This window comes from Petaurus breviceps, unplaced genomic scaffold, assembly GCF_028583685.1.
Source record: "Petaurus breviceps papuanus isolate PSGF00001 unplaced genomic scaffold, PetGlider_PUasm1.0 103, whole genome shotgun sequence".
In the NCBI taxonomy this organism is placed as follows: domain Eukaryota; kingdom Metazoa; phylum Chordata; class Mammalia; order Diprotodontia; family Petauridae; genus Petaurus; species Petaurus breviceps.
Window position 1 is genome coordinate 7,134,783 of NW_027185588.1, and position 72,089 is coordinate 7,206,871.

General features: G+C 42.8%; 1 protein-coding gene across 1 annotated transcript; it reads right to left on the reverse strand.

The window, feature by feature from the left end:
* Positions 1-20,197: 20,197 nt before the first annotated feature.
* IL12RB1 (interleukin 12 receptor subunit beta 1) lies at positions 20,198-51,192 on the reverse strand. Its single transcript, XM_069064138.1, has 16 exons — positions 50,901-51,192; positions 42,432-42,494; positions 40,947-41,061; positions 36,691-36,860; positions 35,643-35,782; positions 34,540-34,573; positions 33,350-33,469; positions 33,021-33,094; positions 32,334-32,550; positions 30,179-30,361; positions 27,197-27,334; positions 25,826-25,978; positions 24,913-25,047; positions 23,490-23,589; positions 23,323-23,404; positions 20,198-21,076 (listed from the first exon to the last, which is right to left on the reverse strand). The coding sequence occupies exons 1-16, from the start codon at positions 50,941-50,943 to the stop codon at positions 20,645-20,647; spliced, it is 2,199 nt and encodes a 732-aa protein (XP_068920239.1). The 5' UTR covers positions 50,944-51,192; the 3' UTR covers positions 20,198-20,644.
* Positions 51,193-72,089: the final 20,897 nt, after the last annotated feature.

Sequence of the window (72,089 nt, forward strand, 5' to 3'; positions counted from 1 at the left end):
CTTTGTTTTGGGGGCTCACTTTGAGAAGTGTTCTGTGATTTGATCTGTATTCTGGGAAGCCGTTGTCCAGGGCCCCCCCAGCTTTGAAAAACCCAGATGTTGATTTGGTATAGATATAATGGTTGGACAGTTTGGAAAGCTGTCTACTTGATCTGTTTCTGTCTTGATAATTCTGCCTGTATACTTTGAAGTTCGAGGTGCTGACCTTTTCCCCTGAACAAGGTAAACGATATATGTCTGACTGATTAAAGTAAGCTTGTTAACCCATTTTGAGTTGCTTTCCTTTAACAAAGCAGATCCAAGAACCTGTATGGGCAGCCACCCTGAGCACACTTGGGGTGCTTGCTGCTACAACCTGGCAGTCTGCTCACTTCTCTGAGGGAGGGCTGAGGTTGGGGGATGGGAAAACCAGGTAGCCAGTCACAACATTGTGACACAGGGCAAGTCCCATCCTCTCTCTGGGCCTTAGTTTCCCAGCTTTATAATGAAGGGATTGGACTGCATAACTTCTAAGGTCCTTTCCAACACTAAGCTTTATAATCCTATCTTTTTTCCAAGGTAGAGCAACAATTGTATTCAACAAACATTTGTAAGATAATAGCTAGCCTGGACAGAGCAGGATGATCAGAGTTCAAATTTGGCTTCAGAAAGTCACTTAACCCCAACTGCCTCAAAAAACCCTCCAACAACCTGACATTTGTATCACAAATTAAAAGTTTGTGATATCCTTTATATGATCTCATTTGACCTTCAAAATGACCCCGTGAGAGAGATACTAGCCTTTTTTTCAGGTAAAGATTAATTTCATCGACATGAGGAACTCCTTGGTATGGAAATTCCCTCCACTGACACAGACTGGCAACTCATCTGTAACTTAGATTCTTAGGGAAGCTATGACAGGCTAACAGACTTGCCCATGTAAGGTCCTTTAGGTACCATTATTTGTGAGGATCGGGACTTAAACCCAAGCCTTCCTGACCACAAATCTGGCCTTTGCAAATATGCCACATTGTCTCAGGTGTATTATTACCCCATTTTACAGAAGCTTAGAAAGGTTTAGTAACTTGCTCAGGGTCACGCGGCTAGTAAGTGTCTGAGATGGGATTAGAACCCAGATTTTCCTGACTCCAAGTCCAAAATCCTAGCCACTGTTCTATACTGTTCCACACAGAATTTAAGACTAGAAGGAATTTAGTTCATTTTGTTGAATCTAACTGTTTTCTAGATAAGGGGAAAATACACAAGAAAGTCACAGATTCTGAGATTTCAGATCTCAGAGACTACCTAGTGCAACCTGTAGATGAACAAGAACCTCTCTAGCCCACACCTGACGAATGGCCCATCCAATGTCTTCTTGGGATTGTTTAGGCCTCAAAACGGCATATTGGATAGAGCACTGGGCCTGGAGTCAGGAAGATGAGTTCACATCTGGCCTCGGATACTGGCTAAGTGACCCTGGGCAAGTCACTTAAACTCTGTTTCCTCATCTGTAAAAATGGAGATCATAATAGCACCTACCTCCCAGGGTTGTCGTAAGGATCAAATGCAATAATAATTGTAAAGTTTAGCACAGTGGCTGGCACCTAATAATTGCTGTGCAAATGTCAGCCATCATCATCATCAGCACTCAATAAGGTACAATCCACCACCTTCCCCAGAGCAACCATTCCACTTTTGGATAGGTCTTATCTCCAGGACCTTGTTTTATATCAAGCCTAAATCTTTCTCTTTGTAACTTCTGCTCCTCTGAGGTCAAGCACAGCAAGCTATTCCCTCTTCCAGGTAACCACTTTTCAAATACTTTGCTAAATAAAACCCCTGGAAATAATTATCTGGAATTGGGAGTGTGATACTACAGAACCTACTCTGGGCTGCTCCCCCAGCTAGCACTTGTGGTTAGATCCCCAGAGGGCAATTGCTACCTCAGGTCTAGGCGTAAGCCTGTGGAGCTGCACTTCTGAAATTATAATGCTCGAGCCCCCACCAGTGGGCTTCTTATAAACCATCAGATAGTAGACACAATTAGCTGCTGTCACAGACATTTACTCAAACAGTAGAGCAAGAACAGTAATTATAAAATGCTCCCTTTCACAAACTGGAGTGTATTCTCACAAAAATACACACAACGCTTAAAGAAAAATTGTTCTCAAACTTAAAATGCAAGAGTAGTGAAGCATATGTATAGGATACATATGTGGCAAAATCGGCGCACAACTCCTGGTACTGAGGAATGTGGAATTTCTCTCTTGTAGAGTTCCTAGGAACTGCTTCTTTCTACCGTCTTTCAAGCTCCTTAACTGTGCTTCCTTCCTTGGATGACTGTCTCTTTGTTGTTTCTATGTCTGCCCAGAGTATGTCTCTGCTTCCCTTTAGATGAAGTGTCTCCTACTGACTGGCAACTCATCTGTAACTTAGAGTCTTAGGGAGGCACTGACAGGCTAGAAGATTTGCCCCCTTCAAAGCTACATGGTCAATGTGCAGGAGGGGAGAGAAATTTCTTTTAATTCTTCCCCCTTACAGGGAGTGTCTTCCACAAACTGGTCCTGCTTTCAAAGTCTCAGAACTTTTGAAATGCTTCTCCAACTGCTAGATGGGATATGTCCCTCTGGAAAAATCACTGCTATACGTTATGCCCATTAGGAGGGGAGAGGAAGACAGAAATTTCCTCTGCTCCCCCTAAAGGGGTTTCACTCTACCACAGATCCAAGCTTCAATTTCCTTGAGCTCAGCTTACCTCACTCAAAGTGAGAACCTATGAAGACCTTAGCCTAAAGGACCAGGGTCTGCCAATGCACCCAGGGTCATCTCCAGTCAACCTGATGAATATCTGGCCTCTGGACCCAGAGGGCTCTGGAGGAGAAAGTGAGGCTGGTGACCTTGCACAGCCCTCCGTCACTCAAATCCAAGTCAACTGCAGGTCATGTCATCATTTCCCTGATGTCCTGGTCCTCTTGGAGAAAGAGAATGAAGGACAAACACACAACTACAACACAAGCCTTGCACTCCTCAGGGTTTAGCTATTTAAAGAAGCCCAGAGGCATGACTGGTTTGGCTTCTGAGTCATTCACATTATTCCCTTTTTGATTCAACCAGAGAAGCGTTCCCACATCATAAAGGAATACAAGTAAAGACTTATTTCCACTTTAACACCTTACCTCAGCTGAATTGAGAGGGGAGGGATGTGCTTTGGGAAGAATTATGTCTCCCCTTCTCAAATAAGAAATAAAATAAATGTTCTGACCTTAGCCAGGGGTGTGCTGGTTAAGTGTTTAACAATCATCTCTGGGGAGGGGAGGGGGGGGATGTGCACACAACACATTTGCATTTCATCTGCACTGTTACTTTCTTAAGTCTAGACGATCAACAATCAACAAAACAAATTGTTGTACCGGAAACATGAGCAAGACCCAAGTAACAATTTAGAAGTGAACCCTTTATTGGCAATATGTTGGCTGCGGGGCCCCTCCCCAAATCAGCCCCGACCCTAGGCAAAGCCTCAGCTTTTAAAGCCACACCAAAGGTTAGGTATTACTTAAGCAGGAACTTGCAGAGGCTAAAATCAGTGATTGGTCAGTACACATTTGCAAACTCCCTCGAGCCAAGTCTCCCTAGGCGGGGCTAAGCCTGGCAGCCCTCCCACCTCTGTGAAGGAGAGATGATTGGGGGAGAGGACCCAGAATGGGGCCAGGTACAACCAAATCAAGTTCTGGACTTATATCTTTTGCTGATTTAAGAGCCAATAGAGAGCTAGTCCTCCACCCCTCCACCCCTCCAGCTTTAAGTCAGACTGAGAGAATTTCTTTGGGTGCAGTGGCCCTAGTTAGTGGTCACCTAGTCATGGTGGCATGGTGTATAGGGTAATGTGCTAGCCGTTGGGTCCTCCAACCCTGTCACATCCACTTAGGAGAGGAGTCTGTTAAAAAAAATCCAGACGGATATAGCTAAACTAGATGATTGGAGTTTGCAATTCAAAAACTAAATAGCTAAAATATCTTTTCAAAGTTCATTTTCTAGCAACTTACAAGGCAGCTCAGCAAAGAAGCATCATTCCCCAGTCATCTCCAGGCCATGCCAGTCACATCCCAACATTCTCCTCTTCTGCTTGGCCATCAGGCTCCCACCCCAGGGAGCTCAGATTAATGAATAATGGTGAATAATAATTAATGAATGAATAATAACTAATGAACTCATCTCTTCTGAACCTGGGTCTAGTGGGCCACTTCTGTTACTGACTCTAGACATCACTCCCTTGGACTCTTCCCTGGCCATCACTACCCTAGGTTCCTTTTCTCCTCTTATTAGAATATAATAGCTCTTTGGAAGCAGAGAGTATCTTGTATTTGTATCCCCAGTGTTTGCCACAGCACTCGATGTATATTAAGCGCTTGATAAATGGTTTGGATTTTTTTCATTCATTCATCACAACTGAAGACCAGCAGATGGTAGCAGTGCAGTTTCTGGAGCAGCAGTTTGCCAGAGTCTTCCAGCAGAGAACATTTCTGTAGAATGCCCAGCAGAGAACAACCTGGTGAGATTACCAGAAGTTATCTGCAGCAAGCTGTGAGCTGTCCCCACGACATTTATTCCCGTCCATGTATATGTCCTCTGTGTGTGTACTCTTTCATGTGTGTTTGTAAGATTTTTGCCCCATTATTGCTATGGAAAGTAATGGAAAGAGTGTGCCTCTGTGTATCTGGGAAGAGTCTTCCTTGTCATTTGTTTTCCTAAGCCCCCTGATTGTGTCTTTTGCTTGGTTCAAGTCAATGAAACACATCAGTTAGGGTTCTTAAACTCTGATATTGAATGGGTGTTGACCAACCAAGCACCTCAAAAGTGGACTAGTTTTCTGGGGTCCACATGTGAGGGAGCCCTGAGTCACAGACATAGTTAACAGTCACTTGGCCTTTGAAGAAGTACAAACATTGTGTTATTTCACATACTCATTAGATGTGAGATTCTCACCCCTTTGCACCTCTAGCTAATAGTTCCCCTAGAGAATCACTGTAGCAAATTGCTTCTGGAAGTCTTCAAGTCTGGTGTTGATATGATGCCATTGTAGGTTTGAACTATGACTGCTTTGAATCATTTCATGGCATTTGGTTTACAATTTCTGTGACCCTTTTTATTATGGGTGTAAGAATATGTTTGCTTGACAGAATTTTGTAGCTGCAAATGCTATAAACTTCCTCACTCTGGGGAATGTAAATGAATTGATATTACTGGCTAGAAAGTATAAACATGGTTATATTAATAGTTAAGGCCTGTCTCCCCTTTGAGGACCTGTATGTATCAGAAATGTGTTCCCTCTCCTCTATAGAATTTGAATTAGCATTCTGATTTGGAATCCTATAGGAAAGAGCTATAAACATCCATAAAGTTTTGGGGCTCACTCAAGAGATTAATGTAAGACTCCTCTTGGCACTGGACAGACAATTTACAGTTGGAACTATGCCCAAAGGGTTGTAAAACTGTGTATGCCCTTTGACCCTTTGACACCACTTAATCACTGAATAGTGTTGTCTCAGTCAAACTGAGACCTGTTAGAGACCCTAGCTTAAAAAGGCCAAGGCCTCCCACTGCATCCAGGGCCATCTCCAGTCATCCTGATCTATATCTGGCCACTGGACCCAGATGGCTCTGGAGGAGAAAGTGAGGCTGGTGACTGCACAGCCCTGCCTCACTTAAATCCAATTCACTTGCATGTTATAGCATCACCTCCATGACATCATGGTCCTCTTTGAAAAAAAAGGACAAAATAATAATAACAATATATAAAAAACAATAATATTAACTAGGTCGGTACACCCAAAGATATCAACAAAAAAAGAAAAGGACCCATATGGATAAAAATACTTATAGCAGTTCTGTTTGTAGTGGCAAAGAACTGGAAATTGATGAGATGCCCATTTGTAATGGTAATTTGAAGATCTTCCCTGCCCCTTAATAGGTCTAAGAGAATTTAAAGATCTTCCTTGCCCTTAACAGGCCAAATGTAATCACATGGAGCCCACAGTGGGAGGAGCTTGCTGAAAGAGTGGAGCAGGAAGGAGCAGAGGAGAGCACGAGCAGAGCTGGAAGCAAGCAATGTGGAGGCAGAGCAGCTAGCATGAGTGAGAGAGAGGCATTTTTGCTTAAGGGAGCCTGTTTTGTTTTGAATGCCTGATGGAGAGAAGACTTGGGGATGTTGGTGCTCACTGCATTGCTTATGTATACCAACTTCTTGGTTGCTATCATGGACTTGACTTTCTGGTGTTGGGATTAGGCTTTCTGGTATTTGAATAAATGTTTTGGTTCTGTCTTCCACATGGAGAGCCTGTTACATTTTGTGACTCAAAACTACACCAGTATATTCATAGCTATCATGGGTGCTGTGAATATTGCATTAGTGTTATGCCATTAATTGGGGAACAGCTGAACAAATTGCGGTGTATGATTGTGATAAAATACTATTGTGCTGTAAGAAATGATGAAGAGGATAAAAAAAGAAAAAAAACCTTATAATGAGGGGAGTTTATACCAAAGGGAAAGCTATGGGAAGTTATCTTTGAGGTAGTTGTGACATTAACATTTTCTCGATCTGGATTTGGAGCAAGGAAACAGTGTCTCACTCCCATCTCCAGCCTTCCTGAGACCTTGGTTGGCTATACAGAACATCCTTAATAAATCCGTTTTGGAAATCAAGTCTCATGTATCTGCCTCCTACTTTCCCCTTATTTTGTAAGGATGCTAGCTTACCATTCAGCCAGATGTAGCCAGTGAAGTGGATAGGAGAAATACACTGATCCTAGACAATCCCAAAAGACTAAAGATGAAGCATACTATCCACAGAGAAAGAACTGATATTGATTGAATGCAGACTGAAACCTGCTATTTTCACTTTCTTTCTTTCTTTTTTCTTTTATTGAAGTCTTCTTGTACAAAATGACTAGTATGGAAATGTTTTATATAATTGCACATCTATAACCTATATCTGATTGCTTACCATCTCAGAGAGGGGAGGGGAGGGAAAGAGGGATAGAATTTGGAAAGCAAAAATGTAAATAAAAATGTTTTTGAAATTTTAAGAAAAGAAATGGGTAGGAGAGACTGATCATGTCTCCTCATTTTAAGAATCCTCAAAGTCAATCATGAGAGCCTTCATCCCATTGCCGTAGTGAACCCAAGCATTTCATACGACAATGCTTTCCCTACTGCCCCCTGACTTCCATTTGATGAGGTAGGAAAGAGTGCTTGAGGCAGATGGAACAAGGAGGATTTGAGATAAGACCAGGATGTGATCCACCAGAAAAGTGATCAGAGAAGACAATGACCTTCATGCCTTTTCCAAAAGATTTCTCCTGCCCAGTGGTTAAGTGGGGAAATGACATGGATAAAAATGGTGCCCTAAGGGTTGAGTTGCTTTTCCAGTAGTTTGTGGGGCTCCTGGTTTATTCTGCAATCTGAAGGCACCCTAAAGTCCTTTCCCCCTCATCTTTCATCCTCATCCCCCTCATCTGTACCAAAAGAATTGCTTTTGTCTCCCTTATCCTGTGTCTCCCCTGTCCTTTAAAGTTAAACCTGTGTCCTCCTGCTCTGTCCTTAAATCCTTAAACCATAAAGAATTCCCCTTGTCTCCCTCATTCTATGTCATCTTGTCTGTCTTTAATCTTTAACCCCCATAAAAACCTCTAAAACTACATCATCATTCTGAAACCTCCATATAAGCATGACTCCCTCAAATATGTCTTACTTAGCTTTCTTGCTAGAAGACCCATACTGTTTTTGCATCAGTAAAGCTCCCAGTGGCTACAGAGAAGGTCTAAGTGAATTCTTTCACACCTGAACCAGCTCTCCTAACTCTATACCTCATCACTTTAAGTTTCAACTAACATCCCATCTCCTACAGAAAGCCTTCTGCAACCCTTCTTCATTCCAATGCCTTCCCTCTGTTAATTATTTTTATTTATTCAGTATTTACATATTTATAAACACACATATCATACACACATATACATGTATATATAAAACACATACATATATGTATATATGCACACAACACACCGTGCATGTATGTGAGACACATGTGCACATACATAATACACGTGTGTATAAACACACATGTATATGTGAGTATATGTATATAAGTTTGCATATTGTCTCCCCTATTAGATTGTAAGCTCCTTGAGGCCAAGGTCTGTCTTCTGGCTCTTTTTGTAGGTTTATGCCTAGGTTTATCATAGCGCTTCACACAATAAATGTTTATAGACTGATTGAGTGAGTAATTTGGATCTAGCTACTTATAGGGAGTATTTTTTCATCCCTAGGCAATCATACCCAACTTTCTTTCCCATTTCTTTTTTAAAAAATTTAACTTATGAAATAACACAAGCATTTCTATAACACAGTAGAATAAAAAAAGAATATTGCCCATGAAAGTGCAAGTCTTATGTACAACTTGCTATTCCTTTTAAATGTATAATAAAGTTGCTGTGTAACCCTTTTCCCCCTTTTTTCTTTCCTCCCCCCATGAAGAGAATGGGAATTTGAAGATCTTCCCTGCCCCTAAACAGACCTAGAGGGGAGTTTGAAGACCTCCCCTGCTTTGAAAGTAAACTCTGGGGGCGGCTAGGTGGCACAGTGAATAGAGCACCAGCCCCAGAGTCAGGAGGACCCGAGCTCGGATCCAGCCTCAGACACTTAAAAAATTAGCCGTGTAACCTTGGGCAAGTTACTTAACCCCAATTGCCCTAAAAAAAAAAAGGCAAAAATCCCCCACAAGAACCCGATATTGCTGTTACTGTATACGATGTTCTCTTGGTTCTGTTCATTTTACTCTCCATTATTTCACCCAAACCTATCCATGTTTTCCTAAGATCATTAAACTCATCATTTCTTGTGCACCACAACTTAGCCAGCCACTCCCCAACTGATGGGCATCCCTGCCATTTCCAGTACTTTGCCACCACAAAGAGAGCTGCTATAAATATATTAGAACATAATAGGTTCTTTCCCTTTTGACCTCATTATCTTTGGACATAGACCTAGTAGTGGAATCTCTTTTTTGCTAATCTTGTCTCACCAACTTATTTACTTAAAATTTTCGACTTCTCTTCCTTGAGTCTGCCTTCTTCTCCTCCTCTCCAGATTCTCCTGCTTGAGTTCTTCTAATCCTTCTACTTTTCTTCTTTAGAACATAGAATGTCAGAAGAGGGCCCTTAGAACATCACATGTCACAGCTGGAATGGCCCTTAGAACACAGAATGTCAGAGTTGAGGAGGCCTTGGACCAGAAAATATCAGAACTAGAAGGACCAGTTCTAAAAGAAGGAAGGAAGAATGGAAAAAAGGAGGAAGAAGGAAACCTTTATGAAGCTCTTACTGTGTCCTAGACACTGTGCTAAGTGCCAGGGATACAAATACAAAAACCTCAAAATAGTCCCTACCCTCAAGAAGTTTACATTCTAATGGAAGATAAAATTTAAAGAGAAACTGAAAAGGATGGGGGAAGGGAAGGCAACTGGTGGGGAGGTGTCAAAGTCTGGAGGGTGACCTACATGACTGGGGCTCTTTAAGAAATGTTGATCCAACCTAAGGACTCACCAACCCAGAGAACAGACCTAAGTGCAGTCCTCCTATGAGTCGAGGTAGTTGCTAGGAAGGTGGAGGGGTCCGGAGAGTGAGAGAACCTTGGGGTGAAGTGGGTAACAGAATCATAGAATTTAGTGTTGCAAGAGACTTGGGGGGAAGGAGGGCTTTAATTCCAACCCATAACCAAAAGGACACTCTATTATACCTAATAAGCTCATATCCAGCCTCTTCTTTCCTTCGAGGTGGGGGGAAATCCACCACCTCCCAAGGCAGCCCTTGGTCTGAAGTAGATATCTCCCAGCCCTAACACTCTATTCTAGAGACCCTCCCAGTTCTGACAATCTGAACTCTGTCCCCAAGACCTCTCATTCTCCCAAATCTGAGAGCCCTAAACCCCCAGGGGGAACACAAAATGCTCCTTCTCTCCCCATTCTCCCCCACCCCAACTCGGTGATAGGAAGATGGCTGGTTTCCTCCTGACCTGTTTCATAATAGAAGAACCACAGTTTCAGACCAGCTGATGAGTCACTCTCACCTTCCTGGCTCCTCAGGAAAGGCTGTACCAAGGGGGAATCCCCGGCCATTTCTCTGAAATGGGGTCTCTTCACCAAAATCATCAGCTGGGCCCCACAGGGTCATTGTGAAGAATCTTTTGCTGAACTTGTGGAAAATCTGCATTGGTTTGATATAGCTGTTGCTTAGAGTTCTGTTCTTTTGAGAGGGAGCAAGTGTTGCTATTTGATTTCATGAAGTTTTACCCCAGAAGCCCTGGTGGACGTGGCTTCTGACATAAAGCATCCGAAAGGGCCTCAGAACCAGGGTTGTAGCTAAGGTGGGAAAAATCAGGCTTCCAGTTGTTTTTCCTCCCCTTAGGAATCTGGAGATTGTCATTGTCAGGTCTACTAGTCCCTTGTCTCTTGTACTGTGTGTGTAACCACCATCCCTGGCCCTCAGGTCCTATCTGTTTGGCACCTTTTCCCTAGGATCCATTTTCCCCACCTCCCCCATAGTGATTCTGTGTGAGATACCCATGGGGAGCTAGTTGATGCAGTAGATACAACATTGGGTCTTGAGTCAGGAAGACCTGAGTTCAAATTCAACCTCAGGCACTTACTGTGTGGCCCTGGGCAAGTCACTTCACTGTTGCCTCATCTATAACCTGATATCAATAATAGCACCCACCTCCCAGAGTTTTCCGAGAATCAAATGAGATAATTATTTGTAAAGCACTTAACACCATGCTTGGCATATAGTATGTGCTATATAAATACTTGTTTCCTTACTTCTTTGCTCCCTTTTTTCTGGTGTAACTGCATTCATGGCTGGACCACCCTGTTCATCATTTCTAGCCACCAGCCACCTCACCCATCCTCATCCTTCACTATCTTTTCCTCATGTGAAAGAAATCCTAGCTATGTCTCTGATAATAATGTAGGTCTTAGAAGGGATGGAATCCCAGAATCTTGGAGTTGGAAGGTTCCTCCAAAGCCGTCTAGTTCTACTTGTACCTGGACAGGAGTTCCCTCTACAATATACCTACAAGTGGTCATCTGACCTTTGTTGGAAGACCTCTGGTGAGTGGGAAGCCCCCAGGCCATGGCAGCCCATTCCACTTTGCAATCACTCTTAGCCTTAGGAAGGATTTTAATGCAAGACTCAACCTACCTTCTTGCAGCTCCCTACTCCTATACTCATTGCTCCTAATTCTGCCCCAGGGCAGAAGCCAAGCAAATGTTTGATTCCTCTTCCATTTCCCAGACACTTATTGTCTAATCTCTTCTCTAGCTACAAACTCAAGCCCATTCCCCATCCTGATTGCCTTCCTCTGGACTCTCTCCAGATCATTAATGTCCTATGTAAAAGATAGCCCTAGAACTGGACACAGTGATCCAGATGTGAGCTGACCAGTGAAGTGTATGAAAGGCTGTTGTTATTAAGTCATTTTTCAGTCATGTCCAACTCCTTTTGGGGTTTTCTTAGTAAAGATATTGGAGTGGTTTGTCATTTCCTTCTCCAGCTCATTTTACTATGAGGAAGCTGAGGCCAACAGGGGTGAAGGGACTTATTTGGGGTCACACAGTTACTAAGTGTTTGAGACTGAATTTTGAATTTAGGAAGATAAGTATTCCTGACTCCGAGTCTAGAACTCTATCCATTATACCTCCTAGCTGCCCTTAGAAGAACAGTCACCTTATTTCTAGAAGCTAAGCATCTCAAATCAGTTAAGTCTTCCGGCCTAAACGTCAAAATTGAGCTTGCTGTCCATGAAAACTGCCAGATATTTTTTGAAAAAAAAAAAACTGTTATCTAACTGTACCCACACTATTTTTACTTTTGCAGTTGATTTTTTGAGCCCAATTATAAGACTTTTTTACATTGATTCCTCTTCAGTGTCATCTAACTAGAGTCATCCCCATGTTCTAGCCTGTCAAGATTTCTTTGCATCCTGAATGTTATCCAGTGTCTTCCTTACTGGTGCCACTTTTCTCTCATCTGTAGATTTGATAAAGGTGTTATTTATGTACCCAAGCCCCATAACAGCTAGGTAACCATGATAGGCACAATTATCTTCATTTTATAGATGAAGAAACTGAGGCCTGGAGAGTTCCCATGACTAGTTCACAACCAGCTGTAGAACAGAATTGGGTGGGACCATAGAACATAGACCATTAGGAGGGCCCTTAGAACATAAAATGTCAAATCTGGGACGGTCCTTAGAACATGGGATGTCAGAGGTGGGAGGGCCCTTAGAACCCAGGATGTCAGAGCTGGGAGGGTCTTTAGAATACCAAATGTTATCGATGAAGGATACCTTAAAATAAAAGTATTTAAAATTTAAACCTTTAAAATATTTTAAAATTGTTTTAAAATTAAAATTAAATTTAAATTTTTTAATAAAATAAAATCATTTTTAAAATTATATTTAAAATTAAAAAATTTTAAAGGTTTACATTTTAAAATAAAAATACCTTAAAATACTTTAAAAGATACCTGTGTTCAAATCCCACCTCTGATAGTTACCACTTGTGATACTTTGGACATGTCATCTAACTTCCTTAGGCCTCAGTTTCCTCAAGCATTCATATTACTTGGCTTCTGAAGTACCTTCCACCACTGGACTCATTATGATTCTGTGATTCTAAGTGTTTATGGTATTGAAGAAAAAATATTAATACTATACTCTGTAGTATAGGCACAAATCTATCAGAAACAATTTTTATTAATTTATTTTTATGCTAATGCAAGTATTTTTCTAGAAATTGGCCATGTTGAAGTGTCCCTTTCCTGCCTTCGGGCGTTTCTCAAATACAGGAGTTCTTAAAATTTTTTGTGTCCTGTACCCTTCTGTCAGTCAATCTGATGAAGTCTACAGGACCCCTTCTCATAACAATGTTTTTGAATGCATAAAATAAAATATATCAGGTTACAAAGGAAACCAATTATAATGAAATACAGTTATCAAAATATTAAAAATCCTGAGTTCACGGGTCTCAGGTTAAGAACGAAGGACAATTTCAAGTAACACAAATCAGGGTAAAGTAAAAGTTAGCATTTTCTTAGAGATTCATCTTCCTAAAACTATTCAATCTCTTTATGACCCTCCTCCAGGATGACTCTTTTCCTCCTCCCCAGACCCCAGGATGCTTCCTCCCTCTTCCTCCCCCCCCCAATGCTTCCTTCCCCCACACCCCAAAGGGTGTGACAGGGACCTCTTCCCACTGATCACTACCCTAACCCCCTCAGGGACTTGGGGTGGAGTCAGGGAAGGCTACCACTCTCAGGTGGATCAATGAAAGCCTACTTGTCTTGTTTAGTCACATCTCTAATTACTCCCCTCAGGAATCCTTCCTGTGCTGATCAGAGAGAGGGAGAGAGAGAGGGAGGATAGTGTTTCAGAACTGAAGGAAAAAAACCTTTTTTCTAAGGGTTTCCTCTTTCAGATTAATCCAATGGCTTCAGACTAGGATATATTTAAAATGCTTTCTCAGTTCTTCTAAAAGCAGGATGGGCTAGTGGGTTGGGGGCTGGCTGCTGACACGTTGGAACCATAAGGGCCCTCAGGACAGAATATCAGAGGACAAGGGATCATAAAACAGACAATGTTGAGACTGGGAGGGCCCCAAAACATAGAACGTTGGACCTAGAATGGGCCTTTGTTGTTCAGTCCCTTCTGTCTCATCCAACTCTCCATGACCCCATTTTGGGTTTTTTTGGCAAAGATACTAGAATAGTTTGCCATTTTCTTCTCCAGTTCATTTTACAGATGAGGAAATTGAGGCAAACAGTGATAAGTGATTTGCCCAAGGTCACACAACTAGCAAGTGTCTGAGGTTAGATTTGAACTCAGGTCTTCCTGACTCCAGGCTTCACCCACTAACTACCTAACTTTCAGTGGGCCCAGAAGAGTCCTTAGAACAGAGAAAATGGAGCGTTGGAGATAGAAAAGGTATTGGAAAGTGAAACTGAGAATGTTCGAGCAATCCCCAGCCAGAGCTTACTTCCAAATCATATGAAGGAAACATTTCCTGTTTAATTAGCCAAATTGTGTTCTCTGCCCTCAGCTCCCAAGAGGGATTCTTTGGAGAGACGCAAAAGCAATAATCAAGTCTCTTTCCCAGTGTGAGTCAGTCCTGGGAGCGCATGAAAGGAACCTAAGGAAGGTAGAGCCGGAGCCAAAAATGTCCTTGTGGTCTATTCTTGGTTCTCTGATGCTTATACATGCCCATTCGAGGGGCTGCTTTTGGGCATAACTGCCTCATGGCTGTCTTCCTGCATGCACATCTGGTTTGCAAAATCAGCACCGGACAGTAGGTCAAACACAAAGCACCCCACATTTCAGTGCCAAGTCAGACCAGTAGAGCAAAAGGAGACATAAACAAGAGAACCAGAGGATGGGAGGAACTGGGCCATGCACAAGTCCTTCTAAGAAAAAGCACCCCTTGTTGATTATACTTCAAATTATAGGCACACACAGGATCTGGGTCAGCTAGATGGGGCAGTGCAGAGCACCCAGCCTGGAGTCAGGAAGACTCATCTTCCAGAGTCCAAATCTGACCTCAGATACTTCCTAGCCATGTGACCCTGGGCAAGTCACTTCACCCTGTTTGCCTCAGTCTCCTCATCTGTAAAATGAACTGGAGAAGAAAATGGCAAACCAGTCCAGTATCCTTTCCAAGAAAACCACAAATGGGGTTACAAAGAGTCAAATGCAAATGAACAAATATCATGGACTTCTTACCTTCATCTAAAGCCTTTGATATACTCACTAGAGATGTCCAGACCTTGCTCATACTTCTATGAATTCAATGGGATGTGCTCTCATTCAATAAATGTATCAAGGCTAAATGGGTGGGGTGATGGATCAACCTCCACCCTGACAAAGCAGGAATCTGCCTTTGAAACTTCCATCTGTTTATTTTCATTCTGTCCCCTAGAATTTCTCATAGAGGGCTTGCTGAGCCCTTTCCAGAGCTGCCCACACACCTTTGGTATCCTCCTGCCACTCAACTCTCACCTGTGGCTCCAAGAAGTTGTAGCATGTGCAGCGGCCACACCCCAGTAAAATTGTCTCAGCAGACAGGCTAAACCAATGACAAGGGGTCTCATGCCCTGATGAGGCAGGGGCAAATCTACACCAAGTGTGTGAGGAGCAGAATGGGTGAATGAGAACAATTTGTTCCAATGGCCGTGAAGGTGGCTGATGCAGGCACTGTGGAACGCTCAGAGCTTGGTTAGACATAGAAGATACCAAGGTCAGGGGCAGCTAGGTGGTGCAGTGAATAGAGCACCGACCCTGGAGTCAGGAGAACCTGAGTTCAAATCCGACCTCAGACACTTAACACAAAAACTAGCTGTGTGACCTTGGGCAAGTCACTTAACCCCAATTACCCTCCCAAAAAAACCCGCAAAAAAAAAAAAAGATGCCAAAGTCATACACTGCATCCCAGGCCATGTTTTGTCATTAGACTTTGATGACTCTGAAAGAGAGAATGAGACTGACAGCTGTGCAACTCTGCCTCACTTAAATCCAATTTATACACAAGTCAGAGCCCATGATGTCATTGGTCCTCTTTGAAAACAAAGAACAAACCACAGCAATAGCCCTGTGCAATCAAACATGTGATTTGTTCTGCATTTCAGCCCCTCAAGCACTCATAGACAACGACTGCCTCCCTTGCTAAGCCTTCATATCCCCAGTTCTTTCCATTGATCTTTGACTCAGTTCCCAGAACTTTCTCCATTCTGGCTATCCTTCTCCAGATTTCTTTTAATTTCTCAATGTCCTTTCTCGAATGAGTCTCCAGAACTGAACCCAATGGTCAGACAAGGTCTGCCTAGGGTATTGGATAACAGGATTATCATCTCCCTTCTCCCAGACACAAGATTTCTTTTAATGTGACCTAAAATCACCTTAGCTTTTGGAGCTGCCTAGTCACAATGATTCATACTGGGCTTTAGCAGTTTGCCAAAAGCTCCAAAGCCTTTTTTTCAGGTGGCTGTCGCCCAATAATGCCTCCCTCTCTCTGCATTTTTCCAGTTGTGATTGCTTGACTCAAACATAGGACTGTCCATCTAAATATCGAATTGTATTTTCTTAGATTATGTGAGACATAGCAAAGAGTTAAGTTTTCACAGAACTAACAGAAATTGCTGAAGTAAGATTGATAAAGAAAATTAGTAGACAGCAGATGGGCCCAACCAATTAGAAGGCAGACAACAGTCTTGAGAGACCTTCAGACTAGGATAAGGGCTGATTTGGCTGATCAATGACCAAGTAGCCTAAAATTACTATGCTTAATAGACCTCATGCATATAATGTGACACGCCCTGCATAAAATTAGAGCCTCATTAATAGAATGTGGACTGTATGATGAAGGGAGGGGGTCATGCTTGTACAGATCTAAGAGAAATACATAATGGGCATACAAGGAAGATTGTAAACCAGAAGAGAATGGACCAATCTGTCCTCTGATGGGAGGTATCTGTGCCCAGTTAACGGTATAAAAGCTTTTCTTGTTTTTGTACTCAGGGTTCCCTCTTCCCAAAGAAGGGCAGAGTTCGTTTTTGGTCAGAAATGTTCAATTCCTCTGAACTTCTCCTCAGTAAAGTTCGTTTGATACTTAAATTTCATCAATTGTGTTTCAAACAACACAGGCAATATTTCTGGACTCTCAGAGTTAGAGTAACCCCTAGCAGTCACTGGACTCCAGAGTCCATTTGGAAATTAGCCAGGAAGGGATAAATATTTCTACCTCTTGAGTAGTAGCCTTTTATAGTGAGTAGAGCCCTAAACTTGGAGTTAAGAAGACCTCATTTAAAACTTTTTCCTCTTGTTGAGCTGAGAAAGTTCACTTAACTCCTGAGACACTCAGTTTCCTCAACTGAAAAATGAGAGGGTTGGACTAGATGGCCCCCATAGTTTCTTTTAGCTTTAAATTTATGATCTTATGAACTAAAAGAGTCAGAGAGGGGTTGCTACTCACCAAAAGGTGAGATAATAACTTTTTATCTGCACTTCTCTAATCAATCATGATTTAAAGCATTTTTCCATTTGACTATAGATGGTTTTGATTTCTTCTTCCAAACACTGCCTATTCATATTCATTGACCATTTATCAATTGGGAAATGAGTCATATTCTTATAAATTTGACTCAGTTCTCTATCTCTTAAGAAATAAAGCCTTTATCAGAGAAACTTTATCAGAGAAACAAAATTTCCCCCAAGTTTCCTGTTTTCTTTCTAATCTTGGCTACATTGTTTTTGCTTGTGCAAAAACTTTTTAAATTTAATGTAATCAAAATGATCCATTTTACATCCCATAATGTTCTTTATCACTTGTTTGGTCATAAATTCTTCTCTTATCCATAGATCTTATAGACAAACTATTCCATGATCCCCTAATTTACATATGACATCACCCTTTATGGCTAAATCATGTACCTGTTTTGACCTTAACTTGATATATGGTGTGAGATATTGGTCTATACCTAGTTTCTGCCAAATTGCTTTCTAGTTTTCCCAGCAATTTTTTGTCAGATAGTGAGTTTTTGTCTCCAAATATTGGATCTTTGGGTTTATCTAGATTACTTTAATCACTTATTACTGTGTATTGTATACTTAAGCTATTCCATTGATCCACTACTCTATTTCTCAACCAGTACCAGATTGTTTTGATGATAAATACTTTGTAATACAGTTTGAGATCTGTTAGTGCTAGGCCACCTTCCCTCACCTTTTTTTTTTCATTTATTCCCTTGATATTTTTGACATTTTGTTTTTCCAGATGAATTTTGTTTTTTTTTCTAGTCCTATAAAATAATTTTTTGGTAGGTTGATTGGCATGACATTGAATAAGTAAATTAATTTAGGTAGAATTGTCATTTTTTTCATATTGACTTGGTCTACCCATGAGCAATTAATATTTCTCCAATTGTTTAGATCTGACTATGTGTTTTATAATTGTATTCAGATAGTTCCTGGGTTGTCTTGGCAGGTAGACTCCCAAGGATTTTGTGTTGACTACAGCTATTTTATTTATTTATTTGCTTTTTGGAGGGGGAAGGCAGGGCAATTGAGGTTAAGTGACTTGCCCAAGATCACACGGCTAGTAAGTGTTAAGTATCTGAGGCCAGATTTGAACTCAGATCCTCCTGACTTCAGGTCTGGTGTTCTATTCACTGTGCCACCTAGCCACTGCTGACTACAGCTATTTTAAATGGAATTTCTCTTTATATCTTTTCCTGCTGGATTTTATTGGTAATATATAGATATGCCAATGATTTATGTGTGTTTATTTTAATTCTATATATAAAGAAATTAATTTACACTGTTTTCTGGAAGGACAAATACTGTAGCTTAAATACTTTGACTATATAGTGAGAAGACAGGACTCATTGGAAAAGACCTTGATATTGGGAAAGATTGAGGGCAAAAGAAGAAAGGGACCATAGAGGATGAGATGGATAGACTGTGTCACAGAAGTAACAAAAATGAGCTTGGATAGATTTAGGGAGATAGCAAAGGATAGAAGAGTCTGGCATGCTATGGTCCATGAGTTCACAAAGAGTTGGGTATGGCTTAACAACTGAACAACAACAAAAATTTTATACCCTGCAAAAATCACTATTGATTAGAGAAATGTAAATTAAAATAACTCTGAGGTATCACTTCACACCTATAAGATTAACTAATATGACAGAAAAGGAAAATGACAAATATTGGAGGGAATGTGGAAAAATTCAGACGCTAAAGCACTGTTTGTAGAGTTGTGAATTGATCTATCCATTCTGGAGAATAATTTGAAACTATGCCCAAAGGGCTAAAAAACAATAACCTGGGCATACGTACCCTTTGACCCAATAGTACCATTACTCAAAAATAAAAAAAAAAGGAAAAGGACCTATGTGTACAAAAAATATTTATAGCAACTTTTTTTGTGGTGGTAAAGAACTGGAAATTAAGGGGATGTCCATCAATTGGGGATTGACTGAACAAGTTGTGGTATATCATTGTGATGGAATGTTCTTGTGCTCTAAAAAATGATGAGCAGGTTGCTTCCAGAAAAATCTTACATGAACTGATGCAAAGTGAAGTGAGCACAACCAGAAGAACATTGTACACAGTAACAGCAATATTGTACAATGATCAAGGAATGACTTGGCTGTTTTCGGTAATACAATGATCCACGAAAACTCTGTAGAACTTATGAAAAATGCTCTCCATCTCCAGAGATAGAATTAATGGAGTCTGAATGCAGATCAGAGCATACTTTTTAAACTTTCTGTTTCTTTTCTTTTGCAGCATGGCTAATATGGTAATAGGCTTTGCACAATTCCACATGTATAATCTATAGCAATTTGCTTGCCTTCTCAAGGAGGGGGGAGAGAAAAGAAGGAGAGAGAGAATTTGGAACTCAAAATTTTTAATGCAATTGAGAAAAAATAAAATAAAAACCTAACATTTATATAGTGCTTAGTATATACCAGGTACTATGATAAACTTTATGTTTATTATCTCATTTGACCCTCTCAACAATCCTGGGAATACTACTATTATTGCCTCCACTTTACAAATGAGGAAACTAAGGCAAACAAAGGTTAGGTGACTTGCCCGTAGCTAGTAAGTGTCCGAGGCCAGATTTGAATTCAGGTCTTCCTGACCCCAGGTCCAGCACTGTAAGTAACAACCCTGATCATTACAACTGAGAATAGGAGGTGGAAGAGGAGGAGACCTCAGTAGCCCTCTTCTGCCAAGGACCACTGAGAGCATTTGTTCCCTTGGCAAGAGTGATGACTCAAGAGGTACTGAGCCAGATCCAAGCTGAAATACAAAAGGGACACTCAATCCCTTTCAGAGGAGCTAGATGACACAGTGGATAGAGCGCCTAGCCTGCATCAAGAAGACCTGAGTTCAAATCCTGTCTTAGGCACTTACTAGCTGTGTGACTCTGGGCAAGTCACTTCACCCTTTTTGCCTCAGTTTCCTCATCTGTAAAATGAGCTGGAGAAGGAGATGACAAACCACTTCTGTATCTCTGCCAAGGAAATCGCAAATAGGGTCATGAAGAGTTGGACACAGATGTGACTGAACAACAGTCATGTTCTTATTGGCAAAATAAATTAGATGTAAGTCTATGTTGTTAGATCTTGTCTCATCTTTTATTTTGGTTTATACTATCATCATTCATTTCCATATTTTACCCCAAGAAAAATCTGAACAATTATGGAATTTCAGAACTATTATACAATTATATATAATGGAACATAGCTATTATGGAAAAAATCATGGAATTTCAGATACACTAACTGACCCCACAAAGATCTCATTTTCTCTTCTAAGAACCTTTCTAACTCAAATATTCTGTGTCCTAAGGGCTCTCCTAGCCTCGACATTCTGGGTTCTAAAGACCGTCCCATTTCTGACACTATCATCTAAGGTCCCTCCAAATCTGACATTCTCTGTTCTAGGCTCCCTCCCGATCCTGGCATTCTGTGTTCTAAGGTCCTTTCTAGGACTGACGTCCTAAGAAGACTGCCATTTTCTCAGATTCATCATCTCTAGTTCAATCTATGCAAGGTTATTCCTCCTGTATGTTAAGATTAAAGTTTCCCGAAGACTCCGATGTTCTTAGAACTGAAAGAAGAGAAAGTGTTAACGTCCTTACAGGGGCCTCTGCCTCTGGAGAGATGAAAAGTGGCACCATTTTCTCTCTGTCACAACCATCCTGACCACACAGATTCCTGGTATCTTGTGGGCCATCCTCCCCAACTATTTCCACATGATTCTGCCTGTTGTAGCCAGAAGGAAGTTCCAAGTCCAGGGGTGGGTCATTTTCTCCACCTGTTTGTCTCTCTTTGATGTCTGGAATCCCCCTGGGCTCCTCAAGGTGCAGTAGTTTGACCTCAGAGTCCACTTCAGGCTCCACTTTGGGGGAGTTGATCTCAACAATCAGTAGGTCCCTTAGGCCAACATCTTTCACTGTGTCTGAGGATCCTACCCATGGCCTTACCTATGGAAAGAACAGGGTAAGTTATAAACCCAAGTTTGGGTTTCCTCACCCAAAAGGCAAGTAAGCAGGTGAAAGCCAGTCATGAAAGGCCAGCTCCAATCTCTCCTCTTTTCTTGTTCTGTCTCCAGAGACATTCTCTTTCAGAGAAGTTCCTTGGATGAGGTAGGAGTTGGTGTTGGGCTTGGCTAGCTCTAGAGTAGGGCTTCTTAAACTTTTTTCCACTCTTGACCCCTTTTCGTGTTTTGGCAGTGTTAGTTGGCATTGCTTGGCCTGAGGGCATGCACAGTGCAAAGGGAGCATACTATGTGTTCAGAATCAAGGCTGCAGTGAAGTTGCCCAATGCAACAAGGGCAAGTGCTGCCAGAAACACCTTGGATTCATCATGCATTCGATTCTGAAATAATTTTTGGTGGTTGTGCAGTCAAAAGGTCATGACCCACAGTTTAAGAAGCACTATTCTAGAGTTCTCCAGATAACCTGGGCACCTCATTGAGTGCCATTGTCCAGAATCAACCAGAGCAAAGGAATTCAGAGAACTGTCACATAGATGGATAGAACTAGAACGTCTGGCCTTAGACAAGAAATTTTCCATCTCTCTTGGCCTCATCTCCCCCATTTGCAAAATGGAGGCAATAATTCTTACACTCCCTGTCTCAGGGCTGCTATTAGAGTTTAATCACGTGTAGCCCTGACCATGTTACCACCAACTCAGTAAAGTCCAGTGACTCCATGTTGACTCTAGGATAAAATATGTTCTATACATGTATATATATATGAAAAAATATAATCTATATTGCCTACAGTCACATAGCTATATAATCTATCATCTATCTATCTATCTGTCTATCTCTTTGTATATATATGTATATATAAACACATGTATAAATATATGTACACACACACAATTTCCTTTGTTTGGCTTTTCAAGTCCTTCAGGTCCTAATGTCACCTGTGTGTGCACATGTCTCTGCACTTCACATATACAGACTGTCTCAAAATTCTTAGTGCGTTTTACAGCTTTAAATAGCTTCAAACTATAACCCTGTATTTCTCAGTGCCTGTGTACCTAGATGCAGATATAAGGGCAGAATCAGGACTTGTGATTTTATTGTCTTGGGAAACCCCCTTTTCTAATACAAGTCGACCCTTTCTCTTTACTCCATGGTCTTAGATGACCTAGAATGTTGAGAGATTGGCTAACTGTCACATAGCCAATATGTGGCTGAGACAGGACTTGCAGTTTCCTTGGTCTTTCAGGCTTTAAGGCTGGATCTCCAGCCCCAGCACTGTGCTGCTTCTGAGGCAAGGAGGATAATGAGAAATAAGATGGAAGTCAGATTGTATCTTTTTCTTAGTATTTTTTTCATATGGAAGGCAATTGGAGTTAAACGACTTGCCCAGGGTCACACAGCTAATAAGTGTCTGAGGCTGGATTTGAACTCTGGTCCTCCTGACTCCAGAGATAGTGCTCTATCCACTGTGCCACCTAGTTATCCCTTGGGAGTCAGATGGTAAAAGTCTTTTAATACCAGCCTGAGGAATTTAAATCACATATTAAAGGGTCTAGACTCCTGATTTTTTTTTATCAGAGGAATGACATGGTTAGACATTTAGGAAAATCACTTTCACAATTAAGTGGAAGATGGCCTGGGGTAGAAAGAGACAAAACCCAGCAGACTATTACCAAAGTCCTGATCACAGATGGAGAGAGCCTGGACCCGGGTGGTCACGGTGCCAGAGAGAAGAGGGCACCTCGGAGAGATAGATGAAGGCTTGAACAGACTGGATCATTGACTGGATATGGGAGGTGAGGAAGAGGGAAGAGTTGAGGACAGCTTCAAGTCTGGAAACCTGGGTACCTGGTCAAAAATCAGAAGTTTGCCCTCCCTGGCAAACTCTTAAAAAGTTCAGGGTCACCTGTGCCATAATAAGACATCAGCAAACAATAATGGTAGAGTACTGGCATTGGTGGTGTTGTTATGGGGCACCTAAATGGCTCAGTGGATAGAGTTTAAGCCCTGGAGTCAGGAAGACTTATCTTCCTGAGTTCAAACCCAGCCTCAGACACTTACTAGCTGTGTGACCCTGGACAAATCACTTCACCCTGTTTGCCTCAGTTTCCTCATTTGTATGAAATGAGCTGGAGAAAATAATGGCAAACCACTCCAGTATCTCTGCCAAGAAAACCCCAAATAGGATCATGAAGAGTCAGGCAAGACTTGAAAACGACCATAATAGGAACTTACCAGCTTCATATCCTCTGCAAGGAACTTAGTTGCACTGCTGGTAGAGGGATTAGGTAGAGGTGGACACAGGAAGCTTTTGACCCTGTGGGATCATGATAGGATTTCATCAATACTCACATTCTCAAGGAAATGCAATGGACAATGGCACAAAGGGGACCCTGAGTTACCTCTTCAGAACACAATATACAGTAATGGCCATGATGACTATGGCTGCGAACATCATCACGCCCAGCAGGAGGAAGGGAAATGAGTGAGCCTCTTTCTCATCTAGGAAGAAACAAATTTCTGGTTTGGAAAATGATCTCAAGGGAATCCCAATTAAATGAGAAGCTAGGGTATATGAGACCCACCTGACTTGAACTCTAGACCAAGGTAGTCTAGGGACTGGGATTCTATTCCTGATTTTGACACTGTCTCAGGGTATGGCTTAGGGGTTTTATTTCTTCATCTCTAAATTGAGGCATTTGGATAACTAAACTCTTTTTTTTTGGAGGGGAAGGCAGGGCAGTTAGGGTTAAGTGACTTGCCCAAGGTCACACGGCTAGTAAGTGTTAAGTGTCTGAGGTCAGATTTGAACTCAAGTCCTCTTGACTCCAGGGCCATTGCTCTGTTTGGATAACTAAACTCTCTAAGGTCCTTTACCCTGCCAACATTCCATGTTTGAAGGTCTTTCCCTGATCTGATATTCTACATTCTAAGTTCCTTCCCATCTCCAGCATTCTGTGTTCTAAGGTTCCTCCCAACTCTGACATCCTTTATACAGAGAAAGCTCTGGACTTAGAATAAAGAAGATGAGAGTTCAAATTCTGCCTCAGACACTTACTAAATATGACATTGGCAACTCACTTTCTTCCTCTGTAAAATGGGACTAATAACTGATATATCTCACAAGGTTGTTATAAGAATTAAATAACATTGTAAAGTGTTTTCTAAATCTTAAAGTACTGTATAAATACTAGCTATTATTATTATTTTCTAAGGTTCTCCTTATCTCTGATGGCATATATTGATTGAGTAGACCATCCTCCATACTTGGAATGAATTCTCTACCATTCCTAGTCCCCAGCCTGTTGAAAATCCTTTTCTCCTTTTAAAACCCTTTGGAGGCATGCTCCAATTCAATTCAGTTCAATTCAATTCTTTGAATCGAAGACTCTGCCTTGGGAGTAGGTGAAAGAATAGTAGGCTACCATTTTGAAAAGTTCACAAAACTTGAAAGCAGATGCCCTGCGTTCTGGTTCCAGCTCTGCCACTTGGAGCTATGTGATCTTGGGACAGGTTCCTACCGTAAGCCTCAGTTTCCCTTGCTACAAAATGAAGACACCCCTCCCCAATCTCAAAAAGCAGCTGAGAGGAAAGTGATTTATTCACCTTAAAAGACTCTGTAAACAGGAGTTGGTTTAGGGAAATGGTAGGTGGGTCCTCCAATGTGGGGAGTGAGAGAGTATGTGTGCACATATTTGTATAAGTGTGTGATCTAGAGAGGACAAGCACAGATGCAGTTGAAAAGATGCTGAGACTTCCTAGGGTCTTTGTATTTCCTAACAGAGGGATGCCTACAGTGTGGAATTATGAGAAGAATAGGCTAACCTAGTTTAAACCTCAGGGGCTCGCTCCACGCCCCAGAAGCTGTTGCTGTATCTCCTCGGATCTGAATGGTGTAGAAAGTGTCCTGGCTCAGGTTGCCCATTGTGTACTCCAAGGCAGAAGCATTCACATAATGAACTGGTCAAAGACACAAAGCAAAAATGAGTTCCCTGGGAAATTATTTTGAGTTCCTTCCTCCCAGTCTTCCAGCCACGTGTCACAGTGTCCAGGGGCTCATCTTCTGCGGGGAGGCCCATCAAGATGGCAGGAGGGCATAGAGAGAGCTTAGAGACCCGGCAAGAAGCCAAGAGCAGGACGAGAACCAAGCGAGCTTTGGGATAGAAAGGCAGGGGCCAGACACAGGGGCAGGACACCCCAGTGGTACAGGCGGAAGTCAGGAGGGGGTCCAGGATCGAGGAGCTACAAAGTATGGAAGCAGACAAAGGCAAGGTGAAGCTGCAGGTAAGGGACCAAGCCAGAGGACAGATCAGAACAGATACAAAGGCAGCATGAGGCAACAGAAGGGAAGGCATTTTATAAACTGCAAAGTATTGTATGTGTGTAAAGTGCTATCTATAGAATCAGAGAAGGTCAGAGTTGGAAGGGCCTTTAGAACACAGAATGTCAGAGCTGGGAAGGAGCTTAGAATACAAGATGTCAGGGCTGGGAGGGCCCTTAGAACATGGGATGTCAGAGCTGGGAGGGGCCTTAGAACAGAGAATGTCAGAGATGGAAAGGGCCTTAGAATATGGATTGTCAGAGTTTTAGAGAGACAAGAGCATAGAGTCTGTGAGATCTGAAAGGGACCTCAGAAGAGAGGATGTAGGAGATAGAAAGTACTTGACAGGACAGACCCTTGAGACACAGACCATAGAATGTACTGACAGGCAGATATTAGACATAATTTCCAACCTACAGGTGGTCTTGTTGTGCATTTCATTCCAGCAGTAGATGACATATTTCTTCAATACTCCTGGGCACTTGCTGAGTGGGGAAGGATTCCATTCCAGGGTTACTTCATGGGCTATTGTTCTTTTCACTGTGAAGTGACTGGGCCCAGCTTTCAAAACTGAGAATATTAGCAGAGGTGAGGGAGCAGCTTCTGAAACCCAGTCTTCAGGAGAAGGAAACTATTCGTCTTATTAATGAAATAGGAAAAGACCCCAAGGAGGTCCTGGGATGGGGGAATGGGAATGACCACAGGAAGGCCAACTAAATGGAATAATCATAGAGTTGGAGTTGGGAGTGACTTCAGAGATCATCTAATCCAATCTCCTTCATTTTACAGATGAGAGATTAAGACCCAGAAAGTCTGAGAGAGGACAGGTTTGCATTTCATTCATTCACTCACTCACTCAGCATACATTCAAGAGGTTGCTATTGGGTACAGTCTGCTCTGAGGGTGACAGGGATGGATAAGGGTCTGTCCTGGCCCTCAGCAAACTTCCAATCTGATAGTGTAGAATAAGTCACACAGGGACATGCTGAACTCTAACAAGAGGTAGGATGGGATGAAGGACATGGAAGAGGGACAGATAGAGGATTGTGGGGGTGTAGAGTAAGGAAGCCACCTTCTCAGGAGGAGCAATAGGGAAGGTTTCCTGGGGATGTTGCCTTTGAAAAGATGAGGGAAGGGAGAGCACAGACTTGATTGACAAATCCGTGGATACATAGGCAAGTCCTTTCCCCTTTCTTAGCCTCAGCTTCCCCTAGATTTAGGAGGTGGGACTAGGTCAGGGCTTTTTAATCTACAATCCACAGACTCCCCTGAAAGATTATGCTCAGTTTTGCCAGGTAGTTGCTTTTTGGTTATAATCCAAACTCCTTTGTGTTCAGGAATATTATATTTCAAGCCTTCTGGTCCTTTAACTTAGAAGTTGCTAAATCCTGTGTGATTCTGACTGTGACTCCTCAATATTTGAATTATTTCTTTCTGAATCCACAAACTCCCAAGGACCCATGGATACATTCCAGGGGTCCATGAAATTGATCGAGGAAAAAATTACATTATCTTTACTAACCTCTAAGCAAAAGTTAGCATTTTTTTTCAATTATATTTTTAAATGATAATGAGAAGGGATCCACAGCCTTCTCAAGACTGCCAGAGGGACTGATGGTACAAAGTTAAGGGTACTTTGGCTAGTGGATCTCTCAAGACCCTTCTGTGTTTGACTGTATGAGCTGAAGTTCTCCTGTCTTGGTACCTGGTACCAGATATCCCCAAATCCTCTCTGCCACCTAGATCCCAAGGCCTGATTTCTCCTTTGGAAGACAGGTATAGACTTACCATCCCCACTGAAATGGTGCACAGAAAAAACAGTGACCCAGGAATGAGGGTTTCGGGGTTTGTCCGAAGCATAAATATTGATCCGGTAACACTTCCCAGGGTCCATGATTCCAAAAGCTTTATCCCAGCTATACGTCACTGTTGGGGAAAGAACAACATTAGAGCCAGGATAGATTTGTCAGTCATTCAGAAAACACCAGCTGTGAGCAGGGACCTGGACTGACCTCAGCATTGGGCTGACAAAGAAAAACAAGGTACAGTCTTTGCCTTCAAGGAGTCTCTCAGGGAAACAATGGATACAGATAGCTAAAACATGGGGCAAGATGAAATACTGGCTGTAGAAGAGGGCTAGGCATTACTGTTCAAGGGATTCAGAGAAGAGACATTCACCCAACTCAGCTGCCATCTCCCAACCAAACCCTTCCTGTATCCTCTCGGCTGCTAGTCATGCCTCCCCTATGCAGAAATTACCTTGCACGTACTTTGCATAGGTTGTCTATTTGTGGGAGTGTTGCTTCCTCCAACAGAATTTAAGCTCCATAAGGGAAAAGACTGTTTTAGGATTTTCTCCCTTAAGTCCCCAATGAATCTACCTCAATGAAATCCCCCTCAGATTCTACCCCATAGTACTTAGTTAATATTATTTAATTGATTGTTTAATGAGGTTGGGAAAGGCTCACAAGAAGAGGTAGGGCTTAAGTAGGAAGGAAACCGAAAGGCAGGTAGGATTCAGAAAGGTCAATCAATTAAGGGGCATTTATTGAGCACCTTCAAGGTAACAGGAGCTGTCCTAGGTGCTGGAGGATTCAGAGTAGCGGGCAGTCCAAGAGCAAAACTTTTGCAGACTGACCTCCTTCTGATGACAGTAGGATTACACTGTCTTAGAGTTACTAGAAAGTCAAATAAGACTCCAATACTCTGGTTAATTTCGTGACTATTTGGCAAATTTCTGCCAGAAAAAGAAATAAACCTGTCATCAGTCTGAACTCTGGCCCAGCACCAGGCATTATCCAGTCCAGAAATCTGGTGTATCCTTCATTTTAAGAGAGGTAGCTTAGTCCCAGTGGGGAGAGACCCTAGCTCTGCCATGGGTTTTTCTGTGAGACCTCAGTAATCCTAGCTGTAAAATGAGACCAACATCTCCTCCCCAGCTTCCCCCCACCCCCTCTGGTGAGCAGAAGAGACAGGGAAAAAGGCTTGGTAAAACTGCCTGGGGCTATTCACGTAGGAGAAAGGATTATTGTTCCCAGTGCCAATTAGAGTCTCACACCCACTCTTTAAAGGTCTCAAGTAGCATCACTCCAGGTGTAGACTGGGCCTCTCCCTGGAGTGAGAATCAATGTTTACAGAACACTTTGGAGAGCCAGGGGAAGCTAGGTGCAGAGTGATTACCTAGGTGTTATGAATGGTGTGATCACAGGTGATTGGCCTTGATACCCTCAGGAGCTACATTTATCACTGTTTGAGAAGAGAAATTGAGCAGGTTTGCATCTTGCATGAAATTTCTTTCAATAATGCTTTCTCTGGGCGTCAGCATTCTCTTCTATAAAAGGAAGGGTGGGGGTGGACTTGAATGTATTTAAGGCCCTTCTTTCCCAGCTCTCTTAGTCTGATTGTCAGGCTGAACTCTCCTAGACCTGACATTCTGTGTTCTGAGGGTCTTTTCATAATATCTCTCTCTCATGTCCCCCTTCACCCCTGCCACTCTACCATCACCCCAACCAAGTGATTGGACCCTCCTCCTCCAGAACCAGCGATGGCCTGGTCGGTCTCTGCTTCAGGCTCTCCCTGCTCCAATCCATCCTCCATTCAGCTATCAAATTAATCTTCCTAGAATGCACATCTGACCATGGCATCCGACCTTTCAATAGGGGAAGGGAATGAGCATTCACTAAGTATTTACTATATGACAGAAACTGCGCTAAATGATTTTCACAAATAGTATCTCATTTAATCTGCACAACCACCCTGGGAGGTAGGTACTACGAGGATCCCATTTTACAGGTTAGGGAAACTGAGACAGACAGAGGTTAAATGACCTGCCCAGGGTCACAGAGGTGGTAAGTGCTTTAGGCTAGATTTGAACTCAGGTCATCCTGAACTCAGGTCCAGAACTCTATCCTCTTCCCCCCCAGCTGCTTCAATAAGCCCCAAGGGCTTGCTTTTACCTCCAGGGTCCATTATAAATAAAACCCTTCCCAGCCTGGCCCCTTTCTTCCATTCCAACTTTCTTATATCTTGCTCAGCAATCCAACTCTCTTCCTTGCTTTTTTTTTTTTGCCTTTTGGAGTGCAATTGGGGTTAAGTAACTTGCCCAAAGTCACATAGCTAGTTTTTTTTGTGTGGGTGTTAAGTGTCTGAGGCCGGAACGAACTCAGGTCCTCCAACTCCGAGGCTGGCGCTCTTATTCACTGCGCCACCTAGCCGCCCCTCTCTTCCTTGCTTTTGCTTGAACACTCTTCTGCTTGCCATCTCCTGACTTCAGGCATTTGCACTGGCTGTCCCCCATGCCTTCAAAAGTCTCCTTCTTCAGTTCCCATTCCCAGCTTCCCTGGCTTCCTTCAGTTCTCAGCTAAAGACCCACCTTCTGTAAGAAGCCTTTCCCAGCTCTCCTGAATCTTAGTGCTTTCCCTCAAGACCACTCCCCTATCTCTATCTTGTTTATTTCATAACTGCTTTCTTGTTATGTCTCCAGTTAGACTGGGAGCTCCTTGAGATCAGGGACTAATAAATGTTAGTTGACTGATTGACTGAATCCCAGCTCTGACATTCTTTATTCTAACATCCCTCTGAACTCTGACATTCTAAGGGCCCTCTCAGCTGTGACATCCTGTGTTCTAAGGGCCCTCCCAGCTCTCACATCCTGTGTTCTAAGGACCCTTTCAGCTCTGACATTCTGGGCTCTAAGGGCCCTCCCAGCACCGACATTCTCTGAATATCTATAAAGACAGGACACAGTCAGCACTGTCCTTTTGACTATACCTTTTCTATTATTTTTTCCTTTCCAGACACTCTTCAGCGAGCATGTGGCATCTGCCCAGTTGGCAAGATGGGGGTACCATTCAATGCAGTAACTCTTGACCTTTCTTTCTAAGGAGAACCATTGCATTGTCATGTTGTCTTCTGAGGTGCTGACGTTTAGAAACTCTGCATCCTGCACAAAACCTAAGGAAACATTAATAGATAACCACAGTCCTTCAACCATTACAGAACCCATTGTCATTTACAAGGTATTTTATATGTCTGCCAGGTGCTTTACACTTTACATCATTTCCCCATCCATTCTCTTCATTTCCCCACAGTAGCCTTGGGAGGGGGCAGTTGGAATAGGTAGAGCAATCAGGGATTATTGGATATTATCCCCATTTGATAGATGGGAAAACTGAGTCTCAAAGAAATTAGGTAACTTAACTAAGGTCCCATAGCTCTGAAGCAGCAGTACTGCCATTTGCACCCAGAGCTCCTTCCGCTAAAGGACAACTGCAGCTCAGAGGCCAGTTGATCATCACGAGAGACATGGAAGAGAAGATGGAAGGGAACAGTGATATTTTCTCACATGGACTCATATTATCTATTTACACAGACCTTCAGTCAAATGACCTTGTCAGAGGGTTAGTGCCCAAAGGCAGATCTCAACTCCCATAAATATTGTAGGAATGGACCTTTAAGGCATTCTAAACATATAACCTCATCTCCCACCTCTGTGTCTTTGCACTGGCTGTGCCCCATGCCTAGAGGGCCTTCTCACCTCACCTCCAACTCTGCACATCTCTGGTTCAACTCAAGGTCACCTTCTGTAGGAGACATTCTCAGTCCTTCCCACATGTGGGCCTTCCCCTCCAAAATTATCTTCCTTCTACTCTCTCTCTCTCTCTATTTATTTACACATTGTCTCCCTCTATAGTATGTGAGCTCCTTGAGAGCAAGAGTTATTTTTGTGTTTTTGCCTTCCTTTGCATTCCCAGAGCTTAGTACAATGCCTGGCACATGGTAAACCCTTAATAAATGTTTGTTGACTGATCTGTGTTCTAAGGTTCCTTCTATATTTGATGTTCTGTGTTCTAAGATTTTATTCTCTATGTTCTGTGTTTAAAACTTCTAATTCTAATATATAATGTTTGTCTTATATTTCAGCTCTGTCTTTCTGTGTTCTAAGGACCCTCCCAGCTCTGACATCCTGACTTCTAAAGGCCCTTCTAACTCTGATATTCTGTGTTCTAAGAGCCCTCTCAGTCCTGACATTCAGGGTTCTAAGGCCCTCCCAGTTCTGTCATTCTGTGTTCTTCTAACTCTGACATCCTGAGTTCTAAAGGCCCTTCTAGCTCTGTCATTCTGTATTCTAAGAGTCCTTTCAGCCCTGACATTATGGGTTCTAAGGCCCTCCCAGCTCTGATATCCCATGTTCTAAGGAGCTCTTCCAATACTGACATTCCCTGTTCTAAGAACCCTCCCAGTTCTGACACCTTATGTTTAAAGATTACTTCCAATATTGACATTCTATATTCTATATGGTAAAGCTCCTTCCAACTCCAACATTCTAAGTTCTGTATTCTATGGTCCTTTTCAGCTCTGACATGTTGTGGTCTATGTGCTAGGTCCATTTCTGGCATTCCAATTTTTAATGTTCCTTGAAGCTCCGACTTTCTGTGTTCTAACTCTAACATTCTATCTTCCAAGGCTCTAACACTCTTCTCAACTCAGACACCATGTTCAACTCCCAACTAGATGGTACAGTGGATAAAGCACTGGGCCTGAAATCAGGAAGATCTGGATTCAAATCCAGCCTCAGACCCTTCCTAGCTATGTGACCCTGGACAAGTCAATCATCCTCTACTCGCCTCAGTTTCCTCAACTCTAAAATGGGAATAGTAAAGGAATCTACTCCTAGGTTGTTGTGAGGGTCAAATGAGATAGTATTTATAAACACTTAGCAGAGTGCCTGGCTCAGAGCAGGCTTAACAAATGCTTATTCCCTCCCCCTTCCCATCTTCCCCCCTAACTTCTAAGGCATTTCTCAGCCATGAAATTGTCCTGCCGGCCTCCCAACTCTTACTTCTTTTGAACAGTTATCAGGAGTTCTGCTCGTACGTTCTATCTCCAGTCTAGTCTCCCACAGGCACCCCCCACCCCCACACACCTGAGCTGAAATCTGCAGGGATACGGAATGTTCTGTTTAGCTGTGGTCCAATGGTTCCCTGGGTTCGGATGATGACATCATATTCTGCCCCCGAAACTTGGATCACTTTCTCCAGCTTCACTTTCTTCTCAAACTTTGGTTTGCAAGGGCAGGAAAGTGCCCGAAGAACAAGGCCGAAATTCATTTCTTCCATGCAGCTGGGGGGCAGCTTCCCTTGCTGCTCAGGAGAGAAGGCGACAAGTTCAGGGGTGGGGACACTGAGGCATCTGCCACATGGTCTATCTTCAGACTGACTTCGTTTAAATACTTTATACAAACCATTAGAAAAAGCAAAGCACAGCTAAGAAATGCAGAAGAAACTCATCCTCTCCCTTTTATGAAAGTCCAAACACAGTCTAGAATATTGCTGTTACAGTTAAATGGGACCCCTCCCAATCTTACAGGGCAAGTGGAAGATCTCAAACAACTTTTCTCTCCATATTCTCCTCATCCTCACAGAATCCTGGGAAGGGGACCAAGCAGAGACTATCATCTCCCTTTAATTTGAGACTGAACTACATTGGAAGAGGAGAAGCCTGTAAGTGATCAGTGAATTCAGAGGACCAGAACCCAGGACTATTGACTCCCAGAATAGTGCTTTTCCCATTGAATGTCTGTGAAGCCTCCATCAACATTGACAAAAAGTACCTCCCAGTCAAGGATGAGGTCCCTCTTTCCGTTATTATCGAGTTTTCCCACTGTATAATTCACCTCTGGAATTTCTGTAAAGAAAGGAATACATTTTACACATCAAATCATTTATCGGTGTTTAAGTCATAGACTGTTAACAATAGAAAATCCCTTGGAGAACGTTAGCATTGGAAGGGAGCTTGGAATATAGAATATCAAGGCCTGGAAGGACCCTTAGAACATGGAATGTGGGAACTTGGAATGGAGGTTAGGACATAGGATGCCAGTTGCGAGAGACTCTAAAACTGTGAATATCGGGGTGAGGATGGACAGTGCCAACTTCTTACCAGCAGGAATGCAAATGGACTTGCTCCAGTCACTCCACTGACCAGTTGGGGAGGCTCTTTTGTGACGGCGCAGCTGAATTTCATAAGCAACAGGGCCTTCCAACTGGAGGCTGCAGGTTTCTAAAGAATGTCCAAGTGCCACAGGGTTTAGCTGGCTCACTAGTGAGAAGGTTCCATAGGTACCTAGGCAGTCCCTCTCCAGTCACCTCCCCAGGCTGACCCTGAAGTCCCACCTCTTCATTTCTCCCTCAGGCCAATCACTCCTACTAAGTTTGACTGGTCTTTTGAACATAGCATTGGGCTTGGAGGCAGAAGACTTAAGGACCTGGGACCTGGGAACTCACTTTATCTCTCTGGGTCTCAGAATTCTCATTTGTACAGTGAGCAGGACAGATGGCATCTGAGGTCCCTTCCTGTTCTAAATTTAAGATTTGATTCTGCAAAATAGAATGTCAGAACTGGGAGGTCCCTCAGAACACAGGACGTCAGGGCTAGAAGGGCCCTTTAGAATACAGGATGTCAGGGCTGGGAGGGCCCTTAGATCTTGACAGGACTTTGACAGGACCTTAAAATAGAAAATATTGCAGATGTCAGGGACTTCATAAACCTAGAACAGCTTCCCTCTCTACAAATGGTGAAATTGAGACCAAGAGGGGTTAAATGCCTTGCCCTGAGTCACACAAGTAAATTAGTGGGAGAATTAGAACTAGAACCCAGAACTCCTACCTCCCAGTGAAGGGCTATTTTCAACATGTTGCTGTGGCTTGCCCCTTTGTTCTTGAAGAGGACCATGACATCAGGAAGATGATACCATAATATGCAAGTGAATTGTATTTAAGTGAGGGAGGGCTGTGTAAGGTCACCAGCCTCACTTTTTCCTCCAGAGTCATCTTGGTCCAGTGGCAAGATATTGATCAGGACCACTGGAGATGGTTCAGGATGCAGTGGGAAAACTTATAACCTTTTCAAGCTAAGGTCTTTAACAGGTTTTAGTTTGGCTAAGGCAATGCCTGTTCAGTGATTAAGGCTTAATAAGAAATAAGGCAGAGAATGGCCTTTTTACCCAATCAATATACTGTTCTCCTGTATTGCCTCCTTTTGGACAAATGTGTATTGATTGAGCAGCTGCTATGAAGGAGGGCTATATTTCCCCACTAGGGCTGTGGAAGCTGCAGCTCCCATGTTCTCACCAAAATCAGAGTTCATTTGGGCTCCACAATCTCCCTGGAATGAGATAATGTTGATCATTAGCATTTTGGTGCAGGAAAATCATATAGACGCAAAGACAGCAAGGAAAGGGGTGTTCAAAATGACTGTAGAAGCAGTCTTTGACCTGACAAGTGGCATTCCCTTAGAACTGACCTAGCTATCAAGAGGTGATTTTTGTCATCGTGAGCAACTCCCAGTGTGAAAGTCCCCTTCACACAGATCATAACCCATCAATGGCTTACAAAAGAATTCCTAGAGTCACCTGGCATAAATGAAGTTTAAATAACATATTCAGGGCAAGTGAGTGGCACAGTGGAGGGAACTCTGGGCCTGCAGTTGGGAACACTCATCTACATGAGTTCAAATCTGACTTCACTTATTAGCTGTGTAACCCTGAGCAAGTCACTTCACCCTGTTTGCCTCAGTTTCCTCATCTGTAAAATGAGCTGGAGAAGGAAATGGCAAACCACTCCTGTATCTTTGCCAAGAAACCCCTCGATGTGGTCACAGTTAGTCACAACTGAAATGACTGGCCAACAACAACACACTCACACAAAGCCAACAAATGTCATAGACTGAATTTGGACCCAGGTCTTCTGGTCTAAACCCATTATTTTATCCATTACAACATGTTGACTTATTACAATATACTGATTATGTAACTCTAACCAATGGGAATGGCATCTTGAATTTGGAGCCAAGGGACCTGAGTTGACTTTGGGCAAGTTACTTGCTGCCCCTCTCTTGGCTTTAATTTCTTCTCATATAAAATTGAGATGAGAAAGCCCTTAGAACCCAGGATGTCAGAGCTGGGAGGGCCCTCAGAACATGGTATATCAGGGCTGGGAGGGCCCTTAGGACACAGAATGTCAGAACTGAGATGTCTGTGCTAGGAAGGACCTCAGAAGCCACTTAGTGCAACACCTTCATTTTGCCAATAGGGAAACTGAGGCCTAGAGAAGGGCAGGTATTTGTCCAAGAGTCACCCAGTTGGACTGTGGCTGAGTAGTCTCCTGACTCCCATGCCTCTTTCCTCTCCACTCTACCAGGGAGTACAGGATGACTCCCCTGGGGCCTGGCTCACCAGTTCCCATGTTCCATTCCACGTTCGGTAACGATATTCAGCTATCGCATCTTCTTGCTTTTCAGGGGTCTTCCATTTTATCCTGAGCTGGCCATGGAGCTTGGAGATAGTCATCTCTCCACTGGGAGGGTCAAACTTGACTGAAATCACAATCACATGAAGTAGCCTGACTCAATGGCCCTAAATACATGGTGATCAAAAGGAATGAGGAGAAGGGACACAGGGAGATGGAACATTTCCCCAAAGCACAACAGCACAGTCTGCCCTTACTTCTGCCCCTCACTTGCTATTCCAGCCACATTTCACAAGTGGCATCCACCCAGCTTAGTCCACTCATTATTACTCCCTTTCCCCCCAACCCAAGCTCTTTGGTGACTAGACCCCAGAAACCACATCATTGGCTGATGCTTCATGAGACATCACACGGATGCTTGCTATTGGAGGCAGCTATCAGCTCACTTCAAAATCCCCCTGACTTTCCAGAGTCAGTCCTCCATGTTTCTATGGTTTCTGCCTCCTGACCATGCCCTTGGCTTGAGCTACAGCTCTGTCTTGATCTCAGGTCCCTGAATGTTCCTCAATCTCACCCTCTTACTTGGGGAATAGAATCTGTTGTATGGTACAAGGGGACATGATGAAGGAATTGTATAATCATAGAATCTGTCATATAGCAGGAAAGGAGTTGAATTTAGTCAGAGAGCCTCAGTTCAAAACCCAGCTCTACTATTTCCTAGCCGTAATACCTTGGGTAAGTCCTTGCTTCTGGTTTCTTTTTCTGCAAGAATAAAAGGTTAGTCTTGATGAGTTCTGAGATCCTTTTCACTCTAAATGCTACGTAAAGTCCTATGACTCTTAGACTCAAAGGGACCTCAGAGTCCTTTTTAATTGATGTCTGAAGAAAGCATTCTCTCTCTAGCACCTGGAAAAAAATAGCCATCCAGTCTCCACCTGAAAATTTCTGGGGACGAGGGGGCTCTGGGATAGGACCCATCAAGGCAGACACAAATCACAACTTGCCAAAAAAAATGGAAACTCCACAGATACTCACAGGCCCTGTAGAGCACCAGGGTGATTTTCGGGGACACTGCTGTCCTGTTTCCAACTCGGGACTCCACCCAAAATGTGACATTCTGTAGGATGGGCACCTTAGCTTGGTCAGTAAACCAGACTTGGTTGGCAGTTCCTGCTTCCAGATAGCAATAACTCCCATTTCTAAGGCTCAAGAGGAGAGAGAAGTTTTTGATCACACAACTGTAATACCAGTATGATACTTTGAGACCTGAGGAGCTCTGGAACTCCCAAAGGGTCACCCAAGCTCAATGGGTCTGGGAAGAGAGAACAAACTTTCTGGGAAGGCTGTTTAAGATCATCTGAGTATACAATCCATATAATGGATTTAACATAAGGGTCATGATATGGTACAATCAACCCACTAATAACATAGAGCTCACTTTAAGTATTGACTGAGGATGCCCCCAAAAAGAGGGGCTGGAGTTAGCTCTGGGCTCCCAGAGCCTAGAGCTGATTGTTAAATGTTCAGGGCAAGCATTCACACCTCTAAAATTATCAAACACTATAAATCATGGCTTGATTTATTGTTCTGTTGATTGTCTAGATTTAAGAAAGTGATGGATGAAATGTTAATAATGGGGATTAAACTTAAAAGTGTGTCCTAATTTTTTTTATAGAGTAGGTTGTTAAACATTCATTAAACATTGCAGCATTCCCCCTGCCAATCCCTTCTAAATAAATCCCAGAACAACCAATATTCCTGAGACAGGATATAGATATACTTGCTTGATAAAGTGTAGGGAGTGCTACACTTGGAATTATAAAATCTGAGTTTGAATCACAACTGCTACTTGGCAACCATGCAACCTTGAGCAAAACATTTTTAGGACTCAGTTTCCTCACAGGGGGGTTAGGCTAGGTGACCTCTGAGGTCTCTTCAAGATCTAGACCACAGGTTCCTAGCCCTTTTCAGTACCCATACTCTTTGACTTTCAGGATTCGGCACCCTTCCTTTATACCTCATTCAATATGAAAGGAAATGAATTCTAAAGATGACCATTATGAGGTACATAAAAATAAAATAAGGGGGTTAATTTTCCATAAAGAAAAGTAAGAATGGGGGGCGGCCAGGTAGCACAGCAAGTAAGAGCACTGGCCCCAGTGTCGGGATGACCTGGGGATCGAATCCAGGCTCAGACACTTAGCACCCACCCAGAAACACCTGGCCATGTAACCTTGAGCAAGTTATTTAACCCCGATTGCTTTAAAAAAAAGTAAAAATGGGATAAAATTCTCCAAGAGCAAATGAAAAATCTTGTATCTGCATTGATTGGATGTTAATTCCAAAAAGTCAAATTAAAACTGTCCCTATACCCTCTCAAAAAGCTTTTCACAATCCTAGGACATCTGCATGTGCCAGGATGGGAACCCTCTAACTAGATTTATGATATTAAGGACTATGATCTACATTCTAAGGTCCCTCCCAACCCTGATACTGTTCCCGATCAGCTCTGACACCCTATGTTCTTGGTTCTGAGGCTCTTTCCAGTTCTGATATTTTTTTTTCTATGTCCTAAAGACTTTTCCACCTTTGATATTTTATGTTCTATGTTCTTTGGTCCCTTCTCACTCTGAAATCCTAGGTTCTATGTTACAAGGTCTCAGTTCTGTGTTCTCAGGTGGATCTTTTTATCAGTAGAAATCATTGTTCAGCTGTTTTCAGTTGGGTCCTACTCTTCTTGACCCCATTAGGGGTTTTCTTGGCAAAAATATTAGAGTGTTTTTTGCCATTTCCTTTTCCAGATCATTTTATAGATGAGGAAACTAGAGTAAAGAGGGTAAATTGACTTGCGCAGGGTTAGTGAGTGTCTTGGAATATAAAATAATCAGTATTTGTCAATGTATGTTTTCAACAACTCAGAAAACCACAGAACAGAAAAGTCAGAGCTAGAAGGGCCTAAGAACACAAAATGTCAGAGCTGGGAGAGTCCTTGCACACAGGATGTCAGAGCTTGAAGGGCCCTTAGCACACAAGGTATCAGAGATGGGAGGTGCTTTAGGACACAGAAGGTCAGAGGTGGGAGGGGCCTTAGGATACAGAACATCAGAGCTAGGACACTGAATGTCAGAGACAGGAAGGCCCTTAGTAAACATCTAATCAGTTGCCCTCAGCCTGGGATCTATGAACTCACAAGGAGTCTGTGGAGAGATTTCAGGGGTCTAACTTGTATCGGAAAAAAAAAATCACATCTTTATTTTCACTAAGCTCTAATAAAATTTAGCATATTCTTTAATTAAATGTGGGCAACAAATATTAGTCCAGAAGGGGTCCATAGGTTTTGCCAGACACAACAAAAGTGAAGAACTTTAATCTAATCCAACCTGAAGATTTTAGTGATAGGGAAACTGAAGCCTAGGGAGTGGGAGGGGCTCAATTACAGGGACCTTTCTTATATTTTTTGCAATGGGTTTTGTGACAAAGAGGCTGAGGGAATGCTGACTAGAGGACTAGAACAGTTAAAATCAATCTCTTATGGCTTCCTTTATGGGTTCTTAATCTGGGGTCCAGCAACTTCTAAAAATAATTATCTTGATAACTGTATTTCAATAAAATTGGTTTCCTTTGTAACCCTAAGTATTTGAGAACATCATTCTGTTCTCTGGAATTATGCAAAAAAAAATCTAGCACTTGCCCATCAACACCTTGTGGCCAAAAAAAAAAAAAAATTACAAAAAACTTCTAATTGGTTTTCGTCCTTGTTCAGTTCATCCTCTTGGCTCACTCCGTGGCTGTCTGCCCTGGCAGGCCCACTCCTCCTTTTGTTAATAATCCTACTTTTTGGTCCTTGCATTTTAAATTATTTAGTTCACTTTGTTAAAAGCTGTATTAAATCTGTCAAATTATTAGCTATAAAAACACCTTCTGTGGCCATAATTTACCCAACTCATTATAATTTCCCACCCAATAAACCTTGGGTTGCAACTCAGCTTTAAAAAACAATTGTTAGTTCACCATAAGTCAATGCTTTAACACTCTCCTAAAAGAAGTGGGGAATGTTGTATTGGATTTGAAGCCCACCATTTAGCCCCTTTAGCTTCTGTCCTAAATCTGTAGTTTTTGTCCTAAACCCTGTAACCGCTTGTAACAGCTTAAAGGCATAGTCCTGGGTAAAAGTGAATTACCCTAAGCACAGTCGCCTGCCCCCTGATGTTTCCCTGAATTAGTACTTCCCTAAATCAGTAAGCCTTGAAGCAGCATTTTGTACAAGGGTCATGGTGCAAGTCTGTATGGAGATCATGGGGCAAGTCTATCTCATGTAAGAGACCACCCTGTTCTGGGATGTTGACCAAGCAAGGTCTCCACCCAGAAAGCTGACCAAGCAGGGTTCCCTACACCCTTCACCCAGAACATGACCCTGGCCTGTTCTATGACCCAAGCCTGTTCTGGGGAATTCTACTCCCCTTATGTTCTCCACCCTGTACCCTCCTCCCTGTTCTAGGAGAAACCCCTTGTCACAGGAAGGTTGCACCCTTGTACCTTTGTGCCATGTTCCCAAATTAGCCGTGGGCTATAGATCTAACCGATGGCTGTTCTTGGCTTCTGTACCTCATTGCTTACACTAGCTCCCCTCGCCAAGTGTGGTTTTTGTGGTTTTAGCCTTTATAAGCACTGTATGTACCCCAATTTGGGGCTGCCTGATTTGGGTGTATACTCCAGGCAGTCCGGGCTTGATCAATAAATCCACACCTAAATTTATCTTGAATCCAGGTCTCAACTGTCTCTTATTCTCTGCACAATTCTAGGTGGACATGATGGTACACACCTGTAATGCCCAATATGGAGGACTGCTTGAACTTAGGAATTCTGAGCTTCAGTAGGGCTAAGCTGATTGGCTGCCCACACTAAGTTCTGAACCAATATGGTGAACCTTCAGGAATGAAGGGGTGGGGAGAAGAACTATGGTCTGCCTAAGGACAGACTAATTGGCCCAGATCAAAAATGAAGCAATCCAAAGATCATGCATATGTACTGGGGAGGTGGGGGGTGGGGCGGGCAGGAAACCCCTGCACTTCCAGAATGGAAGAGATAGGGAGACTCAGTATTAAAAAACAAATCAAAAAACAATGTTCTGAGGAGTTCTCCATAGACACAAGAAAAGTTCCAGAACCCCTGAGGGGAGTGTTGGGCCAGGATCACTGTGATTTGTGAGCGTTGGGTTCTTAATGATCCTCTCATTCTCTCCGACATTGGGAAGTATAGGTGGAGATGAACCTCTCAAGCATTCTACTTACCAGCATCGAAGGAAGTGGGTGACATTGGTGGGATCTCCATCATATTGCCAGGAACACTCGAAGCCCTTTGGGAAGACCCTGTAACAAAGTAGTTCCTTTGGACCTTCCACTGAGTCTGAAAAAAAAAACCATAAGAAACCTATGTCTGTAAGGTAAGACCTTAAAACAAAGAAAAAGAAGTGCCCAGTTTGCCATTCCCCAACCAAACCGTGCCATTTCCAGCCTCCCTAGAATGCACTTTCTCCTCATCTTGAAGGGAAGGATATGAGCATCTAAGGAAGTATGGACTGCTTGCTAATCACTATGCTAAGCAGTTTATAAGTATTATTTTGTTTGGCAATTTACTAATAATAGTTGGGGATATGGATACTATTATTATTCCCATTTTACAGTTGAAGACATTGAGTCAGACTAAGATTACATGACTCACCCAGGGTCACACTGTCAGTAAGGATCTGAGGCTAGATTTGAACTCAGGTCTTCCTCCCTCCTGACCCAGTGCTTTTATCCACTGCACCACCTAGCTGCCCCTTAGAAGTCTTAGATTCCTTCCTTCAAAGCTCATTTCACTGCTGCCTCCTTCTCAAAGTCTTTCCTGATTCCCTTGGTTGCATCTTCTTTCCTTCTCCGGGCACTGTGGGTTTAAACTGGTGAGTACAAGCTTCTTGAAGCCACACACAGAAGTTGGCAATAGTCTAAGAATTTGTATAGTGAGCACTCTCTGTTGACCCGAGAGGATACCGCAGTCTTTTGGGAGGCTAGAGAGCTGAGGCGACTTGGGGGATAGTTCAAGGAGCGTGCCACCTGGTGAATAACGTAGGTATCATACTTCATGGAAGGATAATTAATACAGGGTCCAGCTGTCATCTGGTGTGCTTAAGAAAAGTGGGACAGGGGACAGGTAGACGGTGCAGTGACCCTGGAGTCAGGAGGATTTGAGTTCAAATCCAACCTCAGACACTTAATGCTTACTAGCTATGTGACCTTGGGCAAGTCACTTAACCCCAATTGCCCTACCTTTTCCCCCTCCAAAAAAATAGTGGAACATGAATTGACTTGGACTGCTGCCGCACAGAGTGCCCCAAGCACTGGGATGTGCTGAACTAGCTCAGGTTCGCTCTCAAGAGTAGATTGTTAAATTTTCAGGGTGTGCATAATCATCAGATGTTACCAATCAGGGCTGAATGTATTGTTTCATTGATTGTCTTAAGAGAACAATGGAGAGACATTAATAATGCAGATTGGTATGTCCTGTATAGATCATCCCCACTCTCCATTCCAGAGAACTGATTACTAAACATTTCACAGCAAGCATGTTCTTACCCAAGCATCACATACAGGACAACCCTAATACCTGAGCTACATCTATCCCAGGGATATTATGAGCAGCACAGGATATGTGAAGTTCTTTGTTAACACGAAGGTACAGTAGAAATGTGAGGTTTTCTTATACAATTGTGGACTCGGTTCCGTCCCCTCCCATACCTGAGCTTCTTTCCCCAAAGGGCAGCTCCTGGAAACAGCACTCCCCATCTTTGCATGCCTCACCTGTATTGGAAGAGACAAGTGTCAGGGAAGGGATCCAGGATCACTAAATGTGAGGTTTAGGGCTCCAAGCTAGCTCCAAGCTACAGAAGAACTCCCTGCTGAGCTCCCAGGTGGCTTATAGATAATCCTAAACCCCACTCCCTAAGGGTTTGGAGCCCCATGTTGCCACCACAGATTCTGGAGGTCCCAAAACCCAACCCCCTTTCCTTACTTAATAGCTGATGTTTATGGGCTCTTTCAAATGTCTAACACACTTTATATATATTACCTCATTGGAACATCACCGCAATCCTGGGAGGGAAATACTTTGTATTATTCTTCCCATTTTCAGATGAAGAAACTAAGACTAGAAGCATTAGAGTGGGAAAAGTAGCATAGAGGATAGGGCATGGGGCTTGGAGTTCAGAAGATGTGGGTTCAGACTAAATTCAAATCTGAATGCTGGCTAATCCAATCCTGCCTCAGACATATTCTAGCAGCAGGACCCTGGATAAGTCACTCAATCTCTCTCTGTGCTTAAGTTTCCTCATCTGTAAAATGAGGGGACTGGACTAAAGGGGTTCTGAGGTCCCCTCCAGCCCAAAATCTATGGGTCTGTGACCTACTAGTGGCCTTAGAGTGAGTGTCCAAAATGGGGTTCAAATTCTGGTCCTTCTTGACTCCATGTTTCATACTTAAAATTTTTTTTATTTATTTACTTTTCATTTACAACATTCAGTTCCACAATCCCTTGAGTTCCAAATTTTCTCCTCCTCCCCTCTCCCCCCATATGGTGGCATGCAATCCTATATAGGCTCTACAAATACCTTCACACTAAGCATTAGTAAAGTTGCAAAGAAGAATTATGATCAGTGGAATGAACAATGAGAAAGAAGGAATAAAACAAAACAAAAAAGAGAGAGAGCAATAAGTTTGCTTCAATCTGCATTCAGACTCTCGATGTGGATAGCCCTCTCCATCATGAGTCTTTTGGAGTTGTCTTATAACCTTGCATTGCTGAGAGGAGCCCATTCTATCAAAGTCGGTTGTCACACATATATTGTGTCTGTAATTGTGTACAAAGTTCTCCTGGTTCTGCTCTCCTCACTCAGCATCAGTTTATGTAAGTCTCTCCAGGTTATTATGAAGTCCATCTTCTCCTCATTTCATATAGCACAATAGTATTCCATTATATTCATATACCACAACTTGTTTAGCCTTCCCCAATTGATGGGCATCCCCTTGATTTCCAATTCTTTGCCACCACAAAAAGAGCTACTCTACATATTTTTGAACATATGGATCCTTTTCCCACTTGTAAGATCTCTTTGGGATACAACGCTAGAAGTGGTATTGCTGGGTCACATTCCATACTTCTTGAAACACCTTTAGAGAGAGGCAACCTGAGAAGGAGGCAGTTGAGAGATTTTTGAACAATAAACTTAGATAGAACCATTGGTCCAGAGCTGGAAGGGACCTCAGAGAACATCAAGTCCAGGGATGGGAAACCTCTTCATTTTACTGAAAAGGAAACTGAGGCCCAAGGAACTTAAATAATTGATCCAAAGTCACAGATATTAAGTGTCATAGTCTGACCTAGACTGTAAAAGATAATTTTGGCAGTGATGTGAAAGATGCATATATGTGTGTGTATAAACCTGTGTATATACGTATATATATATATGATATATATATGTATATATATATATATATATCAGTAGAAATTCCAGCTACAATCATCATTAGTCCTATGAGTACACCTTGAGAGCTAATCAGGCATGGAATCCTTCTAAAGACACTCTTTTACCCAAAACAGCCAAATTGGAGGAAGGGATGCTCTTTGTGAAAACTCCATCAGTCTCTTCTCCAGGCTTTGTGTTTTTTCAATTTCTGTCCCAAGTTCAATCCAGCATCACCAGCTGCCTGCCTGTCACACATCTTAAAAGCAGGATTCATTCTCTCCTCTTCCACCAACCCAACACACACACACATGTCCCTCTTCTCTTCTTCCCCATTTTTATTGAGGGCTCCACCATCTTTCCCATCATCCAAGGTTAGAATCATCACCTTCCTCACCCCACCCATCCAACCAGTTGCCCAGTCTCTTTGTTTCCATGCCTACAACATCCCTTCCATCCATACTTTTCTCTCTGCTCACCCACCCACACCCCTAGTTTAGGGACCCTCACATCACCTCTCATGTGGACTCTTCCTCTATCCAGCCTCTCCCTCTTCTCACCCATCCCCCACAATGCTGCCAAAATCATATTCCTAAAACACAAGTCTGACTAGAGCCACACTTACTCTGTATGTGATGTTGACTAAGTCATTTAACCTCCTTGGATCTCACTTTCCTCATATGTAAAACATAACATTGTACTAGGTGGCATCTGAAGAGCTTTCCAGATATAGATCTACAATCACTGGACTACTCAAGAATTGTCTGTGGCTCCCTACTGCCTCTATGACAAATACAAACACCCCAGCCTGGCATTAAAAACCCTCCACAGTCTGGCACCAGACTTCACTCTTATCTCATAATGCCCCCGTCATACACACTAAGTCCCAGTCAAAGGACATGCTTGGTGGGCCACTTCTCCCCCTGATCCTTTGTATAAGCCCTTCCTCCTTACCTCTGACACCAAGAACATTTAGCTTCCTTTGGGGCACAGCTCAGGTGGGACCTCCTGCCTGAAACTTCTCTTGTCCTCAAATTACCTTACATTTATTTACTCTTCTTCACTGCACGCCCCAAGTGGAACGCAAGCTTTTTTTTTTTTTTTTTTTTTTAAAAGCAATCGGGGTTAAGCAACTTGCTCAAGGTTACACGGCCAGGTGTTTCTGGGTGGGTGCTAAGTGTCTGAGCCCAGATTTGATCCCCAGGTCTTCTCAACATTGGAGCCGGTGCTCTTACTCGCTGTGCTACCTGGCCACCCCAGAATGCAAGCTTTTGAAACAAAGAGTTATTTGGCTTTTGTCTTTGCATCCTTAGCACCTGGCAGGGCATGCACATGATAGGTGCTTAATAAAGGTTGAGCAAATTATTATTGTCACCATAGCTGAGCAAGGATCTTTATTTCTAAGGGAAATGGTATCATTTCAGAAATAACCAATAGTAGACCTTCAGGGGCTCCACATGGTCACTGAAAGGAATAAAATCCTTGGTGTGAAATTCAAGGCTCTCCATTATTCCACCTCCATTCTACCTTGCCAGCTTTAGGAGCTATTTGATTTAGTGGAATCCCACCCCCCCGAGAAAACTCTGAACTTGAGGTCCGGATGATTCAGGATTGAATCCATCTCCGACACTCACTAGCTTTGTGACTTCAGCTTCAGTTTTCCTACTCTGTAAAATGTGAATAATGGCCCTGAGCTCATAGGGTCTTTAAGGTGTATTAAATGAGATTATATTCATAGGGGAAATGCTTTGCAAGCCTTAAGATGCTATAAACAAACAGTTCTTGTTGTTATTATTATTATTTTTTAAAGCAATTGGGGTTAAGTAACTTGTTCAAGGTTACACGGCCAGTTATTTCTGGGTGTGGTACTAAGTATCAGAGCCCAGATTTGATCCCAGGTCATCCAGACTCTGGGGCTGGTGCTCTATCCATTCTGCTATCTAGCTGCCTCTGAAAGGATTCTTAGATATCTAGGGATTCTGCTGGATGCTGTCCAAGCTCAGCTTCCTTCCAACTTTAAGATTCCAATACACCTGATGGGTCCCCATGGGGCAGAGGAAGCTAGCTGTTCCCTGTAAATGCAGGGCTCAGAATGGCTAGCTGTGTGACCGTGGGAAATAGCTCAGCTTCTCTGAACTTCAGTTTGCTCAACTGTAAAATAAAATTGATAACAGCACTCCTACTACCTACCAGAATGGAGCTGGAGGGAACCATGAGAACGTGCCCCCTGGGTCCACTACAAATTTATGCGATACTTACCCTCCGCTGGGCTGTCCCTGCAGCAGAGCAATCCTTTTACATCTTCCCAATAGATCCACTACTACTCAACACTGCAGGGCTTCAAACCTTCCCAACCCTCCTCAAGCCCCCCAAGGCTCTTCCTTCCAGCTGAGGACCTCGTCTCATACTTTATCCCCCAAATCGAGGTCCTTTGCTGAGAGCTCCCTCCTCCTCCTCCTCACTTCCCTCAGATGCCTTCTGAGACTATTTCTTCCTTCACCCCTTTCTACATGAAAAGCCCTCTCCATACACAAGCGATCCCATTCCATCCCATCTGCTCCCCCAGACTGCCCCCTCGGTCATCCCCCCTCTATCACTAATCTTCAATCTTTCCTCATTCACTGGCTCCTTCCCTACTGCCTATGTGTCTACGTGTCTCCCCCAAGCTCAAAAAAACCCTCATTTGTTCCGTCCATCCCCGCTAGCTTTCATCCCATATCTCATCTCCCTTTTGTATCAAAACGAGCAACCAGCCACAATCCACTTCCTCTCCTCTCACTCTCTTCTAAACTCTCTGCAGTCTGACATCCCACCTCCTGATCCAGGTCAAACTGTCCTTTCCAAAGTTACCGGCGATCTCTTAACTGCCAAATTGAATGGTCTTTCCTCGTACCTTTTGACTTCTCTGCAGCCGGTCCTTAGATAATAAAGCCTCTCTAGGTTGTCCTGGTTCTCTTCCTGTCTGACCCCTCCTTCTAAATCTCCTTTGCTGGATCTCCATCCAGGTCATGTCCAGTAACTGTGGGTGTACCCCATGGATAGAATGTTTTTCCATCTATGTGTCTCCTTGTTCTATATCAAGAGGCATTCGTTATAAGATACATCAGAGTAGGAGTTGAGAGGGCACAATAAATACCCAGGCTCCTGATACTGCCTAGCTATGTGGCCAGTTTCCTCAATGCAAAATGAGGGAGTTAGACTAAGTTCTATGTCCCAAAGTTCTTCCCATCTCAGTTTGTAAAGCTATTATTGTATGCTCGATCCAAACTGACCAACTCACCATGGCTCTCAAAGATGCTGCCAATTTTCCACCTTCTGGTCCTTTGCTCCTGCAGCTCTCTCTGCTTGGAATGCCTTCTCCACATTCTCATCTTTGCCCATTGACACTCTCCCCTTTCTTCCAAGTCTCTATCCTGTTCCTCTTCTCTTCTTCCTCCATTCTATTTCCCCCAGTGATCTCAAGGTGAGCTCCCAAGGCTTCAATGATCATCTTTCTGCTGTCGATTCCCAGGTGTTCTTATGCAGCCCTAACTGCCAGTCTCACATCTCCAATTACCTATTGGACATTTAGAACTGGATGTCTCCTAGACATCTTAAATTCAGTATCCCTTCCTACTCCTCAGTAAGTGTTGAGGGCACCACTATCCTCCCAGTCACCCAGGCTTTCAGCCTTGTTATTTGTCATCCTTGGCACTCTGTCTTACCCTATATATCAAATCAGTTACCAACTCTTGTCATTTCTACCTGGACAACATCTTTGCTGATTGGTCTTCCAATCCCAAGGCTCCCCTTCATTCAACTGCCAACATCATCTTCCTAAAGCACAGGGATCGGATCACCACCACACCACCTCCACCCCTACCCTCAACAAGCTCCAAAGGTTGCCTATCACCTCCAGGATCAAATGGAGATTCTTCAGGTTGGTTTTTAAAGCACTTTGTACCTTGGTCCCTTTCCAGTCTTCACTCTACTCTGACTACTCTAAAATTCTTGGTGTTCCTCAGAGAGGACACTCCTGACTCCAGGCATGGCCCTGGCTGACATTATGATTAGAATGCTGTCTCTCCTCACCTCTGCTTCCTGCTTTCCCCCATTTCCTTCAAGACTCAACTCAAATAGCACATTCTGCAAGAAGTTTTTCTCTGGTCCCTCTGGTTGTCGGTGTCTTTTCTCCAAGATTTTTGTTATTGTTTAGTCATTTCAGTTCTGTCCAAATCTTCCTGAGCCCATTAGGTGTTTTCTTGGCAAAGATACTAGAGTGGTTTGCTATTTCCTCCTCCAGCTCATTTTACCAATGAGGAAACTGAGGCAAACAGGGTGAAGTGACTTACCCAGGGTCACACAGCTAGTAAGTGTCTGAGGCTGGATTTGAACTCAGGAAGATGAGTTGTCCTGACTTCAGGCCCAGCTTCCCTCTCTCTGAGATTACCTCCTGTTTATACATTGCCCTCTACCCTGGAACTTATAACCATTTACATTTATCTTGTACATACATATTCTTTTTATACTCTCTCTTCCCTCCTCCATGAGAATGTGAGCTCCTTACAGACAGGGACCGTCCTTTACTTTTCCTCATGTCCCAGTGCGTAGCACAATTCCTGGTATGTAATAGGTGCTTAATAAATGCTTGTTGACCAGCTGACTGACTGCCCTGACAAGGCCATTGTGAGAAAAGTGCTTTGCAAACCTTCAACTCCAATGAATGTGCACTAAGTACCTATGTGTGCAGAGCACTGGGCTAAGTCCTGATGTCAAGTTTGGACAAGACATGGATTTCTGAAGGAAGTAACACCTGAGCCCTGCTTTGGAGGAAGCTCGGTTTTCTATAAAGCAGAGGTGAGGAGGGAGTGCACCCGAGCCGTGCAAAGGTGTGGAGGTGGGAGAATTTGTATATGGGGAACAATACCTGGACCAGTTTGACTGGAACTTCAAGAGGTCAAATAAGGCTAGGAAGGGAGGTGGAGGCCACACTGCAAAGGATTTCAAATGCCAGACTGTAATGGGAAGCGCCTTCCCCAGCCCAGCCTGATTGGTTCCCAAGCTCATTAGTATAGCTAACTGAACTCTGATCCCAGATTTCCCCCAGGGGTCTCTTCAGTTCCTCCATTTGTCCATAAGGTCAAGCATCCTGAGCCCCTGGGGTTTCTCTGGGCACTTGCAGTACACCCCGAGAGCCCACACATTCACATCCTGTTTCCTGTTTGCAACTGACTTTCCTTGACCTCCCATAACAGCCCCCTCCCCCAAAGCCTCCACATAGCACCAGGGCCCTAAGACATGGGTGGAGGTTGATCGATGTGTAACCGGAAACCTCCTTCCTGAGCCAGCCTGTTCCTGACTGTCCTTTTCCCTTCTTCCTAAGAAGGGTCGGTCACCGAGGAATCAATCTATGCCCCAGATGTCCCTGCTGCAGACCTCATCCCTGGAAGAGCAACCCCCCAAAATGCTTCAGAAAACAATTGCCCTTCCTCTCTCTCTTCTTTGTAGAAGTGGGCATGCCATGTTTCAGAGTATTAGACTCAAGTGACACCCCCCCCCCAATTTACAGATGAGGAAACTGAAGCCCAGAGAGGTTAAGTGATTTACCCAGGGTCATATATCTAGTGTCTAACACAGGATTTGAAGCCAGGTCTTTCTGGCTCTAAGACCAGTACCCTATCTATTACACCATACCATACCATACCATACTGCTTCTCAAAAGGCAAATCTGTCAGGAATTGGATGGGGAATCTGAGGCACCAGGAGGGGGAATGACTTGCCCAAGGTCTCACAATTAGCAAGTGAAAGAGTCTGGATTTAAATCCAAGTCAGATGCTATGGTCACTGGAGATCATATCCATTCTGGCATCCACCTGCCCCAAAGCCTCAAAGGTGCCCTTCAGAAGAACTTTTTTTCTGGAGAGTGCAGGGCTGAAAAATCCTTAGTCCCCTTTTCCTCTCATTTTTCCAGACTCCACAGAAACCCTACCTTTAGACCTAGAACTGATGACAACACTGCTTTCTTTATATTTGCTATATCCCTGAGAAATCGCAGTCCCAGCAAGAGTTCCCCCTGAAACTGGAGCCACTGTGTAACCATGGACAATCCCCTGTCTGGGCCTCAGTTTCCCATTTGTAAAATGAAAAAGTTGGACTCTCTGGTCCAAAGGTCCCTTCCCATTCTCAAAATACCTCTCAGATATAGATTTAAATGAGCAAAGTCATTTCCCAAGCTAGAATGAAGCTGAGGTTCTTGGTTCGGGAATGCAATGTCCTCCATAGACTGCCCCCAGATTACCTTTCCATCCAGATGTCTCCTTGTTCTCCTATATCAAGAGGCCTTCATTATAGGAGAGTAGGAATTGAGAAGGCACAATAAATGCCCACTTTTCTGACACTAGCTGTGCAACCAGTTTCCTCAGCATAAAATGAGGGAGTTAGACTAAACCCTACACCCCAAAGTCCTTCCCATCTCAGTCTATGAACCTACTGTATGCTCAATTCAAACTGAGCAATTCACCATTGCTCTCAAACATGCTGGCCCTTTGCCCATGCATGTCCCTCCGCCTGGAATGCCTTCTCCCCATTCTCACCTTTGCCTATTGACACCCTCCCTTTTCTTCCAAGCCCACCTCCTCCAGGATGCTTTCTAGGGTCTCCCCCACCTCCCAAGCTTTTGGGAGAGGAAGCATCCTATCCTTTGTCTTTTCAGAAACAAGAAAATATTACACAGGTGTAACAACCACTCTCTCCCCTCAGTTGAACTCACCCCTTTGAGCCAAGACAGCAAGAATGAGAAGTAACCAAAGCATCCTCTCCCTGTGGGACTCAAAAGCAGAGACTGGAGTCCGTCCTCACAGGTGGGGCCCGAGTGTGGTATCTCAGGCCAGCACGGGAAGGGCGGCAGCTCACCATCAGCAGCCCTGCCGATCAGCTGTGCTTCTGTAGAGAGAAACCGGGAGCTGGTGGGGCCCAACCCAAAAGCATGTTACAACTGTGCATGAAACAGAACAAGGGAGAAAAGGCAACATCAAATATCCCTCCCTCTTTTAGTCAAAGTAAAACTGAAAGAAAGTGTGTCAAGGCAGCAGGGGAGAAGGCCCCACGCTACCCACCAGCCATGGGCAAAGCCACAGGGCCACCACACGCTGAGTGATCTGGAGAACTGAGGGCCAGGGCATGGACAGCAGGCTGGTTCTGATTGGCCCCCGAGTCACCAGCCTGCTGAAGTCACTGAGGGTGACTCCCATTAAGACAAACGAGATTTCCAAGGAAGGAAACAAGCATTGGTTAAATACCTACTGTGTGTCAGGTGCTTTACAAGGCACTTTATAAATATTATCTCATTTGGTCCTCATCACAACCCTCAGAGATAAGTACTAAGGTTCCCAATTTTACAGTTGAAGAAACTGAGGCAAACATAAGTGAGGTGACATATCCAGGGTCATACAGCTAGTACGTGTCTGAGATAGGATTTGAACTCAGGTCTTCCAGACTCGATGTCCAGCACACTATCCACTGTGCCACACCTAGATGGCAAGGAAGCCCTAAAAAGAAGATTCTATAATCCAGGGAGCGATTATGGCTATAGGACAGCTGCAAAAAAGAACCATGGAGCCTTGAATTTGAGTCTTGGTTCTGGAACTTACTGGACTTTTTCCAAGTTATTCCCCTTTCTGGGTCTCAGTTTCTCCTGATGTAAAATATAGTATCTGATTTTTGTAGTGACAAAGAACCAGAAACTAAGGTAAAGTCCATTAATTGGTGAATGGCTAAACTAATTATGATGTTTGAAGGCAACGGAATACTATTGTGCTGAAAGAATGATGAAAATGATGGTCTCAAAGAAACCTGGCAAGACTTGTTCGTACAAGTCCCACATGAACCGATGCAGAGGGAAGTAAGCAGAGCCAGGAGAACAACTTATACAACAAGAAAAGCAATCAGTTTGGAAAGTCCTAAGAACTTGGATCAATCCAATGATCCAAGCCATGACTCCAGAGGACCCATGGGGAAGGATGCTCCTGGCAGAGAAGTGATAGCCAAAAGACAGAACAGGACAAGCTTGGGGTGCATGGCCAGGGCAGCAGTTTTCTCTGCTTACATATTTGTCACAAGGGTTTTATTTTTCTTTATTTCTTTTTCTTACTTCCTTTCTTCTATCCTCCCTTCTTTCTTTTTTTTCTTTCTTTTCTTTCTCTTTCTTTCTTCCTTCCTCCTATCCATCTATCCTACTTTCTTTTCTTTCCTTCTTCCATCCTTCCTTCCTTCCTTTCCTTCCTGGTGACTCAGTGGCCAATCGGCCTGCTATCAATGCCCTAGCCCTCAGTGCTCCAAATCACTTACCATGTGGTGGCCCTGTGGCTTTGCTTGTGGAAACAGGGCCTGCTCACCTGTTTTCTTTCTCTCTCTCTCTTTCTTTTACTCTTTCTTTCTTGTTTGTTTGTTTGTTTGTTGTGCTTTTTTTGTAAGGGGGAAGATAGGGTAATTGGGGTTAAGTGACCTGCCTAAGGTCACACAACTAGTTTTTGTGTTCAGGGTCTGAGGCTGTATTTGAACTCAGGTCCTCCTGACTCCAGGGCCAGTGCTCTATTCACTGGACCACCTAGCTGCCTACTCTTTCTTTCTTTCTCCTCTTCCTCCTCCTCCTCTTCCTCCTTCTTCTTCTTCCTCTTCTTCTCTTCTTCTTCTGCTTCTTTTTCTTCTCTCTCTCTCTCTCTCTCTCTCTCTCTCTCTCTCTCTCTCTCTCTCTCTCTCTCTCTCTCTCTCTCTCTCTCTTTCTCTTTCTCTCTCTCTCTGTTTCTCTGTTTCTCTTCCTCTCCTTCCTATATGAGAGAGGGAAGGTGGGAGGGATAAAAAAATGGTGTTTGATAATTGAAAAAAAAAATAATGTAAAACATAGACATAAAATAACAACCGAAAGTGAATGCTGTGAAAATGTAATGCCCAAACACAGCCCTGGGGAAGAAATGTGAGAAGTTCCCTCCCAGGCTCCTCCCACTGCTTCGCAGGAGGAACACAGAATATAATGTCAGACTTTTTTGATGAGTTGGTCAGTTTTGCTGAACTGTTTTTTTTTTCTTTGCCTAGAGGCAATGAGGTGACTCCTTGGATACAACGCAGGGCTTGGAGTCTGAACAGACTTCAAATTCTGTCTCAGACACTTCCTAGCTGTGTGACCCTGAGCAAGTCTCTTCACCTCTGTTTGCCTTAGTTTCCCCATCTGTAAAATTGAGATAATAACAGCACTTACCCCTTAGGGCTGTTGTGAGGATCAAATGAGATAATAATTGTGAAGTGCTTATCAAATAAATATTTCTCCCCTTCCCTCTTTTTTATTCTTTACTCTGAGGGATTGCCAGGGGGAGTAGGAGGGAGGAGGGAAAGATACATTGGGAAATAGAGATTATGTAAAAACAAAAGATAGTAATAAAATATATTGGAAAAAAAATAAAAGAGTTGACAGTAAAGGCCCAGGTAAACAAATAATGAAACATGCTTCTCTCGTCATGGTAAAGGGGTCATGAACAATGGGGATAGAATACTATTTACATTGTCAGATGCAGTTGTTGAGTCAGATATTTTTGTTTATTGCTGTTGTCGTCTGTAGCACCAATGCAATATTCACAGCATTGACGGCAACCATGAATATGCCGGCACAGTTATGAATCACAAAATATAACAGACACTCCATATAGAAGACAGAAGCAAAACATTTATTCAGACACCAGAAAGCCAAATCCCAACACCAGGAAACCTAATTCATCATGGCAAAAAGGAAATTAATACACCATAGCACAGCACAGAGCCATGCCATTCTTTAGCCTTCCTACAAACACTCACAGGCCTAGCTGTATCCTTGGCTCTCTCCTCTCCTCCCTCAAGCTCTATCTGCTCTGACTTCCAACTTTCTGTGTCCTCTGTTCCACCCTTCAGCAAACTCCTCCCACCACAGGCTCCATGTGATTACATTCAGCCTGTTAGGGAGCAGGAAAGATCTTCAAATTCCCTTAGGCCTAGTAAGGGTCAGGGAAGATCGTCAAATTACCATTACCATTAGGTTGTCACAAGGAAGGATTCAAATGACTGTGATAGAAAGCCAAAAGTTATCAATAATGTGTGTGTATACATACATATTTATGTTTAAAAAAATAAGGCCTCAGGTTCCAAATCTGGCATTTGATGTAATTATTGTTAATAATAATTGTCATAATAATTCTGGTTAACATATCTATATCGCTGTGCAGAGAAAGATCACAGAATGCATGTACATCTCCATGGGAGGTGCCCTAATCTAGCAAATGGGGGGTGGTCTCCTAATTAATCCCATTACAGCTACAAATAATAATGACTAAAATTTATATAATACCTATTTCATCTCGTTTGTTAATCATCACAAAAATCCTTGAAGGTAGGTGCTGTGGTTTCCCCCCATTTTAGAAGATGAGGAAACTGAGGCTCAGTTTACTTGCCCAGGATCATTCAGCAAAGTAAATATGGAAATTTCACAATCTCTTAAAAATCTAAACTTTACTGAATAAAGAGATACCAAAAGGCACGAGTAGGTGTTATCATGATGTTGATGAAGACTCATGAGTCAGGAATAACATCAATGACATTGTCCAAGAAGTGTATCACTCAGGAAACTGAAAGGTTGGTGATGGAGCAAAGCAATGGGGAGCACGTAGGCAGTCTGAGCATGGCTGGCACAGGGTCCAACATCATGTTAAGGGCCCAGGGAAGGATGACTGCCAGCACACTATGGAGATTGTCTATGAAAGAATCTGAGGAGCAGAAAGGATGGAAAGGTATTGCTACCTATACTGTTGAAGGTCTAGTGGGGTCACAGCTTCATCCCACAGGGTTGTTGTGAGGATCAAATATTTGTAAGTCAATAAATTAATCAACAAACATTTAAGAGCCTACTATGAGCAATGTTCTAAATCTTGGGGATACAAAAAAAGGGAAAAGACAGTCCTTGCCCCCAATAAGCTTATAATCTAATGGAAGAGATAACAAACAAACAAACATAAACAAAACAAACTGTACACAGAATAAACTGGAAATAATTAACAGACGGAAGGTGCTATGATGAAAAAGAGTTGGAAAAGACTTCCTATAAAAGAAGGAATTTAAGTTGGAACTTAAAGGAAGTCAGGGAGGTCAGAGCCAGAGCATTCCAGGCCTGAGGGACAACCAGAGAAAATGCCCAGAACCAAGAAATGGAGAATCTTGCTTCTGGGACAGCCAGAAGGCCAGGGCCACTGGATGTAAAAAGACTGGGAAGGTAAGCAGCTCTTTTTTTGGTGGCCAAGAATTGGAAATTGGGGGGATGCCCATCAATTGGGGAATGGCTGAACAAGTTGTGTACCAGTGTTCCACAAGAAATGATGAGCAGGCAGACTTCAGAAAAACCTGGAAAGACTTATATGAACTGATGCTGAGTGAAATGAGCAGAACCAGGAGAACACTGTACACAGTAACAGCAACACTATGCAATGACCGACTTTGATAGACTTAAGCTTTTCTCAGCAGTGCAGTAATCTAAGACAACTCCAAATGACTCATGATGGAAAATGCCATCCACATCCAGACAAAGAACCATGGAGTCTGAATGCATACTGAAGCAGACTATTTGCTTTTTCTTTTTTTTGTTTCTTCTTTCTCGTGGTTCCTCCCATTGGTTCTAATACTTCTCTACAACACGACTAATGTGAAAATATTTTTAATATGAATGTATATGTAAAGCCTATATCAGATTGCACACCATCTTGGGAGGGAGGAGGGGAGAAAGGAGGAGAATGTTTAGAGATCAAAATCTTATAGAAGTGAATACTGAAAACTAAAAATAAATAATCTTTTTTTGCCTTTTTTGGAGGGGGCAAGGCAGGGCAATTGGGGTTAAGTGACTTGCCCAAGGTCACACAGCTAGTAAGTGTTAAGTGTCTGAGGTTGGATTTGAACTCAAGTCCTCCTGACTCCCGGGCCATTGCTTTATTCACTGTGCCACCTAGCTGCCCTGGAAGATAAAATTTAAAGAGAAACTGAAAAGGATGGTAGAAGGGAGCTAGGTTATGAAAGACTTTGAATGACAAATAGTTCTGGAGTCAATAGGGGGTCAGTGGAACTTATTGAGTAGGGGAGTGACATCTTCAGACCTGTGCTTTAGGAAAATCACTTTAGTGGCACTTAGCCCCCTGATTGGTACACTGTAGGCACTTAATAAATGTTTGTGGCTTTCCCCCTCCCAAGGACCTTCTCAATTTGTCTTAAGGGCCTTGCAAGTTCTGACATTCTAGGTTTTAAGACCCCTCCCTCCAAGTTCTTCAGGGCAAGATGGATGCCAACTTCCTACCTCCCACATACCTCCTACAGCAAAAACCTGAATTTGCATCTGACAGAGCTGTAATAAAAAAATCCAATGAGAAACTACAACAAGTGATTCCCTTCCTCCTACAACTGCACCGAAAGTCAGTCAAAATCCCAGCAATAGAGAAAGTGCCTGCCAAGCTAGCCACAATAGAGGCAAACAAGTGAACAGCCTCCCAGTGAGACCAAAGTCAGGAGTAGCCTTCGGGGCTCTATTCTGGGGGGCAGAAAGGGCAGAGACTTTCCACCCTCCAAAAAAGTCCCATGTTGATCAGAAAGCCCCAGGGTGGAGACCTTGGAATCCCCAGGAAATAGCAGCCATCAATATGTAGCAACAAGTACTCAGAAGGGAAAACCATACCACCCATATTACTTCAAGGTCACTAACACCCAGTCCTGAAATGTCACAAAGGGCTCTAGAGAGGGTGTTCTGAATCTCAGAGGTCTAAGAGACTCTAGCCCCATCCCCTGCTCCCACCCACACAGGAACACAAGTGGCTCAGGGTCAGACCAAGCAGGGCAAAGTCCCCTCACCCAAAAGTACAGCCAGGAACAGAGTCTGACCTGTAAATGAAGCCCTTGTACAGGAACTGAATCTGGAGAGATGAGTAAACCAAGAAGACATTGACCAATAAGGAAAAATTATTCCCAAAGAGATCTCCCAAAAGAAAGAGTAATTCTATAACAACTATAAGAAGTGACTTGGGGGGGGGGGAATGGATTTTTTAAAAGGACCACATAAATACCTGAAATAAATGATGAAACTAATACAGCATGAAGTAAGAAGAGACAAGAAAACAATATGCGTAATGACTACAATAATGAAAATGAAAAGAATAACAACCACAAAATAATAAAAAATGAATGTTGTAAATTACAAAGAAAAAGCCTGACTTCAAAGATGAACTATAAGAAGACTTCTCCACCCTACTTGTGTGAGGTCCACAAGTATTGAACATTGCCTATATTTTCAGATTTTTGTCTATGAATTGGACTTTGCAGATTTTTTTCACTTCTTCCTGTTTTTTTCTTTAACAAAATATCTGTCATATGGCTGGTTCTCTGAAAAGGGGGGAAGGAGAAATACTAGGGAAAATTTTGGAGATGTAGCAACAAAATATAGCAATAAAAATTAATTTTAAAGAAAAGAATGAATGAAGTAAGAGAATTAAAAGAAAAAAAATTCCTGGAGGAAAAAACTGGAAGGAGAATAAATGGTTTAAATTAGAAAGTGGTTGGGGCGGCCAGGTAGCACAGCAAGTAAGAGCACTGGCCCCAGAGTTGGAATGACCTGGGATAGAATCCGGGCTCAGACACTTAGTATCCACCCAGAAACACCTGGCCATGTAACCTTGAGCAAGTTACTTAACCCCAATTGCTTAAAAAAAAATTATAAAGTGGTAAACCTTACCCAAGAAATAGACTTCCTGAAAACTACAATACACCAAATAGAAATCAATGACTCCATGATACAGCAAGAAATATTAGAAAAATTGAAAAAAAGAAAATAGAAGATACCTAGTATAAAAAAGAACCAACCTGAAAAATACGTTAAGGATAGATAATTTATGAACTAGGAGACTCCCTGAAAATAATGATTAAAAAAAAAACAACCTGAAAAAATATTTCAGAAAAATCATAAATACCAACTGCCTAGATCTCCTAGAACCAGAGGGCAACGTGAAGATTGAAAGAATCCACCAATCACCTTCTGAAAGGAAACTCAGAAGGAAAAATGCCAAGAATGTCATAACCTAAATCTAGAACTCCCACATCCAACAAAAGCATTTCAGGTACCAAAGAACCCACAGTTAGGATCACACAAGACCTAGAAGTTTGTAGACTAAACCAGGAGTTGACAAACCATATATAGCTAAAGGGACCATGGTCAGCCATCTGTTTTTGTAAGTTCTAAGAATGGTTTTTGCATTTCCAAGTGTGTTTTGAAAAGTATTTAAACCCTCATTTAAAAATATTTAAACACTTTAGCTATTTATATAATAATTATTAATAATTTATGTAACAATATAAGTATATACTTTAAATGATTTCAATACTTTAAGTGAGTTTTTAAACACTTTACAACTCAAATAAGTATTTAAACACATTTTAAAATGTTAAAGCCATTCTTAACTCATAGACCATACAAAGAGAGGTGAGACTGGATTTGACCATTAGGTAGCAGTTCACTGACCTCTTCTCTAAACAAGAGGGAGTCTAGGGATCTAATATTCCAAAAGGTTTAAAAGATGTAGGCTCACACCCCAGGGTAATTTACCCTGCAAAGCTGAATATAAGGGGAGTTCAGGAAACGGATCTTTGGTAGACTAGAGGACTTTCAAGCATTTCTGATGAAATGATCAGAGCTAAGCAAGAAAATTGGAAAACAAGCACAAGGGACCATAGAAGCCTAGAAAGACACACTGATTTGAGTACGTTGGAAGGAGTTGTATGAAGATGCTCTAATGTGAACATTCTAATAGGGAGAGAAGAAATGTGTCCTCAAAGTGAATCGAGGGAGTTAAATAAAAAGGGAGGACCTGGGGATGGGTTGGTTCTGTTCTGAGGCATTTAAGAAGAGAAAGAGAAGGGAGGGTAAAAGGAATATACTATTGTAGAGATGAGAAAGAAGTGGTAGAATTTGGCTATTTCTCATCCTTGGGATGAGTGTAAACAAGAAGATCCAAAGATGAGGGTATCCAATATCCATTCTTAATCTGAAACAAAGGGGAATTAACATACACATATACAAACCCACATAAACAGATTGGTATAGAAATGCATCAGATTCAACAAAGAAACAATCAAGTATTGGGGAGGAAGGTAAAGAGCTCCCTCTTAAACTAGAACTCCAAGGGGGTTCTAATAAGTTAGGGAACTGCTAAACAAATTATTAGGGCAGCTAGGTGGCACAGGGGATGAGCCTGGAAGATTCATCTTCTTGAGTTCAAATCTGGCCTCAGACACTTACTGTGTGACCCTGGGCAAGTCACTTAACCCTGTTTGCCTCAGTTTCCTCATCTGTAAAATGAGCTGGAGAAGGAAAGGCAATCCACTCCAGTATCTCTTTACCAAGAAAACCCCAAATGGAGTCATGAAGAGTTGGACATGACTGAACTATGATATAGGAATATACTATGAACTTGTGCAAAGTGAAGGGAACAGAAACAGAAGAACAATATAAATAATAATATAATATTGTAATATTTATAATATAATAATAAATTAAAAATATAAAGAAAGTAAGTAGCATGGTAAAGAAATACATCTTTGAAAGACTTCCGAACTCTTTAAGATGGAATGACCAACCCGAAGACCTATGATGACGCATATAACCCACCTCCTCCCAGAGGGGTATGAACACAAGATGCAGAGACACATTTTTGGACACGACCATGGTATAGATGTGTTTTGTTTGACTACGATGTAGATTGCAAGATTTATTTTTCTTTCTCTTTCTTAAATGGGAGGGACAAGGGTTGGGGGAGACAGAGATAATAATAATGAGCTCAAAAAGCAAAGGCCATTGAAGTATTTGTTTAGATGCCCAGAAGAGACCAGAATGAAACACCAATAAGCAAGACAGTTATGAAAGTGTTGTGTAGAATTTATTATAAAATGCTTTATTTTAAAAAGCAAGTGCTATGAAATGGAGCTTCATGATTCCCTATACAATGCTCTATTTGTACTCTGCTATGTATGTGGAATTTTTTTTGGTGTTTAAGTTCAGAGAAATAATACTATAATAACAATATCTAACACATATAGCACTTCAAGGTTTGCAAATGTTTAAGTATTATCTCATTTGATGCTCATGATACTGGGTGGAAGGTTCTATTATGATCCCTGTTTAACCAATACATAAAAACTGTGGCAGTTAGAGGTTAAGTTCCTTGCCCAGGATCATACATCTGATAATAATAATAGCTAATATAACATTTATATAGCTCTGACTATGTGCCAGTCAATTCTCTTTTGGTCCTCATAACGATCCTGGGAGCAGGTGCTATTTTGACCCCCATTTTACAATTGAGGAAACTGAGGCAAACAGAACTTAAGTGACTTGCCCAGGGTCACACAGCTAGTAAGTTTCTGCAGCTGGATTTGAACTCAGGTCTTCCTGTTCAGTACTCTATCCACTGTGTCACATAAATAAGAATTATATGTATATTTAAGAATAAAATGATAGAACTTTTTAAAATTTATTTTTAAAAAATCCCTTCCAACTCTCATCTTGTGTTCTAAGGGCCCTCCTAGCTCTAACATCTTCTAGTCTAAGGGCCCTCCCTCCCAGCTCTGACCATCTGTGCTCTAAGGGACCTCTCAGCTCTGACCTTTCTGTGTCCTACCACTAGTGACCAGTAGAGGGCTGTCTACTCAATTCACTGAGCCTGAACAGATTGAGACAGTACCTTTGCTGAAGTTTATACTTCAGTTTCAGTACTTTGATGCAAACCAGGGGTTCCCAACCCTTTTCTAGTATAAGAATCCTTTATTCTCTCTCCCCTCCCAATTCAGCAAATATTTTTAAAGTATCTGCTTTGTGCAGAGCCCTGAGAGGCTAGGCTAAATAAGAGGGAACCCAGTCCTTCAAGAGCTTGGACTCTTAATAGTCATAAGAAAAAGAAAGACCCTTTATCCCCCAAAAGTCCCACTGTAGCCCTGACCATCCAGACCCACCCACCTCCCCTTCTCCACAGTGCATCTGAAGGCCTGCTGGACCTTGCTTTAAACCCTACTGCATCACCCTGGGGACCTCCAGACCTCTCCATCTGCTCTGAACCCCTGACTGAATCCTACTGTGTATGTGTTATATCCCAATTTAACTGTGAGCTTGTGGAGTGCAAGGACTGTCTTGTTTTTCCTATTAATGTTTCAGGTGCTTTAGCACAAAATAACCTAACTCCCTGACACGTACTCTTGGATCCAAAGACACCGGCCCCCTGCCTGTTCCACTCCATCTCTTGGCCCTGGATACTTTTTCTGGCTGACCCCCATGCCTGGAACACTCTTCATCCATTTCAACCACTGACCTCCCTGGCTTCCTTTAAGTCCCAACTAAAATGCCACCTCCTACAGGAAGCCTTCTCCAACCCCTCTTAATCCCAGTGTCTTCCTTTTCTTGGGCAGTTCACGTTTCCTTCTGTGGTCCCAGGTGTGAGTACAGAGTCCATGTTGTCCTCTGTATTTGGTTGTTCTTGCTCGCTAATTGCTTTTCTCACCTTCCCCTTCTCCTCAGCTTCCTTCCTTCCCATTGTAATTTCCTGTTTCCTAATTTCTCAGGCTGGGAGCTAAGGGCCTGGTTGTTGACTTTGCATGCTGTAGCCTCTGGGTGTCTAGACTGAGGCCAAGGCCAGGATTCTCAGTGTTTCCCCTCAGTGTTACCCTGACTCTCACAGAGTAACCTGTGGGGGAGGGGTGGTCTGGCCTCTTCAGATTTCTGCCTCTATGCCCTGGGCTACAGCTCAGGAAGGCTCAGCAGTTGGTGGCTGGCAGAGCTGGTGTCTGCAGATTCCCCTGGTAGTGCTGAGGTCCACCTGGGCTTGTGTTGTTAGCGCTTGCTGGCTCCAACCCCTGGGCTTTGGGAGCTCTTGCTGGTCAGGTGAGGTGGGGCTTGTTGGGACCCCTCCTGCTCTTCACTTCAGACTCCTTACTGCCTCAGTGACTCCTGAACCTGAAGCTATTTCTGCTATTTCAGGATTTTCCTCTGGGTAGGACATTTATCTCTAGGTTTTCTAGGTCAGGGAAGGGGAATCAGAGCAGCTAGACTTTACTTTGCCATCTTGGCCTCTGGACAATCAGGTAGGTGATTTTTAAACTTCCAGGCTGTGAGCTGATAGCCCCAGGAGAAGCTGCTGTCTCTGCTTCCAGCCCTGTGCTTTCTCTTACCCAGCTCAGACAGATGGTAGTGAGAGCTGGTGAGATGGCTGTGAATCACCCTTGGGGTGGGTGAGTCTGCTGGCTGGGGCTCCTTCTCACTCCACTGTAGTCTGCTCTCTAGTCTGGCCTGGTGCAGTCCCCACATGCTCCATGCTCCCCCTGCCTAGACCCACATGGGCACTTTTCCTGGGTTGGATTCTGCCACACTCAGTCTCCCAGTGGATTCTGTCACTCTAAAATCTGTTCAGATTCACTTTTTAAAGTTCAGTGACAGAATTCTTGGAGGAGCTTAGAAAAGTTACTGCTTCTGTTCTGCCATCTTGGCTCCACACCCCCCCCACTTTCTTTTCTTAATTATTTCCTATTTATCCTGTATAGAGCTTGTTCATATTTACTTGTTTGCTCATTTGTTCTTTTTGTATCCCTAGTGCTTAGGAAATAGTGCACAGGAAAATAGCAGTGCTTAATAAATGTTTATTGACTGACTAAAAGTAAGGGATTAGTAAATATTTTTCCATTCCATTCCAAATACCCAGACCTGATCCAAATGACAAAAAAAATGGCATTTATGTAGTGCTTAGAAATGTATACAGTGTTCTACTTACATTAATTCACTTGATTCCCAGTCTCAAGCACATAACAGAACTGTTATTTTTGAAATGATAAAAGATGCAAATTCATTCAACACATGACAATTCACAGTTAGCCTGTGACTATATGTTTTCTTAATTAACAGATACAGTCAGTAGGTCTACTTTCATGTGAGGGAAAGGGTCCAAAAATATCGATGATGATATGATGATGGTGATGATTATAATGATGATGATGGTGATGATGGTGATGATTGTAATGATGATGTTGGTGATGATGATGGTGATGATTGTAATGATGATGTTGGTGATGATGGTGATCGTGATGATTGTAAGGATGATGATGGTGATGGTGATGATGGTGATGATGGTGATGGTGGTAATGATAATAAGAAGGAGGAGGAGGAAGAGAATTATATTTATATAAAGCTTTAAGGTTTATAAAATACTTTGCATATGTTATCTCATTGGATCCTCACAATAACTCTGGGAGAAAGGTGCTATTATTATCCCTATTTTACAAGTGATAAAACTGAGGCTTAGAAGAAGTTAAATGACTTAAGGGTCATACAGCTAGTCAGTTTCTAAGGCAGAATTGAAACTCAGGTCTTTCCGATTCAAAGTCTAGATTTGTTTTCAATGAGACCTGAGTTCAAATTCCACCTCAAAAGTTTACCAGCTATGTGACCTCAGGCAACTCATGTAACCTTAGCTGCCTCATGTAAAGAGTGAGTATCAACCGATCAATAAGCATTTATTAAGAACTTACTGTGGGGCAGCTAGGTGGTGCAGTGGAGAGAGTTCAGGGCCAGAAGTCAGGAAGACCTGAGTTCAAACACAGCTTCAGACACTGAGTTCAAATCCAGCTGCAGACACTGACTAGTTTTGTGGAAAGTCACTTCATCTCTGTCTCCTCATCTATAATGTGGTAATAATAACTGCATTCTGATTATTCCTTCCCCTAATTTACTCCCCCTTCTGTCACCCTCCCCCCACTTTATCCCTTCTCCTTCTATTTTCCTGTAGGGTAAGATAGTTTTCTATTCCCCATTGCCTGTGTATCTTATTTCCCAGTTGCATGCAAAAACAATTTTTAACATTCATTTTTAAAACTTTGTGTTCCAAATCCTTTCCCTTCCTCCCTCCCCACCCACCCTCACTGAGAGGGCAAGCAATTGTACATGTGTAGTCATGAAAAAAAACTTCCATAATAGTCATGTTGTGAAAGACTAACTCCATCCTATCCTATTCCCTGTTTAACCTATTCTCTCCTTTGACCCTATCCTTCCTTAAAAGTGTTTGCTTCAGGGACAGCTAGGTGGCACAGTAAATAGAGCACCATCCCTGGAGTCAGGAGAACCTGAGTTCAAATCCAACCTCAGACACTTAACACTTACTAACTGTGTGACCTTAGGCAAGTCACATAGCCCCAATTACCCTGCTTTTCCCTCTCTAAAAAGCAAAAAAGAAAGTGTGTGCTTCTGATTAACTCCTCCCCCAATCTACCCTCCCTTCTATTCCCCCCCTCTTATCCTCTTCCCCCTTACTTTTCTGTAGGGTAAGATAAATTTCCATACCCAATTGAGTGTGTATGTTATTCCCTCCTTAAGCTAAATCTGATGAGAGTAAGGTTCACTCATTCCCTTTCACCTCCCCCTCTTCTCCTCCACTGTAAAAACTTTTTCTCGTCTCTTTTATGTGAGATAATTTACCCCATTCTGCCTCTCTATTTCTCCTCTCACATTCCTCTCTCACCCCTTAATTTTAATTTTTAGATATCATCCCTTAATATTCAACTCTGTGCCTTCTGTGTGTACACACACACACACACACACACACACACACACACACACACACACACATTCCCTCCAACTATCCTAATAATGAGAAAGGTCTCATGAGTTACAAATATCATCTTTCCATGTAGAAATGTAAACAGTTCAACTTTAATAAGCCCCTTGTGATTTCTCTTTCCTGTTTATCTTTTCATGCTTCTCGAGTCTTGTATTTGAAAGTCAACTTTTCTAGTTATCTCTGGCTTCTCAAGAGTGCATTAAATTCCTCTGAGTCATTGAATATCAATTTTCCCCCTCACTGGTTACACTCAGTTTTGATGTGTAGGTGATTCTTGGTTTTAATCCTAGCTCTTCTGGCCTCCAGAATATCATATTCCAAGTCCTCTGATCCCTTCATGTAGAAGCCACTAAATCTTGTATTATCTTGACTGTGGCTCCACCATGCTTGGATTATTTCTTTCTGGCTGCTTGCAATAGTTTCTCCATCATCTGGGAACTCTGGAATTTGGCTATAATATTTCTGGGAGTTTTCTTTTTGGGATTTCTTTCAGGAGGTGATTGGTGGATTCTTTCAATTTCTATTTTACCCTCTGTTTCTAGAATATCAGGTCAGCTTTCCTTGATAATTTCTTTAAAGATTTTTTTTATCTAAAGCATTCTTCTCCTCACTGGCTCTTTTTTTCTTTGTTGCTTTTTGGAGGGGGGAAGCCTGGGCATTTGGGGTTAAGTGACTTGCCTAAGGTCACACAGCTAGTAAGTGTTAAGTGTCTGAGGTCAGATGTGAACTCAGCTCCTCCTGACTCCAGGGCTGATGCTCTCTTCACTGCATGACCTAGCTGCCCCTCTTACCTGATTTTCAAAATCCTTCTTGAGCTTCTCCATGGCCTATGATCAGTTCACATTTTTCTTGGAGGCTTTTGATGCAGGAATTTTGACTTTGATGTCTTCTTCTGGTCCTATGTTTTCTTTATGTTATCTTTGTCACCAAAGAACGATTCTATAGTCTGATTTCTCTTCCTCCATTTGCTCATCTTGCCAGCCAATTACTTGACATTTGAGCTCTTTGCCAAGGTAGAACTCTGCTTCCATAGTGGAGAGTGCTATGTCCCAAATTTCTGGGGTTTTGTGAAGCTGTTGTCAGAGCTTCTTCTAAGCGCCTGCCTCAGAACTGTGAGGAGGACTGCCTCTCCATAGCCGCCACAAGCTCTGCCACGCCAGTGCTTCTCACCCCAGGACCACCAGCCAATACTGCAACCCAGATCCAAGCAGGGCAAAGCAAGAGAATCCTGCCTCAGTGCCAGCAAAGAGAGTCCTGCAATTGCCCTCTGGTCAGTCCTGTGGTCCCCCCACCATCTGTGGGCCTGGAGCTCTGGAAGCAGCCACCCCACTGCCACAGCAGCCACTGCCTCTGCTGCCCCTGGGGCAGGGGCCAGACCAAGTTCTTCTCTCACCCAAGTCCAATAGAGTTTCCCCACTGACCTTTTACTTTCTCTTTGGCATATATGGGTTGAGAAGTCTGGAAGCCACCACAACTGCCAGTGACTCAGTCCCCTGAGGTTTACTCTGGCCAGTCTGTGCTGCCAGTCTATGCCGGCATGGTCCTCTATTTCCAACCCAGTGTGATAGACCCTATCTGTTGGCCTCCTCACTGCCTTCAGCAGGATATTCTCTCTGTCACTTTGTGGGTTCTGTAGCTTTAAAATTTGTTTAGAGTCATTTTTTACAGGTGTTGGAGGTGGTTGGAGGATGAGCTCAAGTAAGTTCTTGCTTTTACTCTGCCATCTTCTAAGGTGTTATTTTCTTCAGTATTTTTTGGGCCTCCTTTAGCAGGCTGTTGACTTATTTTTCATTATTTTCTTGCACCACTTTCATTTCTCTTCCCAATTTCTCCTCTGCTTCTCTTCCTTTATTTTCAAAATTCTTTTTGAGCTCTTCCATGGACTGAGACCAATTCATATTTCTCTTGGAGGTTTTGTATATAGGAACTTTGACTTGGTTGTCTTCTTCTGAGTGTATCTTTTTATCTTCCTTGTCACCAAAGTAAGATTATTTTTTTTTTGCTTTTTGGAGGGCAATTGGGGTTAAGTGACTTGCCCAAGGTCACAAGGCTAGTTTTTGTGTTAAGTGTCTGAGGCCGGATTTGAACTCAGGTCCTCCTGACTCCAGGGCCGGTGCTCTATTCACTGTGCCACCTAGCTGCCCCCACCAAAGTAAGATTCTATAATATGAGGGTGGTTTTTTTTTGGGTTTTTTTTTTTTTTTGCTGTTTGCTCATTTTCCCAGCCTATTATTTGGCTTTTTACTCTTTGTTAAGGTAGATCTCTGCTTGCAGTGTGGAGGGTGTACTGTCCCAAGCCTCAGGGGTTTCATGCAGCTATTTTCAAAGATACTTCTAGAGACCTATAAGTTTTCAGTTCTTCTAAGGTGTTTTGACCTAAGGAGAGATGTTTACTATCCTCCTGGTCTGTGCTCTGGTCTATGAGTGACCACAAGCCCTCTTTTCTGCCCTGGAACTGAGGATGGTTCCTTCTCCACTGCTGCCACAAGCTCTGCTATGCCAGCACTCCTCCTCATCCCAGGACTGTGACCCAGATGCAAATATAGGCAAAGCAGCAGAGTCCTGCCTCAGTGCCAGCAAAGAGATCCCTGTATTCCCCTTCTGACCAGTTGTTTGATTCTACCTCCCCCCCATCTGTGGGCTGAGAACTCTGGAAGCAGCCCCTGGGGCTGCACTGGGGCTGGGGGTGGTCTGCACTCCTCTCTCACCCGGGTCTGTCAGTGACCTTTCCCACTGACCTTCTAAGTTGTCTTTGGTATTTGTGGGTCAAGAAGTCTGAAAACTGCCACAGCTGCCAGTGATTCAGTCCCCTGAGGCCTGCTCTGGGTTTGCTGGGGTCCTGGTCTGTGCTGACATGGCCTGTGCTGGCCTGCACTTGTCTCCCAGCTCTGCACAACAGACCTTTCCGGTCTACTTTTCAGGTTGTCTGGGGCTGGAGATTTGTTTCACTCTCTTTTCATGGATTCTGCTGCTCCAGAATTTGTTTAGAGTCATTTTTTACACATAATTGGAGGAGTTTGGGGGAGAGTTCAAGCAAGTCCCTGCTTTCTTTTTGAAATAATTATTTGTAATGCACTTAATACCATGCCCAGCACATAGTAGGTGCTATAAAAAGCTTATTCTCTTCCCTGGTCAAATCATTTAACCTCTGTCTGCTTCAGTTTCTGCCTTAGTTGTGAGAATCAAATGTAACTAACTGTAAAGCGCTTAGCATGTAGTAAGCACTATGTAAATGTCAGCAGTTAGTAAGAGACATCCATCTTAGGTTTGAGGACACACTGTTTGTGCTACCTGTCCACAAGGCAAGGAGAATATTTTGTCAACATTCCAACGTGAGCTATTACAAAGCAAAGAAGCAGAAGTGAGAAAGTAGAAAGCTTATTTTTAGCATGTTCAGTCTCATTCTACCATCTTGTAAAGAATGTCAGCTCCTTGAGGACAGGGATTATTGCATTTCACTGTAAAATCATAGAGTTGAACCAGATGGCATCAGAAGTCCTTTCCAGTTCTAGAGCTATGACCCCATAATCTGTCAATGAGAGAAATGGATTTAAGAGATTCAGATCTCTTACAGCTCTAAAGCCCTGGAAGAAAAACAAAAACCAAAACCATAAATTCCCTGGAGCTCCGTGTGAGGTCAGCATTATTGTTCCCAATTTACTGATGGGGATTAGGGTCAACTGATATTAGTCACACCACTGATAAGTGCTGGAAAAAGAGTTCCAAGTCAGGTCTCTGCTGACTTAATCATTGATTGCCTCAGTCAGACTGAGACTTGTTAAAGACCTTAGTTTAAAAAGGCCAGGGTCTCCCACTACATCATGGGCCATCTCCAGTCATCCTGATCTATATCTGGCCACTGGACCCAAATGGCTCCGGAAGAAGAAGAGAAGCTAGTGGCTTTGCACAGCCCTGCCTCACTTAAGTTCAATTCACTTGCAAGTCATGGTATCATCTTCCTGATGTCAGGGTCTTTTTTGAGAATGAAGGACAAACAACAGCCTGGAACATGGGAAAAGGATGCTTTGATTTTTTTTTTTAAGTCAGAACTGCTAATTAGTCATTTTACATTTCACTTTTCTGTCCTACCCTAGTAGTAACTGAAAGACCAGTGAGGTAACAGAAGAATTGATCATGAAACATCCCTCCTCCCCCACCCCCATCATAGCAGAGTGGGACACAATACCGTAGGTATTGTCTGATGCAGTCACAAAATCTACTTAAGTATTTTTCTTTGTTACAGTGGAAATAAGGTTTCTGTGGAGGCTGGAAATGATTATAATGGAAAGGGCCACCCAGAACTAAGACAAGGCAAGTTCTTGAGGAGTCATCATTAATGCCAGGCAAAGTCTTCATCTCTTTAAAAAACAAACAAAAAAAACTAACCTTGTTAACCTCAATGCAATAGCTCCATTTTCCTTTCTTAAATTACTGGCCTAGCATCTTTAAAATTTTTTTTAATTTAATTAATTTATTTTTAGCTTTCAACATTTACTTCCATAATTTACATTTTTCCCCCTCCCCAAGATGGCCAGCAATCTGATATAGGCTCTACATATACATTTCCATTAAACATATTTTCACATTAGTCATGTTGTATAGAAGAATTATAATGAAAGGGAGAAACCATGAGAAAGAAATAAAAAAGAAAATAGTCTACTTCGCTCTGCATTCAGATTCCATAATTCTTTCTGTGGATGTGGAAGGCATTTTTCATCATGAGTTCTTTGGAATTGTTTTAGGTCCTTGCATTGCTGAGAAGGGCTATCAAAATCAGTCATCATAGACTGTGGCTGTTACTGTGTACAATGATCTCCTGGTTCTGCTCATTTCACTCAGCATCAGTTCATATAAATCTTTCCAGGTTTTCCTGAAGTCCACTTGTTCATCATTTCTTATAGCACAATAGCATTCCATTACATTCATATACCACAACTTATTCAGCCAAATGATGGGCATCCCCTCAATTTCCAGTTCTTTGCCACCACAAAGAAAACTGCTATAAATATTTTTGTACATGTAGGTCCTTTTCCCATTTTTACGATCTCTTTGGGATATAGCCCTGTAATGGGAATGCAAATTTGGAAGATCTTCCCTGCCCCTAGGCTAAAGTGCACCCAGAGCCTGGGGTGGGAGGCATGTTTTTCAGTAGATACTTCTTGATTGGCCAGTGAGTAAACAAGGTTGTTACATTCTCTGAGCCAGGAGAAGGCTATATGAGCCCTGATGTGCAGCTTTGTTTTGGGGGCTCACTTTGAGAAGTGTTCTGTGATTTAATCTGTATTCTGGGAAGCTGTTGTCCAGGGCCCCCCCGGCTTTGAAAAACCCAGATGTGGAAACCCAGATGTTGACTGGGTATGGATGTAATGGTTGGACAGTTTGGAAATCTGTCTACTTGATCTGTTTCTGTCTTGATAATTCTGCCTGTATACTTTGAAGTTTGGGGTGCTGACCTTTTCTCCTGAACAAGGTAAACGATATATGTCTGACTGATTAAAGTAAGCTTGTTAACCCATTTTGAGTTGCTTTCCTTTAACAAAGCAGATCCAAGAACCTGTATGGGTAGCACACCCTGAGCATGCTTGGGGTGCTTGCTGCTACAAGCCCAAGAAGTGGTATTGCTGGGTCATGGCCTAGGATCTAACATCACCAACTCCCCAAAGTTCATAGCAGTTCCAGCATTTATCTAGCATTTACTATGTGGGAAGCATTGTGCTAAGTACTAGGGTTATATTGTCCCTGCCCTTAAGGAGCTTACATTCTAATGAGGAAACAACATACAAATGCAATGCAGAAAATCCTTTCTTTGGTACCTTTATCAAGGTCCATGAGCTCTATAGAAATCAACTAGCCTTAGTGAAGGTCCAAATCTGCCTCTCTATATATCTGCCTATATATAGTTGGACCTAGCACTTTCTCTTACCCCCAATGCATAATAATAGCTAACCACTTTAAAAATATTATCTTGTTTTATCATCAAAACAACCTCAAGGAGGTAGGTGCTATCAGCATCTAGAGGGGAGCAATTGTCCTCATTTACAGAAGTTAAGTGACTTGCCCAAGGTTGAATGAGTTGAGATTAGATTTGAACTCAGGTCTTCCTGACTCTAAAACACAGAATTGCTTGATGTTGGTCTAGCCTTGGTGCTTGCAGAGATCTAAATTAGGCCAATGCTAGTATAGCAAAACTAGACAAAAATCTGTGATCCCAGAGGAGGTTTCCAGAGGTAGCCTGTTTGTATACATAAGCCTTTGGTTCTGAGATACAGGGGTAACACTGGAAAAGGCCAGACACAGAAAGACATGCCAGAAATGGCATCAGATAGGTGGAATCAATATGGAATACAGCAAGAAGTATATCCCTGCTTCCCCAACCAAGGAAGATTTAGAAAAAAGATCCAGATACAAAGATCTAGAAAAAACAAGAAAATGAATCCTGATTGGAAAATCCAAGAAAAAAATTTACAGTGAGTCGCTTTTCCAGCCTAGTTTGGCATAGGGAGATAAACAGAGAGCTCTATGGATGCTGAGAATAAGGTCTGTCTAGGAGTAAGGGTCTAGGGAGCATTTCAGCATCCAGGGACTGAAAGAGGACCAGATTATGCACTGGGGCAGGAAGATGTCCCAGGGCCTCCATGAACTCATGTTGGCTGTGGTAATGAGGGTCATCTGACACTCTTGTGGCTCATCACTGAATTCTGGGCCACAGATCCAGAGGTAACTGAGGAGGGGACCTGCACCTAGGGGGCTATATAGGAGCAGTCACAGACACAAGCCCCGGACTGTGTGCTGACTGTGTGGCTCAGATTCTACCTGTCAGCCAGGCTGAATCCTGTAGCAAAATAAGCAGAGAAGGAATGCTTAACCAGAGGGAAGCCTGCACTTCAGACACTCTAAACCCACAGAGCCTCCCAGGGGTCTAAGAGGGGCTGGGTCCTGCAGCAGTCTCCAGAAACTTCCATCCAGGACAAGCTGACCAGAGTCTTGCTCAGACCCAAGCCTGGGTCAGGAAATTGCACATTCAGAGCAGGAAGGAGGGAGCAGGAAAGTGAGCAGAATTTGCCCTGGATATCATTACTTTGGGAATACTGAAATTCCAAAAGCTTGCCAGTCTCCAGTCTGATCTGTCCCTGAGATCAAGGAATAATATAACACTTAAGAAAGCAGCAGAAGGACCCAAGAGTTCAGTCCAAATATCTCTTTTCCCCCCTCACCCCAACCCAGAAGTTAGCAGAGCCCAACCCTAACAGAAGGTACAAAGTCAA

Bases quoted from the DNA above. Each gene is read 5' to 3' on its own strand.
- IL12RB1 (XM_069064138.1), bottom strand. From the start codon at position 50,943: ATGCTTTGGTTACTTCTCATTCTTGCTGTCTTGGCTCAAAGGG. The intron at 34,574-35,642 runs GTGAGCCAGGCC...ATCTCATTCCAG, and splicing joins GGAATGGAACATGGGAACTG to GGAGATTGTGGAGCCCAAAT. The intron at 33,095-33,349 runs GTAAGAAGTTGG...CTTTCTTTACAG, and splicing joins GTCCATTTGCATTCCTGCTG to AAATTCCAGAGGTGAATTAT.